At 58.1% G+C, this 67,136-nt stretch overlaps 5 protein-coding genes across 14 annotated transcripts; 2 read left to right on the top strand and 3 right to left on the bottom strand.

The window, feature by feature from the left end:
- Positions 1-13,958: 13,958 nt before the first annotated feature.
- On the top strand, positions 13,959-23,208 carry LOC108395407 (uncharacterized). 3 transcript variants are annotated; one of them, XM_073240083.1, is made up of 3 exons: positions 13,959-14,794; positions 15,869-16,484; positions 16,695-23,208. In XM_073240083.1, exons 1-3 carry the CDS (start codon positions 14,790-14,792, stop codon positions 17,163-17,165), a joined length of 1,092 nt encoding a protein of 363 aa, XP_073096184.1. In that variant the 5' UTR covers positions 13,959-14,789; the 3' UTR covers positions 17,166-23,208. The 3 variants fall into 3 exon arrangements, with proteins under 3 accessions (XP_073096184.1, XP_017513159.3, XP_017513156.3); XM_017657670.3 differs by having other exon boundaries at positions 13,959-15,028; positions 15,869-23,204; XM_017657667.3 differs by having other exon boundaries at positions 15,869-23,203.
- A 1,091-nt stretch (positions 23,209-24,299) lies between these two features.
- Positions 24,300-34,864, bottom strand: CALY (calcyon neuron specific vesicular protein). 4 transcript variants are annotated; one of them, XM_017657682.3, is made up of 7 exons: positions 34,708-34,852; positions 34,361-34,493; positions 28,338-28,492; positions 27,208-27,321; positions 26,536-26,649; positions 25,323-25,666; positions 24,301-25,127 (listed from the first exon to the last, which is right to left on the bottom strand). In XM_017657682.3, exons 3-6 carry the CDS (start codon positions 28,470-28,472, stop codon positions 25,346-25,348), a joined length of 684 nt encoding a protein of 227 aa, XP_017513171.2. In that variant the 5' UTR covers positions 28,473-28,492; positions 34,361-34,493; positions 34,708-34,852; the 3' UTR covers positions 24,301-25,127; positions 25,323-25,345. The 4 variants fall into 4 exon arrangements, with proteins under 4 accessions (XP_036866824.1, XP_017513171.2, XP_036866823.1 ...); XM_037010928.2 differs by having other exon boundaries at positions 34,644-34,820; XM_037010929.2 differs by lacking the exon at positions 34,361-34,493 and having other exon boundaries at positions 24,300-25,127; positions 34,644-34,821.
- Positions 34,865-39,175: 4,311 nt separating this feature from the next.
- On the top strand, positions 39,176-43,951 carry PRAP1 (proline rich acidic protein 1). The gene is made up of 5 exons (XM_017657661.3): positions 39,176-39,320; positions 41,901-41,967; positions 42,684-42,736; positions 43,496-43,596; positions 43,687-43,951. Exons 1-5 carry the CDS (start codon positions 39,313-39,315, stop codon positions 43,908-43,910), a joined length of 453 nt encoding a protein of 150 aa, XP_017513150.2. The 5' UTR covers positions 39,176-39,312; the 3' UTR covers positions 43,911-43,951.
- A 4,023-nt stretch (positions 43,952-47,974) lies between these two features.
- On the bottom strand, positions 47,975-51,903 carry FUOM (fucose mutarotase). 5 transcript variants are annotated; one of them, XM_073240086.1, is made up of 6 exons: positions 51,656-51,903; positions 51,037-51,105; positions 49,619-49,673; positions 49,282-49,380; positions 48,703-48,776; positions 47,975-48,152 (listed from the first exon to the last, which is right to left on the bottom strand). In XM_073240086.1, the coding sequence occupies exons 1-6, from the start codon at positions 51,886-51,888 to the stop codon at positions 48,086-48,088; spliced, it is 597 nt and encodes a 198-aa protein (XP_073096187.1). In that variant the 5' UTR covers positions 51,889-51,903; the 3' UTR covers positions 47,975-48,085. The 5 variants fall into 5 exon arrangements, with proteins under 5 accessions (XP_073096187.1, XP_017513153.2, XP_017513152.2 ...); XM_017657664.3 differs by having other exon boundaries at positions 48,703-48,841; positions 49,603-49,673; positions 51,656-51,789; XM_017657663.3 differs by having other exon boundaries at positions 49,603-49,673; positions 51,656-51,789.
- Positions 51,904-58,051: 6,148 nt separating this feature from the next.
- ECHS1 (enoyl-CoA hydratase, short chain 1) lies at positions 58,052-65,048 on the bottom strand. The gene is made up of 8 exons (XM_017657659.3): positions 64,894-65,048; positions 63,658-63,855; positions 63,001-63,128; positions 62,103-62,202; positions 60,771-60,875; positions 60,175-60,294; positions 58,834-58,901; positions 58,052-58,213 (listed from the first exon to the last, which is right to left on the bottom strand). The coding sequence occupies exons 1-8, from the start codon at positions 65,036-65,038 to the stop codon at positions 58,148-58,150; spliced, it is 930 nt and encodes a 309-aa protein (XP_017513148.3). The 5' UTR covers positions 65,039-65,048; the 3' UTR covers positions 58,052-58,147.
- Between the last annotated feature and the right edge of the window lie 2,088 nt (positions 65,049-67,136).

Below are 67,136 nucleotides of genomic sequence, written 5' to 3'. Positions count from 1 at the left end.
CTCAGCTCCAGATGTTTGCAAGGGCCAGGGCCTGTGGGTGACCATGGTCTTGCTGGTGTTCTGTGAGGACTCTGCCAGCCAGGCTGGGTGTGGGGGGTGCTCAGGGCTTTGCCTCTCTCTGCTGCAGACTGGCTGGGTACTAGGACCACAAAAAGCAGTAGGCTCAGATCTTCACATAGAGTCCAGAGGGACCATGGGTCATTTCCTACTTGGCCTGGAATCTGGAGCTGAGGCTCTGGTTCCAGAACCTCACACCTGTGGTTTCCAGGAGCCCAGAGGTGAAAGTGGTTTAAGGCAGGCCTGCAAATCTCAGGGGAGGGATCTCAGGACAACGAGGGGTGTTGAAGGGCCACAGCCCCAGCAGGCGGCCAGCAGGGTAATACACGTGAGCAGCAGGGTAATACACGTGAAGAGAGTGCCACCCCCAGAATTCTACCGTGGAAGAGCCACAGCCCCTAGCCTGGGAACTAAGCTATCCCCTTGCGAATCCTCCTTACGGCTAGTACTCAACTCTCCAAAACCCATGTGGCCTCAACTTTCATTTCCTTCAAAGGTTCTGTTTCCTTCTTTCTCCCTCCCAAGGAAAGAGCTCTCCATGATAAGCAACATCAGCCTGACAGTGGAGGACTGTGGGAGCCCCTGCATGAAGCTGCCCACCCACCCGCTGGCCCAGGCCTGCGGTCAAGGCAACTGGCCAGCCCCTCCCGTTCAGACAGGTGGAAGGTTCTGGCTGCCGAGGCCTGTGGACACGAGTTGGAGTTGGAGTTGGAAAGGGTGCCCACATCGCATGCCCCCACCCACCCTGAGCTCCACTCCCTGCTTCACCCAGGACTGCAATGCCTCTGTCCACCTGGCCTCCGGGAGCTCAGGGCTGGCCCAAGGCAGCCAGCTATGCTGAGCACTGGTCACAGAGGGACTTGGGGCAGGTAGCAGGGGAGTTCTGGGGAGCCAGACTGGGAGTCGTCTATGTGGCTCTAGTCCTGGCTCCTCTGAGGGGCTGTGCCAGCTGACTTGGTGTCTGAACCTTTCTGGGCCTCAGTTTCCTACTTGGTCTGCCCCCACATAAGCTGAAGCAAACTTTCAAAGAAGTCCATTTGTCATGGTCAATAAGGACCCTGCCTACTTCTTTCCAACCCGCTTGGTCAGCCAGGCCCAGAGGCCAGAAACAGCAGCAGGTGGCCTCAGGGAAAAGAACCAGTATTCTGGGTCCTGTTGCTCAGAGGGAAGGAAGGGTGTGGCCATTGGGTTCAGCAGGCCACTGAGTCTGTGTTCTGTAGACAGAGGCCCTCTGCCCACAGAGAAGGTGACCCCCACCCTCCCAGCTGGCCCAACCTTGCAGCAGGAACCACTCCAGCCAGGATGGGTGGGCTGCTCGTCCCTCTGAGCTGCTACTATGGAGAATTCTGGAGCTCGTAATCCATCCTAATCCTGCAGGGCCTCAGATCCCTGCTGGTGGGGAAGAAGGCCACACACAGTAGCCTCCAGCCAATCCAAACCTGACCATGGCCACAGGCCAGGGGAGTGGCCCCCTCCCAGCCGCCCTGAGCCCGTTGGGGCCCTAGGGGCCTGGGCCCAGGACCAGCGCACACAGGCATCTAGATGACAGGCAGGTGTGTCCCCAGCCCGGCCAAGGTCATGCACAAAGGCAACATCAACCAGCCTGGCTGAGGCCCGTGCCCTAAAGAAACTGAAGCTGGGCCCCCTCAGCCACCTTGGCTGGTGGGTCAGGACCACATGGGAAATATTGGGACCTTCAGGGTTGTTCTGGCATTTTCATTCACACTGAACACAGATCCTGCCTCGGGAAGTACATGGAAAGTAGTAGTGTCTCCAAGAGGATCGCTTCCGTTCCTGAGAATGACCAAGCTGGGCAGCAACGCAGTGTGAGAGCCAAATAGGCCAGCCCCAGAATGGGACATCTCACCACCCCAGCCCATGGCCGGTCAAAAGGAAGGCGTTGGGCCACATGGGCCCTGTCCGCCCTTCACAGGGCCAGTGGACAAGCCTTAACCTCTCCAGGGAAAGAGGAAATGAGGGGCAGCCAGTCACAGCAGTGCACTCCTACCCTGGGGGAATGTTAGGGCTGGGAACCACATCCCCAGCAGCCCTCAAGCCACCAGGGCAAATGAGACCTGAGAGGGATGTGGGTGATGCAGTCAGGGAAACCCCAAGGGTGACACCGAGCAGAGACTCTAATGCCAGGAGTGTCGTGGCAACAGCGGCAAGTCCGAGGCCAGGGGGAAACAGGGTCACAGGGTCATGAGAACCACAAACAGGACTTTGAGTTTTGTTCTAAATATGCAGTGAGGATGCAGAGTTGGGCATGAGGCTTCCAACGGGCGCTTGGAGCTCCAGTCCATGATCAGCAGCTGTTCTGGTGACCTGTTGCTGCCTAACAGATCACTCCATGTACAGGCAGCTCGTGTGGCCTGGGGGACGCTGAGGCCTGACGCACCTTGGGAGATGGGCAGCCGCAGTCAGCTCAGCAGGGACGCAGGGGCCCACTAAGGGTCTGACAGGAGCCTGCGGACTCCTCTTCTTGATCAAAGACCATAGGCAGTAGGATTGTTATGTTTGAAACAATCTAAGATAGAGGGCAATCAACAAATTTAATCGGCCTCAAGGTCCGTTTAAGACTGAACAGCTGAGCCAACATCCTGACATTTTGGCAGCCGGTCTGACCGCTGAACTTCCTCCCCAGTCCTGAGGAGGGGGTGCTGGGCAGGTACCTGGGCCCTGGCTGCAATCAGGATGGGTCTGTGGTCCCACACACTGTGGTGCTCCCAGACCCCAGATAAGATGGGGTGACAGGACATAGTGGGGGAGCTCACTGCTGGGCCAGCATGGAGGGAAGCTCCTGCCTGTGTGGAGTTTAGGCTGGGGTGGCCACCCAACATCCAGACCCAGCTCGTGTGTGTGGCCCCTGTGCAGCTGGCAGAGCCACCGTGTGCTGGACCGACCTTGGCCTGGGTCTTGTCTGGGATCCAGGATCTAGACTGTCCTCCACTCCTTTGCCTCCAAGCCTGATCCAGGGTCCCACTCTGTGTGCCCGCTAAGCTGTCATCCCTGGGCCAAGTCACTGGACCGTCTCTGGAGCTCGCAGAAAACCCAGGAGGCGCCTGTCCAACCCAGAGCTGGCAGTGAGGAGCCCCAGATGCCCGGCAGCTGTACAGGTGGAGGCCCGACTCCCTGTGCCCCAAGGGGCGGGGGGGGCAGGGGTAGGACCTCAGCCAAGGTTCGCAGAGGGGCTGAGGCAAAAGCTGAGGACACGCCAGGCCTGAAAGTTCCGGGACTGAGGCTCTTGCTGTGTTACCCAGGATGGCATGTCCCCCTCACCCTGCCAGGGCTGGGCTGCGTGGTCTGCCGCTCCACATGGCCCAGGAGGACAATGCTTCCCAAGCTTCTGCAGTGAAGTGCGTGGAGCCCCGGGAAGCAGTCTGGTCCGCGCTCCCCCAGCATCCACAGGGCTGTGGAGGGCAGGCCACCTGACAAGGGTGGGGTGGGCATGGAGGAGGGCAGAGAGCCTGCCTGGGGGTCAGGCTGCAGCGGGGTCCCAGATCCTGGGAGGCGAGCACTCGCAGGTTCCCTCCCCGGGGCCTGTCCCTTCGGTGAGGGGCATTTAAATTGCCTGGCTCTGCCCCCAGAAGCCCGCCAGGCCAGCCCTCCTGCCCCTCTTCTGCCTGCGGTGCGTGAGCTGGCGTCTTCCCCGCCCGCAGGCGCAGGAGGCGTCGCAGAAGAGCGCTCAGCCCTCCGGGCCTGCAGCACAGCCGGACAACCAGGCTCCCTGCTTCAGCGACCGCGTGGCCACGGGGCTCCCACGTCTCACATCTCCTGTGGCTCTGCAACAGGCAGTTCTGGCTTCGGCCACACCGGGGTGGTGGCGCTGGAGCCTCGCCGGCGGGGTCGGGCCCTGGGTCCAGAGGCGCCTCTAGCAGCGCCCGGCCTCCAGTCTCCCAGGGAGCGCCGGAACCCGCCGCCCTCGGCTCCCCGGCGGAGCGCGCGGCCAGAAGCGCTGGAGAGGCCGCGTCTCGGCGGGCACCGGCGTCCGGCTCCGCCGCCGCGGCGTGGCCACACTCGGGCGCAGGCCGCCCTGCCAGGACTGTTGGCCTCGCGGCCCGCGCCCGCGGCCCCTTTGTCATGCACATGAGGGCGCCGAGGCTGAGAAAGGGCCCCCTTCACACGCTGGTCGCCGATGAAGACACTTTTCTTTCCCCGTCTGCGGGCTTGGCACATGCCTGCTGTTTCCAAGTGGCCTCTCACGGAAAGGGCCCGGTCCCCATTCTTTGTCCCCCTAGGTGCCCGGCTGACAGCCCCTGGCAGCTGCTGCGCTTTCAAAGGCGCTATAGAACGTCTCTGCAGGTGAGCCGTCCTGCCCGGGCTCCCCGTCAAAGGCCCTTTGAGACGTCACCGGGGAGCGGGCTGCGAGCGTGTCGCCGCTCACAGCGCCCGCACAATGGCCGCGCCACTCAACGGGCGACCCCGCGGCCGCCCCGCCTGCGCACGATTCCGCGGGGAGGGCGGCGGGCCAGGCGAGCGCAGCGCCCAGCCTCCCCGCCTCCTGCTGGCCTCGCGCCCTCCCCGGCCTCCCCACCTCCCCGCTCTCCAACCCGCCCATCCCTGGCCCTTCCCCACTCCCCCTCCCCGCGCACTGACCCTCCCCGGTCTCCGCGCTCGGCGTTCCCTGACCCTCCCCCACCCATGGCCCCGCCCACCCCGAATGTCCCCGCCTCCTCCAGGCCGCCCCCCGGCCCCGCGCTCTGCCCCTTTAAAGCCCACCCTGCGCCCCTCCCTCCGCGTCCCAACTCCGTTCCGACAGGACTGAAGCCGCGGGCGGGGGCGGGGCCTACACTCTCGGGAAGCCCCGCCCGCCCCCTCGGGCCTGCCGCCCTGGGGCCTGAAGGCGGCCGGGTAGCCCTCCCTGGTTCTGCTGGTTGTTTCTTTCGGTTTGGGTGTTTGTCGAAAGAATGAGAAGGGGAAGGAGAGAGAAAAATCGGACAGCTTTGGGGAACAGTGCCACCAAGACCTCCGCCCCAGCAATCCTGGATGGGACCTCGGGCCTCAGAGGCTGGGCTGGGCCCACCTGGAAGGTGTGGGGGTGAAGGTCCTTCCCCGGGAGTCGAGCTAGTGTGTCGAGGAGAGGAGTGTCCTTGGGGCTCAGCTTGAATCCCACAGCCCCCACCTCCACCCTCTGGGCTGAGGGCCTGGCCGGCAGAGATGGAGATGCTGCTGTTTGCAAGGGTGTTCCTGGGAAATCTGTTCTCCACCCAAGACCGCCAGCTCCTGCCAGAGTGCAGAATGTGGGGTGTAAAATGGCTTAATTCAGTCACTGAGCGCCTGTGGGGCTTCGGGGGGGGGTATGGCCAGGCCGTGAAACAGCACCCTGGAAGGGACAGACTTGGGCCTGGCCTTCAGGAAGTCAGGAAGTGGCTCCAGAGAGCAGTCCTTTGGGGCTTTGCCCCCAGCCCAGGCTGCATGTGGGGATTTCCTGCCCTGCGGTCGGGAGCTCGGGACGGCTAGAGCCACCGGCTGTGACTGAGTCACGTGGTCAAGACCACAGCCCCTCCCCATCTGGGACAGCCAGTGAGCGCCTCAGATGGCAGTGCTGCAAGCCGGGTAACCACTTGTCAGGGGCGTGTCCACCCAGCTTCCCAGGTCGAACAAAACCAAGAAAATTAGTTTGTGGTGCCATGCTGAAGCCTGATGTTAATAACAAATGTTTGTTTTTAGAGTAGCTTTAGACATAGGGAGCGTTGCAATGGTTTGCTAGATTCATAGGCACTCCGCGACTGTGAGGTTTGCCCTTGAAGATAAGTTGATTTGTTCAAACTTGGGCACACAGCCACTCCAGAAGCTTCTGCAAGGTGCAGGTAGCTCCCAGCTCATCTGCCCTCGGCCCAGGAGACAGCTGTCCCCAGCCAGCCCTGGATCCTCGCCCTGTCCTGAGCATCCCATGTCCCCGCCCACCCTGCCTTCCCCTGCGCTCCCATTGCAGCACCTCACCCCCCGCTGGTGCCTCCCCCAGGATGCCTTCACCACGCCCCCATGCTGGGCTCAGGCTCCAGAGACTTCCCCGGGGCAGACTTCACATCCAGGCCCTGATCGGTTGCCCTCTCAATGGCTCCGAACATCTGACTGTGGCCAAGTGGGTAATGGTCGAGGCCCGGACACCCCCTTCCCGCGTCCAGCCTCTCTCCCTTCGTGGACCCAAGATGGACCCCTCCAGATGCTGAGTCCATGGGCTTTTGTGCTGGTGTGCATAGCTGGTGTGGGTGAGCGGGCTGGTTCTGCGCCCTCCCCTGTCTGCTTGCCCTGACACGGCACTTTCCTTGGTTCTGTGCCATGTGGTCATCACCCAGGACCTGAGATCTCTCTCCCCAGATCCTGGCCCCCACCAGCCTTGCTGGGCCAGACTGTACCCGTCGGACCAGAGTGGCCAGCCAGCAGATCAGACAGCCCTAGGCCCGGATGTGTTTGCCAGGAGCTGGCCCTCACTTGCTGCATCCGGCAGGCCTGCACGCTTCGCATCTAGAGGCTGTGGCTGTAGGCGCATTGCTCAGCAGGAGGCTCGCATCAGGGCTGTCGGGTGCCCTTCACGTCTCCTGAGCTCTCTCTTTTGCCTGGTCCTGAAGGCCGGGGCCTGCAGGACAGGTGTGCCCATTAGGCTGAAGGCCGAGGCCCCATCCGTGGCTGGCAGCCCTTTGGTAGCCAGTACCTGATTGTCCTCATGGGAATAAGGATAGGCCGACCACTTGATTGCTCTTCCCCCTGAGCTGTGGCGCAGAGGTGGGGGGCTTCTGAGAGGCCCCCAGAGTGGGCCCCCTTTCTTGGCCTGGCGCCCACACACATGCTGTGTCCTTCCTGCAGGAATGTCTTGCTTCGGTTTCCCCTGGGCCTCCCTCACCTGCCAGCAGGGAGCCAGGATACCCCTTTCTCTTCCTTTTTCCTTCAGCTGAGTGTCCCAGGACATGGGTTCAGGGCACTGGGAAGCCCCTGCTGGTGGTGGCTTTCCCCCCTCCACAGACACACTACACACAGACACACAGACCCAGACCACACACCCCTAGGCTCCTGGGGGCCTGAGGACCCCACAGGCTGTGGCCTTCCCAGTGACCTGGGGGCCTCTCAGAAGCCCTCTTCCGTCCTCTCTGGCTTGCTGAGCTCCTCAGGGTTCCTTCTCATCCTGACCCCAGCACCAAGAGGCCCTTCCTCCCACAGAACCCCCACCCCACCTCCCAGGGCCCAGGCCAGGCTGCTTCAGGAAGAGATTTATGAACCAGGTCCCCAGCTCCTGCCTGGCTCATGTATGAGGCCTCAGCTTGGCCTGCTGGGCTTCCGGGGGAGCACTGAACTGTGTGCAGCAGACCGTCACCAAAGCCTCCTCACCTCCAACAGGGAGGGTTCTGGTGGCTCCTGGGGCCCAAGGTCAGGCCCCTCCCCCACTGGGGGCTCTCCTGGCAGTGGCCCCCCGGAAGGCCAGGCTGGGGTTCTGTTGTGCCTTACCAGGTCCTGAGGCCCTACCTGCTCAGAGGCTGGCACCATCCTGTTTGAAAGAACCCTCCAGTCTCCTGCCACCAGATCCTGCTGGGAGGGTCCAGGCCTGCAGGGATTGCCTGGAGCCAGTGTGGGCATTGCAAGTTCACCTGACCCCTGGCAGTCACTCCAGTGCCACCAAACACTTCTGAGTGCAGCCACAGCCTGCATGTGGATGGCCCTGTAACTGCCAAAGGTTTGCTGAAGTGGGAGTCAATCGTACGGCAGTGGTAATGCACCCAGTAATGACATGAAGCCTGCCGAACATATGCAGCCTTGTCCAGCCAGGCTTCGGATGCTCACCCCGGGCTTGGGGTCAGCCCCGTCTGTGCACAAACATGCCCTCCTATGGGTTATGGTGCCCTTGTGGTATGAAGCCATACCAGAGTCTGCATACCTGCCTAGGTGTGCCCTCCAGCTCCGGGCTGCCCAGTGGCCACCACACTCAGTCCCCTGCCTCACAGGAGTGGTGTTTGGCTGAGGACCTCAGTCTCCCCTAAGGATCAGAGAGGATACAGCCCATGTGCCACATCAATGCATCTCAGGTGGAGGTAATTTCGCTCACATTAAACGAACAATTTCTTTTGAGGTGGAGCAAGACCAGGCCGCCCTGCTGTGGACAGCAGCCAGTGTCATCAGCTGCTCCAGCTGCATGGGGACTCAGCCTCAGCGGGCAGTCTGAGCTGCAGGCCTGCATAGCCCTGGAGCCAGGTGCCCTCTGAGGAGCCAGGTGGGCACGGCATGGCTCTGACCTCAGTGGTGGCGGTCCTGGTCTCGGGGCCTGCTGGGCAGTGACCCTGAGGGCTGCTCCAGACTTGCTCTTGCTCTGAGTTCCTGTGCTGCTGTGTACCTGAGTGTCCAGCTACCGGTCTGGCTGGGCTGGGCAGCTGAGGTGTCTCAAGAGCCCTGCCTCTGACGGACAGTCGGATTAAAAGGACACAGACAGAGCACCTGGGCTGGAAAACAATCCAGGTGAGGGCGCCCAGCTGCTGCTCTATCCCTCTGCCCTACTCTGAGTCTGAGGGCCTCCCTTGCCTAGGCACTGTCCCCACTCCAGCCTGGGGGGTATGGCTCAAAACTAGCCCTGTTTCCAAATCCATTTCAGGGGTCAAACAGGAAGAAAGGAACATCATGTGTCTGCATAAATTAGCAAATTACAGCTCGGATCACGTGAGTGGCTGCTGCCTTCAGGGGCCTTTTGGCAGCTGCCCCTTGGAGACCAGTTCGCAGGGACATAAAGTTTCTGTGGTTCCCCATCAGTTCCAACCATGAGTGTGCACAAAACAGGCTCCATGGCAGAATTTCTGTCTTCTGTGTGAGCCATTGTTCTTGGTTTGCAAGAAAGACATCCTCTGGGATCAGCCCTGAGCAGTGAGGGCCGGTGAGGAGCCCTGAGTGCCTGCTGCTTCCTGAACGCTGCCAGGCAGGTGGAAGCACCTGGCTGAGGTCACAGGAGCAAGCTGGAGACACCTGTCCTTTGACTCCTGAAGGCAAGTCAGTGGGGGGGGGGGGGCGGCGCTCAGGGAGCAGAGGGGGTTGTTTGGGTGCCTCTGCCCCCCACTTGGGGCAGGAGACAGGGACTCCTGTCTGCCCAGTGGAATGGCTGGGGAGAGTCGGCGCCAGGCCGAGTCTGAGGACACGTCCTCCCTTAGGGAGAATCTGAGCCCAGAGAGGGCACAGGACCCAGCTTGCCTGGACTGCAGAGCTGCCCCAGCCTTTAGGGGCCCCAGGGAGGGGTGCCCCCCGAGCCTGCACACACTTGTGTCCAGCTGGGCCCTGCAGAATATCCTTGTGGGCACCGTGTGCTGGTTTGCAGCAAATGGAGGGCTTCCCCTTTCACTGGTGTTGGCTAAGGGGCAGAAACGCCACTGAGTGGTGGGCACTGGGCCTCCTGGAGGGCGCTGACTGGTCAGACTCTTGAGCAGGGCTGCACTCAGCCTGTTGCCAGGGCTAGTGGGTGTCCTCAGCCCTTTCTCTTCGGCTTTGCTAAAATGGAATCCAGACTTGACCTTGACCAGGGCAAGCAGCCCCCTGTGGGGTTCCTGCCTGCTGCTGGCCTAAGGTGTGAACAGTCCGGTTGGATACCGCACCGCCCAGGGTGTGTCAGAACGGCACTGGGGCCCATTTAAAAGGAACCCCTTGCCTTCTTCTTGCCCTCTGACCTCAAGGCTAGCCCTGGGCCCATCCCTCTTCCTGGTTCCACCCTACACGCGGGCCAAGAGGCCCACAGGACACCTTGGCGGGGGGCAGTGGATGACTTTGAATCCTCGGAGACGATTCCCCAAGGGGAGGTCCAGGGGTGGGGGCCTGCCCGAGGCTCTCTGTGCTGGGGCACACCTCAGAGGGGAGCAGGATGCCTGGTGCGATTTCTGACCCTGACCCCTGGGGAGGCCCCTGTCCACCTGCCCTCACCTGGTGGGCTTCCCTTCTGCCATCTCAGAAGACTTTGAAGTACAGGCCTCCTGCCAGGGTGTGGCGGGGGCAGGCCCCAGCCCAGGAGAATGGGGGCTGCAGCTGGCCTGAGGCCTTCCACGGCCTGGAGCTGGGTGTGGGTATGGGCATAGCTGAGCCCTGGCAGTCATGGCAGGAGGAGACTGTCATGCATGGAGCTGACCGGAGCTCGGTTCTTCCTCCCTCTGTCCCCAAACATGTCTGGTGCTTGGCAGGTTGGCCATGCTGGGCTGGACACACAGATGCTGTCTTGCCAACGGGTTTCAGCCCTAGGCAAGTTCAATATGGATTCAGTGTGGCCAGAGAAATGATAATAGAACGCTCTTGGGGTGAAAGGGTTATTTCCACGGTGGCAGGTGAATCACTAAAACCCCATCCACTCAGAGCAAGTCTGTACACAGCAAGCTGGTCTCTTCCTGTGGGCCTCTCTGCCCACACAGCCGTCCTCTGGTGTCGCGGTCCAGCCGCGCCTAGTTGAGCAGGTCCTGAAGTGCGGAAGGGGGGCGAAGAAAATAAAGACAGAAAGAGCTGATGGTCCAGTGCGTCGCCAGCCAGCAGCCTGTGCAACTGCTTCCTGTTGCCACTCTTAGTTGGGCTTGAACTCACAACTCTGAGGTTAACAGTCCCATGCCCTACCAATCAAGCTACAGCAGGGCTCCTGTTAGTTGCTCGTGGAATGTGTAAACAGAATGTTCTCTGTTCTCCGTTCCTGCCACATTGGCAAGTGGGGGAAGGGCATAGCCAGAAGCAGGGGCGGTGTTTCCACACATCTTCAAGGTCTCCCTATTTTCAGAGTGAGGAGTCTTGGCTCGTCTTCGAGGACAAGATATGTTTTTGTGGACAGGTAACTTCCAAGGACTGCACCGGTTGTTCTCTAGCTTGTGCTTTCCCATGCTGCATTCAGACATGGGGGAAGGTGCTTTCCCATTCTGCCTACAAACATGTGAGAAGACAAAGGCAGTCCCCAACACTCTGGGCGTCTGCTCTGCTCTCCTGGGGCCCTGTAGTCGTGCCATTGCGTCACCCAGAGCACTGGGCAGAGCTCTTTATATAGAGTCAGTAACGACATATTGCCCACACGTGGGTAGTGAGCTAGCTGACCGGGGCCAGGTGAGAATCCTGACCGCAGGACCTTTCATTTTATCCACAGATGCCTCGTCCACCTCATGGAGCCCAGCCAGGTGGGGTCTGAGAGCTGGGACATGCGCCTTCCAGGGGACTGCTGGGACAGGCTGAGACCCAGTGGGGCCCTAACTCAGAGGCCCAACCCAGGCTCTGGAAGCAGGTGGGCCTGGGTACAGAGCCCTTGGTGTGGCTGTGGCAGGAGTCCTGGGAGTAAGGGGCACAGGAAGGAGAGGGGTCACTGGAGATTGGGTGGGCCCAGATCTGGGTACCCTGCAGGCCAGTGGGGTCTCACTACAGCCAAGAAACGCCTACAGCTTTCCCGACTGAGGCTCTGGCGGCAGTGGCCCGTCATCCAGTCCAGCCTCAGCCGGAGGCAGGACAAGGGAGGGAATGGAGCAGCCCCACATCCAGGATGGGTGATGACCAAGTTCAGGAGGGAGTGGTCATCCAGGACACGCAGCAGACGGGCTGGTCAAGCGGGGGGTGGGGGGTGGGGGGGTGCTGGCTCAGGGCAAGAGGTGTGGGGCGGAGGAGATCCAGCGGGCACAGACCCCCGTCCTGACCCCAGGGGGCAGTCTTTCTGGCTCTGTTAGGACGCACAAAGCCCCAAAGGGTGCAGCCTGCTTGGCTCCCAGACGACTTCCTCCTGAAACTGTAACTGAGGACACCAAAAAAATGGTAACAAAATGTGTCAAATTTGTTTTTCAGAGCCAGCCGGAATTCAGGGAGCTGAGGGAAGCTGCAGCTGTGCCCAGAACCCTTCAGATGGCCTCAGGTTACCGACCATCCTAAAATCTCTGCAGCTGGGGGGTGCGGTTCAGCCACCTTTTTTGAACAAGCAGTGAATGTAGTGACTTAACAGGCTCCACAGGACCAGCCTCGTTAGGACACCAGCCCCTGCTGAATGTGCATAAACCTTCTGTATTCCTACTGAACTCAGGGAGAGAGATTTGAGCTAGTTTCCTGTCTCCTTGCTCAGCTGCCTCGCAATAAAACTTTCTCTCTGCGGAAGACGGGTGCTTGATGCTTGGCTTCCGTGAACGGACTCAGTAGGGCACAGCTGGCGCCGGCCCACTGCACCCCCTTGCCTCCACATCTCCTGGGCTGCCCTAAGTCGGCCATCCCCACGTGCCATCTCACGTTTTCAGTGTTGAGATATAATACACATTACAAAAGCTACCATTTTAAAGCACACACTTTAACTCACCAAGTTATGCATCCATAACAATGATCTAATTCCAGAACACTTCAGCATCCTAACAAGAGACCCTGGACCCACTTGTTTCTCCTACTCCCCACCCACAGCCCCGTCTGTGGGTCTCCCTGCCCTGCACATTCCCATCAGGGGGATCAGACACTGTGTGGCCTTTCGTATCTGGCCCCTCTCACCCAGGCTCCTCCCCACGAGGTAATGTGTGCAGTGTGTTCTGCTCCTGTTCACGGCTGGCCTCCACCACTTACCTGTTCACTTCATTACTCTGTTGACATCTGTGTTGACTCCACTTCTTGGGCATTGTGAGTCATGTACCAGCTTATTCATGGAGTAGTGCTGTGGAGTGAAACACCTTCGGGGCCTGGTAGAATGTGGTGTTGTGGGAACGTGTGTGTGCTAGCCACCCCTTCTCTCCCACTCTACTCCTAGTCCCAAATGCTATTGGTTGCAGACCCCCTTCCGGTGGCCTCCCCAGCTGCTGGGCCAGGCCATGCCTCCTGACCTTGACTCTTACCTTTCTGTGGTGGTTGGAAGTGGAAAGGGGATCTCCTTTCCTGTGCCTGAGAAAGAGGGGTGCTTCCAATTCTGGGGCACAGGCCCCCAGCCTGCTCAGCCCAGGCTGCTGGTGCCACCCGCCCCAATCTTCACTGGGGCCGCAGCTGCCAGGCTAGGCCGCCCTCCCCGTCCTTCCTGCCTGGCCATAGGGCTTGACCACTGTGCTCCCCAGGGAGTGTCCAGACCAGCACAACTTGAAAGAAATACAATGTGTCCTGTATACAATTGCAAATTGTCTAATAGCCAAAACTAGTTTTGCTACCATACTTACTCTGATATTTGAACATGTAATCAATACAAAACTTGTTACAGAGACATTCTGATCCCCTTCCCTCTGCCTGGACCCCCCCACCCCCGCCGGCCCCCTTCCTTCCTCCCCTGCCCCATTCCAGGACACGCCTCCTGTGAACAAAGCTCTGCTAATAACTGTCAAAGGATCAGGGGGTCAGGAAGGACAGACTGAGAAGGGAGGCGGGTTGAGGGACACTGCGGGTTGAGGGACAGGCCCATAGAGCCTCCCAGCCTCCTGGGGACCTTCCGGAGTGGGGGGAGGGCACAGAGGGGGGAGCAGGAGCCCAGGAGGCCTGCCCGGATGGGCCAAAGACCGCGAGAGGGACAGGGAGCAGCGCCCTCCCCGGAGTCTCTGGGGTCTGGGGGGCCTGCACCGGGCGGGGCATGGACGGTGGGACCCACCCAGCCCTGGGTCGCTGAGTCGGTTAGGGGGAACGCTCTCCACGCACCCCGAGGGGCTCTTGTGGGGCCACCCTCTCCCTGCCCGGGCTTTGCATTCTCTGAGCCGACCGGTGGTCGCGCGGAGAGGAGCCCGGCGCGGGCGGCAACAGTCAGCTCCCCCCGAAAGGCCGGGCAGGCCTCACCCCCGGCGGGGGCCCGGCGGTCCGTACGCGCTGGGAGCCTGCGACCACTGCTGCCCCAGCCCCCTACGCCTGCCTCGCGACTCCGCCCCCGAGCCACCCACTGCACGCACACCAAGCCCACCTCCCATTCGTGTGTCCGGGCCCTTGCTGGTTCTGGACGCCTGCTGACCCGCACCCGGGCGGGGTAGGGGGACGTGCCGAAGCCGCGGGGGCAGGGTCGGACATCTGGGGCCCCTCCCAGGAGAGCAGGGCCTGGGGAGCGCGGCCGGGCGGCAGGAGCCGGCGCCCACCCGCGCCTCTCCGACCGCCCGGCCCCAAAGGGGTCCGCAGGGTCGGGGGCTCTAGCCCCGCAGCTATCCCCTGAAGCCCGCCGGCCGCGGAGCCAGGCCCGGGAGGGCGCGGCGCTGAGCGAAGAGCAGTCGTTCCAGAGCAGAAGGAAGAGGCGCAAACAGGGCCCCCGGGGCGTGGGAGGACCTGCCAGAGACCCCCTCCCTCCCTGCTTCCATCTCGCTGGGGCCCAGACGGCTGCCCCCTTGGGTTCCTCAGCACAACTGGTGCAGGGGCGATTACAAAGCGTGGGGGGGCTTCTGGAAGCCAACGAGGAGGGGTGTGGCCTCCTGGCCGCGGCCTCCCCTCGGCCTGAGTGAGTGGTCAGGAGGGCGGGGAGTTTCTGGAGGCGGATGTGGCTGTTTGGGGTCACCCAGTAGTTCCTATCTTTCCTTGGAAGACACAGCCAGGCCTGGGGACACCGAGGGTGACTCCTACCCCCGACCCTGGCCAGCCCTGCCCTGCCGAACTGACCAGGAGCTGTCCGGTGAGCTCTGGGCCTTCCTGCTGCTGCCTCCAGCCGGAGGGCCTGGCCCAGCACCCACGGGAGGGTTTCCGCCAAGGTGCCTGTGGGCGTCCAGCATCACCGTCAGACAGACTGAGAGATTCCTGGCCATCTTGCCTCCATTTTCCTGACCTGGGGGTCCAGCCAGAGCCTCGGGCTGCCAGGCCCAGCAGCAGGCACTCCACCACGCAGCACCCCGCCCGTCTGCATGAGGTGCCTTCCTCTGTCTGCTTCCTTCTTTCATTTTCCCACTGCCTCGTTTTAGCAGAGATGCCGCTAGAAAGTGTTGGCTGCGAACCTTCTGTCTAGGGACAGTGCTGGGAGGATCCCTGGCCTCCTCTGAGGACTAGAATTTGGGAAGCAGGGGTGGCCAGTGCTGGCTGGTGAGAACCTGCAATATTTAGGCCCTTGGTGCCCAGAACAGCACCTGAGTCCCGTGCTCAGCAGGTCAGTGGGTACACGGGGCTGTGTCTGTGGGCCGGTGGGGCAGGTCCAGGCCAGCCTGGGGAGCCTGCTTACCCACCTGGTGGGTGCTGGTGAGAGGTGGCTTGGCCCTCCCTGGGAGGGGAGCCCGGAGCCCTCATTCACCTGATGAGGTGGAGGCCTGGGGAGTGGGGAGTGGTACCAGAGGCACATGGACGTGCTAGGTGGGAAGGGCGGACACTGCAGCCTCTTGCAGACACTCCAGGTGGGGTGAGCTCCCTCTTCATCACCCTCCCATGTAGGCCTTCCTCCAGGCCATCGGGTGGAGCACGTGGAGATTGGGGTGTTGGGGGTGGGTAGGGGGGGCCGTACTAGAAGATGTGGCTATTGTGTGCCCCAACCCTTCCAAAGCCAGTGTCTTGTGGACATCAGTGAAGCCCCACAGATGAGAACAGCAGTGGCTGACTCCATGAGAGCATGGAGTGGGGGTCATAGGTCACTTGGATTTGGCAGAGACCCAGAGGCAGGCAGACCTCAGAGGGGAGGGCCTCAGGTGGGCCCCCACAGAGGCTAGGGCCCTGGGGGCTGGGGCTGGGCCCTCAAGTGGGTGTCCCGGAGGTCCACACCCCCACCCCACCCCAGTCTCCACTTGCTCCACCGAATAGCCTGGAGGAAGGCCTACATGGGGGGAGCAGTGCTGTGGAAGCTGGCAGTCTTGGGCCACCTCCTGGCAGGTTCAGGTGGGTCACCACCATGGCTGCGTCTTCCTGGGCTGGTCGCTACGGGTCGCACACCTCGGTGCCCTCTACCCAGGTGGCCTGCTGTCGCCCCTCTGCACAGTGTGTCTGTCCTGATCTCTTACAGCCTGAAGGAAGTCCTCTGTGGGAGATCAGGGCTGATTTTTGGGGTGGAGCCCATGGATCCCCTTCCTGGGGAGGACAGTGCAGCCCCGGCGATCCCCCCGCTGAGGCCAGGTGAGAAGTTCCACCTGTTTGTGAGTTACAGCAGCGTGGACGCCGTGTGGACCCACGGGCTCATCAGCCGCCTGGAGGCGGACCTGTCAGGAATGAAGGTCTGCCTGCACGAGCGGGACTTCACCCCCGGCAGGAACGTCCTGGAGAACATGGCCGAGTGCATCCAGCAGAGCCAGAAAGTGCTGCTCATGCTGAGCCAGGACTTTGTGCAGAGCCGGTGGTGCCTCCTGGAGGCTGATCTGTCGCTCTTCGGGTCCTGCCTGGAGAGGAAGCCCGTCATCCCGGTCCTGCTGAGGCCTTGCCAGATCCCGCTGCACCTCAGCCACCTGACATACCTGAATGCCGCCGACAGCTGCTTCTACAGCAAGGCGCTGCAGCTCCTCTGCACGCCCAACCACCTCCTGGCACGCTTCCCACCAGCCCTGCGTCCGGCCTCCTCCCTCTACAATGGGAAGACCCTCCTGACCCTAAACTGCGTCAACAGGGACAGCCTGCCCTCGTGGAAGGTGGGGACCTTTAGCACCCTGGGTGTCCCAGACCCCCTGAAGGAGGTGCTGGGGGACCCCGAGGTGTACAAGCATGCTGTGGGCATCCTGAATGGCATGCAGTCCCCCCGCTCCTGCCTCCGGTACATAGGCTGCAGAATCCCTCTCGGCATCTTCCTGATTATTATCTCCTTGGCACTGATTTTCCTCCCCTTGATTCTGGGGCTCCAGGAAAAAGCACCGGCTCAGCAGTTCCTCGTGATCGCCGGCAACATGTTTTTCTGCCCCCTCTTCATGGTCTTAGCCGTGAACACCCTGTGCTGGTCCAGGAGGTTTTCCAAGAAGAAGATGCGGGAGCTGGTCCTCAGAGTGGGGGAGGCCAACCTCCTGCTGGCACAGCACTCAGTGCTCATGGGCTGCGACACAGCAAACAAACTCTACTTCGTGCATGTGCTGCTGGAGAAGTGCAGGCAGGTCTTCCTGGAGGCGGCATCCACGGGGGAGGGGGAGGGTCTGTTCCAGGAGGCCCTGCTGCAGTTCTCCTGTGGCTACGCCTGCTGCCTGGCCCATGCGCACTTCCCCCACTGTGAGGACGTGGATGCAGAGGGGGCTGGCGGCCACCTGGAGCTGGGTCTGTGCTTCTGCCAGTTTGTCTTCCTGCAGCTGAAGAGGCGTGGTGGGGTTGGGGGTGACCCCGTGTGACGGCAGGAGGGGCAGCCGGGTTAGCTGTGCAGCGCTGGGCAGCCCTCAGGCCCCTGCACCCCCAGAGAACCCCACAGAGCCTGCTCCCGGGGAAAGGCAGCTATGTCAGCTCACCTGGCCGGGCATCTTGCTCTAGCCTGACGGTTTGCCCAAGAGGCATTGTTCAAACTACCCGAGAGGAGGCTGGGGAGAGCAGCAGGCTTGCCTTGGGCCCCTCAGGTCCTCTTAGGAACTGGCCTCCCCTCGGGAGGACAGTCACTGCCCATCTCTGGATGGCCATTCAGTGTCTGCGTGGCTGGGGCCCTGGAGCCCCTCTCTGAACAGCCCCCCAGGCACCTGCCCTTCATGCTGGGGTGAGGAGACGAGACAGAAACCAGGCTGACCCCAAGGAATTGGGCTGGACACCCCCGGCTGCTGGGCACGCACACACAGATAGCCTGTGCTCCTGCTGTGCACACCAGGGGCCTGTGGGGTGGTGGTCACTGCTACGCTTGGATGGAGCTGGGAGGCCTGCGTTTGTCCTCGGCATAGACACGCCGTCAGGCCTGGGTCTGTGGCCACTGATGCCAGACTGGGTGTGCCCCGTCTGCTATGCTCCCTCCCTTCCTGCCCTCCTGCCAAGTCCTGAAATGAAGACCTCCGCCTGCCTTCATCTTCCCCTCCTGGGGAAGGGCCACTCCATCTGCGCTGACCCTGTCCTTGCTGCCCCCGAAGGCTGGCTCTCCAGGCGCAGGTGCCTTCATGGTGTCTCTGGCACCTCTGCTGATGCCGTTCATAACGTGAACTGGCCTGGATGCTGGGGACACAGCAGGACAGCATGAAACGGAGCTGTCACCCAGCAAGCACCCTGCTGAGCTCCAGGGCCCCTCCACTCTGCCCATCCTGGGGAATGAGCCAGACCCCCAAGCCCCACACCTGTACCACTGTATGCTCAGCGTGGAGCGGCCTGGGGCTCTGCCCTGGGCCTCGGTCTCCCTGTCTGTAAGGAGCAGCTGACAGGTGATCTCCTGCCACATTTGGAGTTGGGTGCCAGGCAGATGTTCCTGGGAGCCCTTGGGCCCATGGCCAAGTGCTAGGCTGTCAAGAGTGTAGCTTGGCCACATGGTTTCGCTGCCTTGCATTCACTTTGTTTGGCCAAGCATCCTGCGAGGCCTTAAACTGGCCCTCACCACCCTGCCAGCATGCCCCAGACAGCAGCCACGTCATCACAAGCGAAGGTAAGTCCCTGATCTGATGCCCAGCAGCCCATGTGAGAAACAACTTCCTGCCCCCCAGGACTTTCCCTTACTTGCCCCTTACAAAAGACCCCCATGAACCTTAACAAAACCCTGTTCTTTTGGTTCAAATTGACCAATCCCATCCTGTTCAGGGAACCCCAAAGCACTCCAGCCATGGCCCCTGAAAAAGGTATGTCCTGCCCCTGCTGGTTCCCTGCCCTGCCCTCCCCAAGTGGCCTCTTGAGGCGTGTTGTGTGCTTCCTCCGGGATCTGTGAATAACAAACTTCTCTATTTCCATTTCTCTTGTGAAAGAGAACAGTCTTGTGACCTGTTGCTAAACCACGCTCGCAACCCAGCGCCCCGTGGTCCACTTAGTGTCAGCAGGGCAAAGCCGTGACATGCATCCTGATGGAAGCTGGTGCGGAGTCTGGCTTAGTCACCTGCCTGGGAGGACCCCCTTGAGAAGAGACTGACCAGAGGCCGAGAAGTGGGGGGGCTCTGGGCAAGGGGACAGCATAATCAGAGACGTCAGACAGCATAAGCCCGGGTCCCAGGGAAGAGCCCAGGCCTTGGAGGGCTTCTGAAACAGGGCCCAGCACAGCGCCCCCCTGTGGCAAGTCAGCCTCGCTCCCCTGCACATTTAAGGGCTGGGGGCAGGCGAGGAGCCAGCGTTCCAAGAGGTGGTGGCGGGCACTGCCAAGCGGGGGGAGTGTCCTGGGAGTCTCAGGGCTCGCTGGCAGCTTTGGGTGCTAGAACTTGCCTGAGAGCAGTGCTTGGCACTAGGACCTACCCCAGCGGGCCCCGGCACCGGGTCTCTCAGATGTCCTGGTAGAGGCACTGTCAGGGCCCCAGGTGGGGAAGGAAGCTCACACCTGGACTCCGTCAGGTCCCTCATCAGGACCCGGCAGGCCTAGCGCACCCACTCTGGGCCAGGGACGAGCTCGCAGGAAGCACAACTGGCATATATGGGCACCAAGGGGCCAATTCGAGGCCACACTGCCTCACCGCCCCGGCTGAGGGTCTACCCAGTGCCCAGAATTAGGCTGTGCCAGAGAGTGCAGAACCCTGGCATGAAGCTAGGCAACTGGTCGGGCCTTTCAGGACTTGGACTCCTGGCAGTAGCACTGGGAGCCCAGGACAGTGCCCAGGGCTGGGGTCGAGGCCCTGTGTGCACACACATGCACACACACACATGCACATGCACCTGGCCCCACTGCTCAGCAGGCGAGCCACATAATGATAGGGGCATTCCTGCCTCTTCGTGCTGTACTGTGGGATGGGTGGACCAAAAGGAAGTGATAGGCCTGTCACTCCAGAAGGCCTAGATTTTTTAAGTCATGAAATGACAGGTTTGTGTATACTCAATATAGGAAAACATTTAAAGGAACCATTTTACTACACTGTTGATCTTTCACCCAGGCTGTGGTAAATCCAAGCCTCTTTCACACTGTGCCCAGGACAGGAATGCCAAGGAGGCTGAGTCTGTGGGCCCTCGTCCCTCCAGCCTGCAGTCCCTGCCTCAGCCAGCCCCTTCTCTGGCTCCCCGGGTTGCATCTGGTCAGCCCCCCAGTCCCTGTACAGATGCCTCCTCTGGGGCCAAACAGCATCACTGCGGAGGCACAGTCCCCCAGAGTGCCCACCAGAGAGCAGGGTCCGGAGGGGGTTCTCTGAGGGACTGCCCACGCTGACCAGCCCCAAACACCCACCCCAGAGCTGCACCCCCGGACCTGGGGCTCCAGAACCCTGGGGCCCCAGCCACCTTGCAACAGCCTGGACACAGGGCTGCCCTGCGCCACACCACCTACCCTGGCCCCTTGGCCTCGCCACCCGTGCCAGCAGTCAGTGGCTGGGGGTCTGATGGGCCCTGTCCCCAGGCTGCTGGAGTCCCCACCCCCAGGCACACCGCAACACCCGGGAGCCACAACCTTCACAGCGGAGGGCAGTGCTGACCCCTGCTGTCTGCCCCAGGCCCCTTGGTCTCCCACCCCACAGAGCCCTCAAAGGCACTGCCCTGCCAGGTGTGGAAGGTGGCACCTCCCATGGCCCTGGGAGCTCCACCTCGTGCAGATGCCCCCAAAAGTGTCTCTGGCCTGTCCTGGTCTCATTCTCAGCAGGATGAGCTCAGGCAGGCTGGGGTCTGTGGACCCCAGGGAGGGCTGAGGTTCTAACCAGCCCTCGGAGCCCCTCCAAAGGTCACCAAGTACCCGGGCAGTTGTCCAAGGTCTGCCCTCAGTCCCGGCAAGCCACCCACCATGCCCACGCCGAGGGGCTTCTGTGCCACAGGTGCCGAGGCCTCCGCAGCAGCCCCTCCCTGACCCAGCAGGCTTCCCATGACACAGGACAGGCAGGTCTCCAGGACAAGCCTGCCACATCCTGCTGACCCCCACTGCAGCTTGGGCCTGGCTCTGGAAGAAGTGACCCCCAGGGACTCTCAGACCTCCCCCCAGGTCCCTAGGTCCCTCCACAGACAGACCTCCTGGCTAGGCTCTGCCCTGTAGGTCAGGTGAGCCCCCCATGGACAGCGGGGGAAGAGCCAGAGCTGCCCTCACCACGACCCTCCCACAGAGAGGTGGGAGGAGGTGAGAGGAAGGGGGTGTGTAGCCAGGAGATAGTGCGAGTGGTGCACGTGGCTGGTGCACCGTGGGACTGGTTGCTGTGCACATGCGTGTGCCTGCGTGTGTGTGTGCGTGCATCCCCAGCCTGGGCAGTGCTCTGGAAATCACACCTACCCAGACAAGATTCACATTATGGTCAGATCGCTCACATTGAAGCACATCTTCAAAGAGCACAGGTCGCAGCAGGGCTGACCACCAGGCCCCGAGCAGTGCCGCCGGGAGGGACGTCGTCCAGGCCCCCTTCACGTTTCCCAGCTTGGTCTGTGGGTGCAGGGATTTCCTCCCCAGTTGAGCACACAAGACTCCTCACAGCCTCCCTGAACCTTTCATCCCTGCAAGGCTCTCACCGGACAGTGGACCTGGGACAGGCTCTGTGCCTAAGGATTTTTTTTTTTATTAAGGTATCATTGATATACGCTCTAATGAAGGTTTCCCAAGGAAAACAATGTGGTTATTACATTCACCCTTAGTATCGACTCCCCCTCATACCCCACAGCAGTCACTGTCTGTCAGTGTAGTGAGATGCCACAGAAGGATGAATTGTTTTTAACTCTTGGACGTTGCATTTGATGCTATCCAAGCCTCCACATCTCCATCTCCCTCAGGAGGAACCTCCCGGGCTGTGAGCCAGACTCAGGCCTCCCCTACACCAGTGTGCACACAAACGGCAGTGCCTCGGTGTTGCCCCCGAGGGTGGTGAGCGGGAGGCTGGCCTGGTTATGGGTCCTGGGGCATGTCACCCTGGTCACCCTGCAGGCCACACTGTGAGGTCCTACACCCCACCTGCGGGAAGCTGGCATGGGATTCCTCTCCCCACCTCCAACTGGTGAGAGATTTTGCAGTAAATTTTGGGTGTGACTAAAATGTAAAGGATGTTCAGAGGATGCATAGGATCCTGGGCTGAAAACGGAGCTCCACTCACGAAGGGTCAGCCACTGCAGGGGCCTGGCGGGGGCACGGGCTGAGTCCCACCCCACACCCTAACCCTGGCCAGAACCCATACCCTCTGGCCCGAGGCAGCATGTAAGTAAGCAAGCATGAAAGACATTATAGTGTTTGCGACTTGTTTTCATTTGAGATGGTTTGAGTTTTATCTCAACCTTGAGGTTTAGTTTAAGAATTTTAGTTTAAGGTCTGAGTAGACTGATTTTAAGTTCCGACTAACTGAATGTGGGCAGTGCACAAATGCTAAGTTCACAGAGGTTTTGATAGTTTATAGGTCTGAGCTACTAGATGTTCAAATTGCTCAGGAGAATCTGATGTATCAGTTTATGATCAGAGTGAAATACCAAGGGAGTCTAATTAACTGAGTTTGTCGCATTCATCGTATGTCTAAGAATTTAGAGAAGCTGAATATATCTAATGTATAAGTTAGTAAAATATTAAAGAATAAATGAGGACAAACAAAAAATTACTAGGTTTATAATAAGCTTTAAATGAGCTTTAAAGCTTGAGAAAAGCTGTTTTTTAATTTGTAATTGTCACGAAATTTTACAATTTTACAAATTAAAAAATTTTAACCCAGCAATTGTACTTCTAGGAATTTGCCCTGAAGATAAATCTCCAACAATAAAAATACATAAGTTCCTCACTGCAGCCTTGTTTTTATGGCAAACTAGTGTGGACGGCCTAAATGCCCACACGGGGCGGGGTGAACAGGTGCAGCTGCGCTCCGGGCTGTGGGGCCCGGAAGGGAAGGACAGTCCCTGTGCTCGCTGTGGGGGTGCAGGTGAACACGGTGTGACAAGGATGCAGTAAGTATTTTTGGCCTTGGTCCCCAGTTCCTGGTGCAGAGCTCCTAAAACCCTTGGAACATCCTGAGTGACAGGGGTGTCTTCAGTTACCCATAACCACACCTGAGTTTATGCTAATGAGGTGGTTCAGGTGGGGCCCCTAGATGGCCTCAGGATGGAGGCTGCTTAGAAAGACCTCAGGGAGTGGGCGGGGCCTGGACACTGGGTCCTGAAAGCCAAGAGCCGGGAGATGGGAGAGCTCCCCGGTGGGTGGACCCGTCAGGAAGTGCTCCCTGCCCACACCTCACCCTGTGTCTCGTCCATCTGTGGCCCGGCGCTGTGTCCTTGATAAGAAACTGGTTATCTTGTTAAGTAAGGTGCTTTCCTGAGTTCTGTGGGTCGATCGATTGAGTTACTGAACCTGAAGGGGGATGACCCAAGTTTGTAGTCTGGCTGGACAGAAATGCAAGTGGCACAGGGGCCCATACTTGGGAGGGGGTCTGACTTGAGGGGAGTGCCCAGCCTGTGCGTGCGGTCTGTGCTGGTCCCAGGTAATTACTGCCAGCACTGACTTGTGGGACATCTATTGGCGAATTAGCCATTGTGCTGTGGGGAAAAAACTTTTCAGGAAAAAATGTGAAGTAGGAGAAATTTTAAAATGCACCTGCATCTGACTGTTTTTGCAAAAAGATACACAGAGAGGCTGAACTAGGACGACTTCTAGTAAGTCTGATTTCTGATCCCCTTCAGGCGGTGGGTGGCTTATCTCAGACAACTTTTGTATGGTTCTGCCTTTTGGAGGACAGGAGGGAGGGGAGGAGAGGGCGGAAGGACAGGAGGGGAGGTGAGGATGCCGGGCACAGCGCACCTGGATGGTTTCCCTCCAGGTCTCCCGTCTGGCCACTGAGCAGCGCCAACTGCTCCACTGCCCAGACCCCCAACCTAGTGTGCGTAAAATTGTAATATTTCCATAATATCTCGCCTGGCTTTAGTACAGCTGCATATCAACAGGTGTTCAGACGTGGAAGGAGGTATGGCTTTAGTGCATTTGCATCATTCCTCAGGGGTGGAGAGAATTCAGCTCCATATCAGTGGGTAATTACCTGGGCGAGAAGGGCTTATCTGCACCAGCTAGGGGAGGGCTGGTTTTGCTTCTGCTGGAGCAGGAAAGGGAGAAAAGGCCCGGGACTGAAGTTTGTGAGCAGTAAACGGATTTTAAACTTTATTTCTCCCTTTGACTCATTTCGGTTTTTAGAGGTGTTTTGCCCGGCGATTTCCTTTCCCCAGACTTACACTAGCCAATCAGGTCAGGGTAACTGGGCCCAGCCCTGGTGGCATTCCCTGACACTGAGGGGACCCCTCTGACTTCTCACCCAAGTCTTGCGGCTCCGCACTGGAGCCAAGAGCGCGCCCCCCACCCCACCCACCAGTGTGGGGTGTGGCTGTAGGCCTGCTGCGCACCAGCGCAGGTATCTCCAGTCCGGCCTGGTCTGTCTCCTCCGGCTGTGGGCTCCCCCGGCTGTGGTCTCCCCCGGCTCTGTCACCCCCGACCCCCAGCCCTTGGCTCCCTTTAGGCCTGAGCTCACCTCCCACAAGGTGGGATGTCTGGGCCCGGGATTAAAGCCGGCACAGGTGCTGCGGGTCCTGCGGGCCCACCCAGGCGGGGTGGCCTCCACCTCCGGGAGTTGACGGCAGAGGGGAGGTGGGGCTGGAGGCGCTGGGGTGCGAGCTGCTGGGTGGGAGTCGGGGGCGGGTCCGTGGGCCGCTCCGACCTCCCGCATCGCCTCCAGCTCCAAGCTCCGGGGAGAGGGCGAGCTTCCGGGTCCCTACCCCGCAGAGCCACGCGTTCCTGCGGTCGCTCGGTCACTCAGGACCGCAGGCGGCGCGCGGGGGCGCAGGGACAGCAGCGGGTGCCCCCAGGGCAGGGTGCAGGCGCTCGCGCTGGGCCGGGGACGCCCGAGGGGAGCCGCCCCGCTCCGGAGGGCTGGCGGACGCGGGGAAGTGGGGTGGGCGGCGCTCAGGATGGACCCCGGGGCCCCGAGGCTCCCGTGGCCGGAGGTGAGCTTATTTCATTGTCTCCAGCCGAGCGACTGACCAGACAGGCCCCGTCCACGCGGGCGGCTCGCACAGCGACCCCTGCCGCCGCCGCCGGCCGGGCGGCGGGAGGCACGACTTGGGCGCCCACCCACCCGGGAGTTGAGGGGCAAGGGCAAGGCCGGCGGGACCAAGAACGCTCAGGAGAAACGGGAGACCCAGGTGATGTGACTCTTTACTCAGAGAACAGCGACAGAGCTGCGGGCTCTCGGGGCGGGGGCGTCAGCGGGGGGCCTGGGAGCGGGAGCACGACCACAGGGCGGGAGGCGCCGGGCGGGGCCGGGCGGGGGTGCCGGGGGGCGCTGCCGGGACGGAGGGCGCAGGCGTGAGGGTGAGCGGGCCGCGGCGGCACGAGACCCCCTGCGCGGGAAGAAAGCCCCCCCGCCCCCGCCCCGCCCCTCCAGGCGCTCAGACCCGGCCCCGGGCCGCACGGAGGGTCGCACCTCTGGCGGGCCGGGCCGGCGCCCCGGAGCGGGGCCTGGACGAGGCACACCTACCCGGGCTGCGGACGCGGAGTCTGTCACTGGAGGGCCGGAGGCTCCGCGCTGCCCACCGCCTTCGGCGCCGCCTCCTTCTCTCCCGCCGCCGAGGGCTTCCCGGGGGGCTCGGTGGCCGCCGCCGCCGCCGCCGCAGCAGCAGCAGCAGCAGCAGCGCCCGCCGGGGTGGGCGCCTTGGGCGCCCCCTTGACGGCGCGGTAGCTCTCCCCCCACGCCGAGGGCGTGTCGGTGCCATGCTTGCGGCTCAGCGGGTAGGCCCCGATGGCCGCCAGGATGCTGCGGTGGCGCTCGGGGTCCATCTCGGTGTAGTACATCTCCAGGGTCAGCGGGGTGCAGATCTTGTGCTGCGGGAAGGGGCCGGTCAGGGGCGGGGCGCGGAAAGCAGGGCAGTGCGGCCGGGAGGAGGCTAGCCGCAGCCCCCGGGCTCAGGTGTGCAAAGAGGGTGCGTTCTTAGTGACATCGGCCACGACTCGACGCGGGAAGGGCGGCCACCTCTGGGCTCTCCGCCCCGACGCTGTCGAGCAGTTCCGGAACACTGCAGACCATGTCCCTAAATACTTAGTTCTGCCGTAATCTGAAGCCACTAAGGCCGGCCTCCGATTCAGAGCTGGAGGCTCCGGCGCGAGACGGCGTCTCACCACGAGGGTGGGCGCTGCCGCTTAGGAGTGAAGGGGGGGCGGCTGGGGAGCGCGCCCCCCAGCGGACACCGAGGGAATTCCCGGGAGGCAGCGGCGCCACCAGCCGTGCGCGCACCTTGGAAATACTGCCCAGAGTTGTTGATCGCAGAAACGAAGCGTCAAGGAGCAGCTTCACTGCTGAAAATTTAGTTTTGGAAAAGTACACTAAAAATGATTTTTCAAAAATAATTTAAGTGTGAAAAAAGAGGATGAGAGAAAATATTTGCCAAATACGCCGTAATCATTGATGTCATTACGTGGAAACGCTTCCACAAGTCAGCAAGGACGAGCGGGAGCCGGCAGGGGGCGCCCCGAGTGCCCGGGTCACCCCGTCACCCCCGCGTTGCACCCCCACGAGAGCCGGAAACACCCCGGTCTGCTCTGGAGCGGCGCGGGGAAGCGGGCTGGGCAGCCCATCCCCCACACTTGCACAGGGAGGCCGCCGTGGGGCCCTCCCCGGCGCTCTGCCGGGAGGTCACTGGAGCACAGGAGCCTCTCCACGGCCCCCTACCCCCAGACCCCGGCTTCCGTCTTACCCGAAGGAGGAAGCCGTCGGGGCAGGTGAACTGGTCGTACCAGATGGCCTTATACATGATCAGGACGCAGCCCAGGAGCGCCATGGCGAAGGCGATCATCCGCGCGGTGGGCAGCTGCAGGGCCGGGGAAGGACAGGGATCCAGTGGAGGCAAAGGTGTTGCAGGGGCAGGGAGCCCCGGGGGCGCTGCCCACACAGCTGAGGCTCACTGGCCTTTGTGCGGGCAGCGCTTCCACCTCCGAGGCAAAGAGGGTCAGTTTTTCACTGGAAAAACGGAAGGCTTTGGAAATTGTACAGTAACAATGATAAAAGACGTTATTGGTAAGGTTAAGAGCTAAAAAGGACGGCAGGACATGTCTGCCAGACATGCAGAAGTGACTTTCCATGCTAAGCAGCACATGACCCACCCAGGTGGGTGGCGGCAGGCGCTGCCCAGAGGGAGCGCTACAGTGGCGGCACTCTCACTGTCATCACCTCACGGCAAGAGGAGGGATGGGGTGGGGGGTGCAGCTGCGGGTCGGGGGGCACGGAAAGGCTGCCACCCCAGGCCACCCAGGCACCCCCCTGCCTCCCAAAAGGGTGGATTCCTGGGGAACCCAGCCCGCCCAGCCCGCCTAGCCCACCCACGGGATGGCCCCCCGGCAGCCCAGGTTGGGGGCAGGGAGGCAGTTACCCTGCGCCCTTCCTCTGGGTGGCTGCAGGCCAGCTTCTGGGCCTCCAGGTCAGGGAACTTCTTTGGCTGGTCCAGGGAAGACAGCTGGTATTCCGTCTGTGTCTTGATGACCACCTGGGAAGAAAGATGACCTGAGGGGACCCTGTACTGGAAGGGCTTGGAGCAGAGGGTCCTGGGGTCCTGCCTGACAGTATGTGGGTGCTGACTGTCTGCCAGGGCTGCCCGGGCTCCAGGGGCTACAAGCTGAGGCCAGGGATGGTGGATGCTGCAAGCCTGCTGGGGCTGGCCAGACCACGGACGAGCTCCTGTCTGCTGGCTGCCTTTAGCTCAGAGGGTGCCAGCTCTCCCCACCCAGAGCTTCTGGCTCCAGGAGTCTTGAGGCCCCACCACAGGCAGGTGCAGTCCTGTGAGGTACCAAGGGTCAAGGGCTGAGCCTTCCCACAGTGTCCATCGAGACCAGGTCCAGAACTGCAGGACATGCAGCCAAGGCCCACCCAGATTGCTGGAGAACTGCCCTTGGCAAACAGGAGCAGCACATGGGGCAATGCCGGGAGGTGCACCCGCCTGCACGGTCCCCAGCCAGTAGCTGACCGGCAGGGCTACAGAGAACTGCCAACACACCTCGGGCTGAGATGACTCAGTGTCACCCTCACTCCAGAGCTCATCTGGGCTCAGGCAGGGCTATACTGGAGGCTGAGCTCCGCTTCTCCGATTCTTGCTAAAAGCACCCCTGTCACTTCCCCTCCCTGTCACTTGCCCATGACTAGGGTCCTGACCCAAGACAGACCATGCCTAGCAGTGGAAAGGCAGGAATTTTTCCTTGCTGAGCCCCACCTGGATACCACCTACTGTGGGCTGGGTGCTGTCTTCCAGATGGCATTTGAGTCCCCACAGTTGCCCTGTGGCCAGTTTACCCCCATTTACAGATGAGAAAAGGGTGGCTCTGAGTGACCAGGGAGCGGACTAGGTCACACAGATTACCTGCGGCCCACAGCAGTTTGGGCCCAGATGGCTCTTCCTCTGCTTGCTTTCCCATATCCCGGAGGCCACAACCAAATAAACCTCACCGCACACCCCTCTGTTCTCCCGGAAGGCTGAGAAGGGCCTCCACGCTGGCCCAGACCCCTCACCTGCTCAGGGAACGGTGGCTGGAGCTGGCTGACATCCAAGGGGCTGATCAGAGGGACGCTGTCCGTGGTAACCCCATCCTGTTCCCCGGGGTCTTTGCCTGGCTTCCCAGAGAAGCTGCAGCCCAGCTTCACCATGGTGGATGGCGGCCCTTCTCCTGTCCAGAGGCAGACGCAGGGTCAGTACCCACTGGTCACCTAGCAGCTGTCCATGCCAGCCGGCTCTGGAGTGAGAGGGTCCTGGGCTGGCCCCGATGTGCCTCACACCGGAGCTTGGGTGGGCCCCCAGGACTCATCCCTGGGTGAGTGGTCCAGCCATGAGCTTCTAGTCCTTCACGCTCCCTAGGCCCCACAGCCGCGCCCCACTGACCGCCCCTACACCACACCAGCAGAGTCTTCCACCAAGCAACCTGCTCTAGAGGACATTCCAAGGAGCTACTGCAGGCACAGAAAACGGTCCCAGAGAGTGTGGTGGCCAGTCTCAGTAAATCTGAGTTTCAGATAAGGAATGGAAAGGGTTTATTAGTGTTGCTGTGTCCCATGTAGTATGTGCAGTACAGGGCATACTTAGACTAAAAAGCCATTTTCTACCTGAAATTCAAATTTAACTGGCATCCGGTGTCTTATCTGGCAACTCTACTGGAGATGCAGGAAGTGACAAAGGCTGCAGAAAGGACCTGGGCTGCACAGGGCAGGGTGATGGTGTGTCCACAGGGGGCTGGAGGAGGCGAGGCTCCCCTGACTCGGGAGGTGCAAATGATTTCACCTTGTGGCTGACCCGTAAGGGAAAAAGAACATAGAAAATGACTTGCAAGCTAAAAAAGTAGAAAAACGAAATGTACTCAATCAGAAGAAAGTTCCTATATTCACTAAGAAATTGAGTCTGTCATTAAAACCTTCCAACAAAGAATTCGGTGCTGGGCAGTGTCAGTGAATCCTACTCATTGCTTAAGGAAATAATGCAAATTTCATACAGAACTCTCCCAGAGAAAAGTTCCAGTTCTTGAGGCCAACATAACCTCCATCTCAAAACCTGACAAAGGCAGCACTGAGTGAGGACATCGCTGGCACTCCCACCCACCGACACCAGCGCAAAGAGCCCCAGAAGAAATGCAAGCAAATGGAATCCAGCAAGATATAAAAATGTAACACATCACAAAAGGTTGAGTGTACTCTGGAAACAGAATCTAGTTTAACATCTGAAAAAGTATTCAGTGAGATTCAGCATTTATGCACAATTTAAAAAATCTGTTAGCATATTAAGGGCAGAAGGAAATTTTCTTAATCTGATAAAGGTTATTCACAAGAATCCCCATAGCAATCCGTATCGGAAGTGACCATTGAAACCTCTGCCTTTAAGTCAGGAAGGAGACAAAAGACCCTTTATGATCAGCTCTGTAAATCATGGTGCTAGAGGTCTTAGCCAAGCTGGAGGGCAGGAAAAAAGTAAGAGATACAGGCCTGGACAAGATTAGGTAACACCCTCATTATTCACAAATCAAATATCTTTTGTGTAGTGAAGATCCAAAAGCAGCTACAGATGAATTATAAGATTGAAAAGTGAGTTTAGTAAGGTTGATGGACTTAAAGTATTCAGAAGTCAAGTCTATTCCTATGCATCAGTGACAAAAATTAGAAATAACTTTTTCAAAGTACTAGTTACACAGTATCACAAATATCAAATGCTCAGGAATAGGTCTAACAAGAGCTAAGAAGGCCGTCTCTGTGGAAAGCCATGGAAAACAGTTACAACATTACTAACACAAAGACCTAGGTTCCTTAAATAAAATCAACAGCCATTGGTGCTGCATGGCAGGCAGAGACGCATGTGACATGCCCTACATATGTGGGCCGTGGATTGTAATAGATACACTGCTGCAAAGCAGGGGATGGGCACCTCCAGGGAACAGTGGAACAGTCAACGGGCCCCTGCCACACACCACACACAAAAACCTCTAGGTAGATAAACCTAAGTTGGGAAAGCATCTTTGAGATACTATAGGAGAGATTTTCCTGGCCTCACGGAGGGTGAGAGTTCTTCAATATGACAAATGGCACTACCCATCAAAGGAAAATTTGATAGAAAGACTACATTAAAATGAAGGACTGCTCGCCCAATTTGAAAAAGACAGATGCACCCCTATGTTTATCGCAGCAATACTTACAATAGCCAAGAAATGGAAGCAACCTAAGTGTCCGTCAGTAGATGAATGGATAAAGAAGATGTGGTACATATACACAATGGCCAAAGGGAAGGGGACTGGGGAGAATGGGAGGGAAGGGAGGGGAAAGGGTGGTGAAGAAGAAAGGGGGTATTATGATTAGCATGTATAATGTTGGGGGGGCACGGGGAGGGCTGTGCAACCCAGAGAAAACAAGTAGTGGTTTTACAGCATCTTACTACGCTGATGGACAGTGACTAATGGGGTATGTGGGGGGTACTTGGTACTTGGTGAAGGGGGGAGTCTAGTAAACATAACGTTCCTCATGTAATTGTAGATTAATGATACCAAAAAAAAAAAATGAAGGACTGCTCATCAAACACATCCTTCACAGAACAGAAACACAAACCAAGACTGGGAGAAGACGTGTACAGCCCGAATGCAAACACAGGCTTCTTGTGGGTCACTGACAAGGTATGTCCAGCCCTAACCTGCACACCTGTGAATGGGACCTTGTTTGCAAATAGGGTCTTTGAAGATGTGATCAAATTAAGATGAGGTTATACTGCATTAGGATGGACCCCAGTCCAAAGACTGACATCCTCATAAGAAGGGGGAAATTTGGACAGAGACACACACACAAAGGAGGCTGTAAGGATGGAGGCAGAAGATGGAGGGGTGCAGTTGCAAGCCAAGGAACACCTGGGGCCCCCAGAAACCAGAAGAGGCAGGAATGAGGCTCCCTGAGAGCCTCAAACAGGGAGACCCTGCTGACACTAATTTCTGGCTTGCCTCCAGCATGGTTGAGTCTGTTTTAAGCCAACCAGTTGTGTTGATTGGATATAGCAGCCCAAGGACACCAATACAAATATCTAAAATATATAAAGAATATCTCAAGTTGATAAAGAAAAACTGACAACCCAACAGGAAAATGGACAAACGGCCATGAATACTGAAAAGGTGCTCACCCTCATTAGTTCTTGAGGAAGACAAATTAGAACCAGCATGAGGAGCCATGGGGAAGCCCATCAAAATGCAAAAGGTGCCCCTGGGTGGGGTCCACCTGCCTCATCTGCTGATGCTGAGCCTGTGAAGAGCCCTTGCTCCTGTGGACACCCGGCAGAAAGGTGGGCATGCATGACGTGTGCACCCCAGACATCAGCCAGAGTGGGACCAGTACGTAAAGGGAGGCGGTCCCAACACTGAGCCAATGGGCGAGAGCAACTCCAGCTCCGTGCAAGAACAGCCCTGGATATCAGGAAAACGTTGGCCCAAAGAAGCCAGGCACAAAGGTAGGCTCAAGACCAAGGGAACACCAGCCGGGACTTTAGGGACCAGTCACGCGTTTAGAGGCCAGCCAACTGCTCCTGTATCTGGAGAGTCTAGCAGTGGTGCCCTTGGGGGCTAGGCGCATGGTACTAGTTCTCACCTAGGTGATGGATGCTTGGGGTTCATGTATGACAAACTGATTTATGTCCTCTTGTGAATATTTGTTATGTTTCATAACAAAAAAGGTTAATAACAAATGAAAAAACCAACACAGAAAGGTGACAGAGTCCTCTCCCAGGATGGACCCCAATGTTCGCTAAACAAAGGTGGCACAGCACTTGGCACCTGAGCCCTGGCTGCCTCCTGCCCCCTTCCTGGGAGGGCTGCTGGGGTGAAGGGCAGCCAGGGGCTGTGGAAGTGGCCTGCCTGCACCCACCCTACAAAGATTGGGGTACCTATGAACCATCAAACTTATGTTCTAGGGTGACCTCACCATCCCCAAACGCCTCTCCCTGTAACAGCCCCACCAAGCCCCCCACCAGGCAGGAAGGTGACGCTCTTCCAGCCCAGCGGCTACGCCCCCTGTGCGATCCCCACGCCGTTTGGGGGGGCAGAGGAGGAGACCCCGCCCGGCCGCAGATAGGAGCGCAGGACAGGTGGGAGGGGGGCAGGCTGGAAGCTGCCGCAGCATGGGTCGAGAAAGAGGCCATCCCAGTCATGGACACCCCGGGAGCTCCGGGGAGGAGGGTCGTCGGGGCACTGAGCCCAGGCCCGTCTTTGGATGTGCGCGCCTGGCCCCGGGCCTTACTGCCCAGCAAGGTGCCACACACTACCACCCCTAGGCCAGGGGACTCTTTCTGGGGTGCGTCGGGCCCTGACCCGAGCTCAGCCTGGGTAGGACGCGCGGGCACTTCTGCACCTGCCCCATGTGGGGGGGCAGCCGGTCATTCTTCACGCGGGCCTGCAGACCACGCGCGCTGCGATGCAGAGATGGACAGGGAGCCATCAGAAACATGCAAAGGTCGGGAGAAAACAGGCTCAAAGCGCGGAAGTGGCCGCCGAGGGAAGGAGCGACAGGAGACCGTCGTGCGGCAGCAAGTGCCCAGGCCTTGGGGGAAGCCTGGCGGCGGCGGGAGGGGCGCACCACCAGGGGTAGGAGGCTGGGGGCCTTCGGGGCGGAAGCCCTAGCGGCTCGCAGACCCAGCCTGTGGTTAACAGAACAGAGCGCCGAGGGGCGGCGCAGGGCGCCTCACCCTGTACGTCTCGGGCTGGTGGCCACGCCCGCTGGGAGGCCGAGGGCCGCGGTCTCCCCCTGACCCACTGGAGGCCCCTCCCAATAAGGAGCTCCGCCCCTGGGGTCCCCTCGGAGCCAAACGTAAGCCCCAACTCTCAGATTAACATGAGGTCCACGTTACGTCATCGCGGGTTTCCATGGCAACGGAGAGAGGCCGGCGATGACCGGTCTTCGTGGAGAAAAGGAGCCATTCGGGGGCGCCCTGTGGACACTGCATCTGGTTCCAGGCCCCAGGGAGAACGCTGGACGAGGGGCTGGGCCGCATGTGGAGATCCCATCCCCACTCCCCTCCACCGCCCGCCCCGCCCCGCCGCATTCCCTTCTCTGGGAAGGCTGGCCGGGCTTCCGCACGACGGAGTTCCGTGGAGTCGGGGTGGGTTGTCCCTAGTCCTCCCCCCGGACCCCGCCCTCCCTCCTGCGCTGTTACTGTATCTTCTCCAGAGGGTCATTAGGTCCCCGCCTGCTATGCGCCCTTGTGTGTGGGCGGGGGGCGGGGGAAGGTGCACATCTCTCCGATGCTTGGGGAGGGGCGCTGGATGAGCCGAAAGGCTGTGCTGTAAGATGGACTGATGAATGGACAGATGCACGGACGGAAGTATGGGTGACTGGACGGATGGATGGAAGGGGCGAGTCCACGGAAGCCGAAAGCCCTCGGAAGCTCGGCTGCAGATCACGTCACAGCTCGCTTCCCCCCGCCCCCCGCCATGCTGCGTCAGTGCGCACAGGCGCGGGCCGGGCACGAGTCCTGCGCACCTCGGACGTGCGTGTGACTGCGGAGTGCAGGGGGCCTGCTCACCTTGCTGACACCAGGCAGACGCCCCCGCCGCAGCCCCCCGCCCAGGAGCCCTCCCGCCCTTAGCCTTGCAGGTCATGGGATTGGCTCGGGTTCAAGTACAGGTGGACCGCGGGCGACAGCCCAGCTCTGAGAGGCCCGCATCCTGCCTCAGCTTCCCCGTCACCAGCCAGCCACCTGTGGCTTCGTGTCCACAGCCTGCGGCAGGGGATTCTGGAAAAATGATCATCTCCCTGCCACGCAGTCCCCCAACCAAGGCCACCCCCTCCATGTCTGCAGGGCTTCTCTGAGCTCTGGTGCGTTCGACGCCTCTTCTCCCTCCGCCTCCCCAGTCCGTCGCAGACAGAGCGGAGAGGGTTTTGGAACTGCCACTGCCCCACCTCCCCCACCTTGGGGACGCCCAGCTCCTACTGGCTCCCTCACACCTGCAGGGGTGGAGCTGGCTGTCGGCTAGGGGGCTGCAGTCACTGTGGGGGAGGGGAGTGATGTGCACCGGTCCGACCCCTACCCGAGCTGTTCTGCTCTGCTGAGGACAGGGAATCCGGGCGGCACGTCGAGTCTGGGCAAGGCTGGACACCCACGCCCTTCTGGATGGTCCGGGCAGCGACTCGCCTGGCGGAGCCCCCGACTGTCCGGGAGGCCTGGGGACAGCAGCCCTGCTCCGGTCAGCAAGGACCCCAAAGGAGGGCCCTGGTTTGGCCCGGCCGCCGGCCGGTCAGCGGCAGTGTCCACCTCCACCGCCGCACGCGCGCTGCACACCCACTCACGTACCGCACACCCGCGACACACACCTGCACACCCGCACACTCTGCCCCCCTTGCCCCACTCCACAAGCAGAACGTGGAAATGGCTCACAGGCGGCTCCAGCCGACAGCTGCGGTAGGATGCGGTCGCAGGTCGAAGATGCGGAGGAAGGATGCGGTTCCAGACGCTTCGCAGCGGCGGGGCGGACCGGGGGAGGGGCTGGCCGGGAGCGAGGCTGCTGTTGCCAGGGAGACTCGGGCTGGGGGAAGGGAGCTCTGCGTCTGCGCGGCATGGAACCCCCCCACGTCGGGGCTGCGCGGCCCGCGTCACGCGCGCACACGCTCAGGCGCGCACCCCTCACTACGGGACCAACCCCTCTGCCTGCTGAGCTCGGCTGCTCCTCGGCGGTGGGTGTTGAGGCCCTTGGGCAGGACCTTGGTCGGGCGCCCAGCCTTCTGCTGTTGTCCCCCTTGGGCCACTGGGTTCAGGCGCCGTGGGTGTGGCCCCCACTCGCTCGGGGATGGGCCTCCGTGTCCTGTGTCAGCGTCTAAAGGCTCTGGGCTGTCAGCGCTCCCAGGGCAAGCCCACCCTTCTGGGTCACTGTGAGTCCCAGCGCCTGCCCAGGGCCCAGTATACAAAAGGCGCTCAGCAAGCACTACAGAGACCCTCCAGGGCCCGAGACACGCCTGGCGGTGTGTCCCTTTGCTGTCCAGCTGTGTGGAAATAGCCTCTTTTACCATTTGCCTGTTGACCAGGTTCTGGGCAGTTTCCAGCTGTCTTTGCTAACAGTGTTGCTGTGCACATTTTTGTGGAGTCTTTGCCAGGACACAGGCTCATATTTCTCCATCAGGAATTCCCACCAGCAGTAAATGAGGCCCCAGTTTCCCACATCCTTACCTGCACTTGTTCCTGTCTTTTTTTATTACAGCCATCTGATGGCTTGTGGTTACCGTAACAAAGTACCACAGTCTGGGCAGCTTAAACAGCAGGAATTTATTTCCTCACAGCTCCCAAGGCTAGAATCCTGATGTTGAGGGTAAGCAGTCTTGGGGCCCTCTGAGGCCTCTCTCCTTGGCGTGCAGATGCCATCTTCTCCGTGTCTTCAGATGGTGGCCCCTCTGCGTGTGCCTGAGTCCTAATCTCTTCTTACAAGGACACCAGTCAGAATGGACTAAGGCCCATCTATATGACCTCGCTTTGCCTTAATTATCTCTTTAAAACAACATATCTCCGAATACAGTCACATTCTAAGGTACTGGGGATTAGGACTTCAACGCACGGATCTTTGGGGGGACAGTTCTGCCCACGACCCCAACTCCCTGAAGGGTGGTCATGTCTCACGGTGGTTCGAATCTGCATCCCTAGTAGCTAATGATGATAACACACCTTCATGGGTTTGTTAACCACTTGCATATCTTTGGCGAAAGATCTATTCAAATGTTCTGAACATTTTTCAACTGGGTTTTCTTATTGAGTTCTAAGAACTTTATATATTCTGGATTCAAGTCTTTCATCAGATATATGATTTGTAAATAGTCTCTCCCTGTGCCTTGTCTTTTCACTTTCTTGATGGCATCTTTTGAAGTCCTAAAGTTTCTAACTTTGATGAAGTCCAGTGTATCTATGTTTCCTTTCACGTATTGTTGTGGGTCTCAGATCGGGCACGCCAGAGCAGGAGTAAGGAAACAGGTCCTCACAGAAAAGTAGATTAGAAAAGGGGAGCCCTTTATTTTAGCCCGCTCGCATCTGCCAGGGAGCAAGCTCTCCAAGTGCAGCCCCGAGCCCCTGTTACAACATCCTTTTAAGCATTTTTACCGCATCTTGCTTAATTTTTTCGACTTTTCCTGCCTTCCCTAAATTCAGCAAGCTATATTCCTTGTTTAATGCTGGGGGAGCTTAAGCATCCTGTTTTGCCCTCCTGCTGCAGGAAACATGAGATACTGCTGGTCTCTAATAAAGCAATATACAGAAGCAAAAATAGGCTGGGGTTAGTTGAACATCCTGTTTCTCATGGGATTTATATCTTTTCCTTTAGTTTCTCAGAAGTTGGTACGTGACTAGGGTCTGGGGGTAACTTTACAGAGAGCTTTGTGTCTTATTTTTATGTCTGAAACTGCTTCAGCCCCTCACAGTATCATGCTTTCGGTATTCTGTTTCCTAACCCAAAGCTATGAAAAGTTTATTTTTTCTTCTACAGGTTTTATAATTTAATTTTTACATTTGAGCCTATGATGCATTTTGCACTAACTTTTGGGTACCATGTAAGTTATAAGTCTAAGTTCTTTTTTTTCCTTTTTTTTGCATACGGATATCCAATTGTCTCAGCACATTTTTTTTAATATACTAGTCTTTCCATATCGGATGTCACATCTTTGTCAAAAATCAGTTGTCCATATGTGTGTGGGCTTATTTCTGGACCCTTAATTTCATTTCACTGATCCATGGTTCAATCCTTATGTCTATGGCATAATCTTTGTAACTCTGGCTTCATAGCAAGTTTCGAAGTAGGGCAGTGTATGTCTTCCAATTTTGTCCATCTTTTAGAAAATTGTTTTGGCTCTTCTGAGTCCTTTGCATTTTCATATAAATTTTAGGATCAGCTTGTCAGTTTCTACAGAGAATCCTGCTAGGAGTCTAATAGGAATTGCATTGAATCTACAGATCAGTTTTTGGAGAATTGCCATCTTACAAAATAGTCTTCCAATCCATGACAGTGGAATAGTTCTCCATTTATTTAGATCTGTAATTTTTCTCAGCGCACATCTTGTGCTTCTTTTGCTATATTTGTTCCTAAGTATTCTACTTTTTTCAATGTTAATATGAATTAAATTTTTTCCTAATTTCATTTCAAATTGTTCATTGCTAATATATGGAGACAACTGAGTTTTGTATATTGCTCTTGCATCTTGAGATCTTGCACCAGGCTGAGTCACCTCTGGAGCCCTGATGAGGCTGGTTTTGCCGACCTTCACTCTGACCCTTTGGAGGCCCCTCGCATGTGTCTGTACAAAGTCAGCTCCAGGAGAATCCTGTGCCCAGGCGTTGAGCTCCACTCCATCAGCCCCTACCAGGGGCCGGGGGAACGTGCAGGTGAGAATGGCCCTCCAGCTTTCAGCCAAGCAGTTTTGGGTCTTGTGATCCCCACTCGTCCAACACCAAAAGCAATGGTGTATTTTTTTCCCTGTGTATATGTGTAACAATAACAATATTATATAGAGCAGTAATAGTAGTATAAGTCCATTCAGGTTCCTGGACCCAATTTCAATGTGTGTAAATATGTGGGAGGGAGTCTTCCCACACATACTTACACCAAGCAGTTCTCCCGGCAGGGTGTCAGAGAATTCAACTCAATTCTGACGCTTTCTGCCTGGAGACAGCACCAGGTTCCCAGGTTAAGGGCTCCGTCCTACAAGACTGCCTCCAGCCCCCACGCCAGACGCCGGTTGCAAGTCCCGGGCAGTTACCTTGCTTCTGACCTACTGGCTACAGATATGAGGCTCTCACGACCTCCCTCTTAGGTTTGATTAATTTGCTAGAGCAGCTCACAGAACTCAGGAAAACACTTAGGTTTACCAGTTTAATAAATGACACCAGTGAACAGGCAGATGAAGAAAGACACAGGGCAAGGTCCCAAATAAAGGAGTTTCTGCCCTTGTGAAGCTTGGCGTCTGGCCTGGTGGCATGGGGAGGCAATCTGGCTCCCCACGTTTAGAAGGTCTCTCCTACCAAGAGGCAGGCGCACGGAGCAGAGCAGGCAACTCGGGGCGCGAGTGGGAGGGGTGGGGGAGGGGGAGGGAGGCTCACAGAGTCCTTCCCCCGGGGTTTTGCAAGAGCTCCTTTGCAGAGTCAGGATTGAGTCAGGCCTCTGGCGATTCAGCCTCCAGGTCTGCCCTTGGGTGGGGTCCAAAAGTCTCTCATCAACATGACAAAACACCTGTTTCACCTTTAAGACTCAAGTGTTTTCAGGAACTGTGGATGAAGACCAAATATACCTGGGAAATGTGTATTTGGTCATAGGAATGACCACATATGTATTTCTTATAACTCATTTGTGGGTAAATTTGCAATATTCCCAGAATCTCTCACCTGGCTTTAATGCATCTCCATGTAAAGGGGGTTTTCAGGGGGTGCAGAGGAGTACCGTCTCCACTTGCGAGCTAGAGCGAGGGCTTACCTGGACTGGGGAGGGTGGGTGGGGCTTCTTCTGCAGCCTGTTTGTGAGAGACACAGGGGAGCAGAAGTGGGTGACCGCTTATGAGAAATAAACTATATTTCTCTCTTTGATTTTGGTCTCAAAGGTATTTGCCCAGGATTTCCCCCTCTGGAGTGACATCATTATGTCACAGGTCTGGTGCCCCAGGTCACAAAGGTGAGGAGAGCCTGCAACACCTGGACACCTCTCTGGTGCTCGCCAGAGCAGGTGGGCGCAGCGCGGGGGTGTTGAGGGGCAGGGCTGTGTTACCTTTTGCTGGTAAGTAGTGGGCAGGTCGTGGACGTGACAGACAGGTGGGGTGGGGGCCGGCTGGGTGGCCCTTGCTCCAGGCAGCACAGTGGGGATCCCTGCCCCTGACCTCTGTCCACACACACCCACATAGGGGCCATAAATCCTGAGAGGCCTAGACAGGGAGAAGCAGGGCAGCCGTCTGTGTCACTTGCTCCCCGGATCTGGAACTGCAGGACCACAGAGCACCTTCTACACTAAGAAGGGGGCCCAACATGAAGAGGTAATGCCCAAGGCCCTGGAGCCGGGATTCCCTGCCCAAACTGGCAGCCCCAGGCTCAGAGACCCGCCCTGGGGCCTCTACATCAGCTGCCCAGATGTCTCCAGGGGAGGGAGAAGGGGAGCCCTGTCCTCAGACCAGCGTTTGGCTGTGGTCCGAGGAGTGCCTGGTCCTCCTGGGGAGCATGGGCCTTTGGTGCAGGGCCCCTCCCCTTAGCGTCCCGTGAGCTGCCCACCTGGTGTCTGCATCCAGCACCAGCTCCGAGGAATGGCCTTGGGCTCCCCGACCCGACAGTCACCCAGGGAGCCCCTGAAAGCAGAATGGGGAGGCACCAGGCTCAGAGGAGGCAGGAGAGCAACTGCCCAGGAGAGGGGCTCAGCGATGAGATGGAGGCTGCAGGCCAGCAGACACTGGGAGCAGGAGGCAGGAGGTGCCCTCAGGGGCACGTCACCCTGGAAGCTGGGGCATGAGCCTAAGGTTAGCACGGGCTCCTGCCAGGCCCTGGTGTCAGAAGTGGTCCTCCTCCTTGTGGGTCCCACACCTCCGCTTCCTGAAGGGGCCTTTCCTTTCTGGCCAGAGCTCTCCCCTGACTCCCTGGCCTGGGAGTTCACCTTGAGACCCTGGCTTGGACCAGAGGCCATCTTCCCTTGTAGAGAGGTGTGCCGCTGGTTGGCTAGGGGGCCTTGGGGTCCTCTTGATGTCCAGAGCCATCCACTTGGAGGGTGGCCTACAGGGGGCTACAGCCAGGCTGCCCCGCCTCATCTTTACCATCCCTGCTCCTGGTCCAGCACTGCCCTATCCTGCAAGGTGCTTTCCCAGGTGTGGTTGGGCAGTGTGGTGGTGAGTGTAGAGTCCAGACAGGTAGCTACAGGTCTGTGGGTAAAACTGTAACATTTCCATAATATCTCGCCTGGCTTTAGTACATCTACATATCAATAGGCATTCAGAGGTGGAAAGAATGATGGCTTTAGTGTATTTGCATCTTTCCTCAGGGGTGGAGAGAAGTGCATCTCCCTCTCAGTGGGTAATTACCTGGGCACGGAGGGATTATCTGTACCTGAGAGGGGAGGGGAGGGCCGGTTTTGCTACTGTGGGGGCTGGAGAGAGAGATGGGCCGGACTGCAGTTTTGTTTAAACGGGTTTTAAACTTTATTTCTCCCTTCGACTGATTTCAGTTTTCAGAGGTTATTTTGCCCCAGGATTTCCTCTCCCGGACTCACAGGGTCCTCGGCTCAGCCCTTGCTTGGCGCCAGAATTGGTCTCTGTCTGGGAGCAGGTGCCCTGAAGAGGCAGAGTGGCTGAGCCAGACCAGCACCCTGCCGTCAGGGGCACGCCGCCGCCCTTTGGCTCCTGTGGTGTGCCCGGGTACCCCTAGCCCAGAGTGCTGCGTCACCTGGAGAGGGGCAAAGGTCTCTGGCTGGAATCCAGGGCCACCAGGCAGCTTCCTTCACTGAGGCCCCTGTGCCTCCCTGTGCCCTGGGGCCTTTCCCAGCCTGCCCCGCCTGCCACCAACAGACGCAAAAGCCTTTCCCGCAGGGTCTAGGAGAGCTGTGTGCACACAGCTAAACTGAGGTATAGAAAACATGTTGAGTTTATTTGAGCAAAAACCTATTGGACTGGGGCAGTATCCAGTCCCACAGGTGGAAGTCCCGTAAGACGCCAGCCTTCTGGGCAGACAAGGATGAGGAGGCTGTGGAAGCAAAAAGCTGACTGTAGCCACAGGGATGGCAGGGGTGCCAGGCAGCCGGCCCGGCTGGCGTTGGCCAGGCCATTCCTCAGTGACTGATTTATGACTTCGTTTCCAGGAGAGCTGAGGGTATGTTCAAGCTTGGTTTGGTGACTTGGGGCTCAGCAGGAGCCACTCCACTCAGAACTGTTGTCTTGGTCGTACCCATGTGCACGCACACTGCACCCCACAGCCCGCCTCCTGGCTGCTGTTCTCCTGACGCAGCCTGGGACGAGGCCTTCAGGGTCTGTGCCTCCCATCTGTCGGTCACCGTCCATCCTGTGCAGTCCATCTCCTGCCTTTGGCCATTGCTCCTCGGACCCCCCTGACCTGCTCTTCCCTGTCAGCCATCCTGGCCTCCCCAGAGGTCAGGCTAAACATGTCCGGGCAGAGAACCCCACCCTACATGCCTCCTGGGCAGCAGTGGCTCTGTGGTCCACCTGTGGCTCTGGGACAGAGTGAGGTTCAGCCTGGCCCGCAGGGAGCCCCAATGCACAGCTCTGGGGGTGTGTGGCAGGGAGGGCTCTGAGCTCCATGTCCCACATCCCCCCAAGCCACTGAGCACAGGGCACTGTGGCCCTGGGAGGTGCCAATGGGTCTGTGCACCAGCCGGCATGAATGCTGGTGGCAAGATGTGGACAGCAGACCCGCACACAGCAGCTGCCTGCCGGGGAGTGGCCCCTGGTCCTGGGCAGCCTGGAAGCAGATGTGGGCCTGCGGTGGTTCCTCCTCTCCGTGTGTGCACGTCCCCATCTGTGGGACGGAGCCACGAATCTGCCTGTGCCCCATGACACGTCCAGCAGTCCTCTCTGTGGGGGGCAGCCCGTTGCCCACCTTTCACTCTCCTTTGGCCCCAGGCTCCTCCTGGTCACCAGCCTGGCAGCCGTGCTGCTGCAGGAAGTGGGCTCAGCGTCCCTGCACCAGGTGGGTGTGGGCTCCTCCCCATCCCCGCCCGGCCATCAGGGGAGGAGGAGAAAGGGCACCAAGCTGGCTTAGGATGGAGTAGGGGGCACTGGTGTGGCTGCAGGTCCCTGTGGGCACAGGGATAAGCGGGGGAGTCCTCTGTGTGGTCTGACGGGCAGACCTTGATGCTGAAGTGACCCGGGAGGAGGCGGGCCTCGGTGTTATTCACCTGTGCCGAGAAGCAGGGGGAACCTCTGCGCACAGGACTGCTCTGTGATGCCCTCTGTGCCCATAACTGATGCCTGGGGCGGTGTCCTCCCCCAACCTGGTCAAGGCCACTCAGCCCTGCACACCCGGGAGGGACCATGTGAAGGAGCCCCGCCTCTTCCCAGCAAGAGGGGCACAGATGCCTGCCGCTGCCAGGCGCTGGGGGCTCCACTGGGGTCACTGTTTTATTGTGTCCCCCCTCCTACCCCCTCCCCAATTTGCCTCACAAGGAGCGCTGGGCTCCGAGGAACCGGCCCCTCTTCTTCAGGCCACCAAATGGAAGTGCAGGTGTGGCCCCAATGGGCTCCCCAGAAACCCCTTGTCCTCCACTCATTCCCTAGAGGGCCCAGGAGAGCAGGGGTGGGGCAGTCGCAGGGTCCTGGGGGCCTTGGAGCCATCTCTCTCCAGGTGTCCTCTGCCTTGAGCCCCTGCGGACTGTGCCGAGCCCAACCTGTGACCTCTCTCTCCAGGTGCTTGTTAAGACCAAAGGCAAAGTCGGGCCCCCTGCGCAGGACACTGAGGAGTGAGTGTGCCCAGCAATGCCACCTGCTGCCCCTGTCCGGCAGGTCTGGGGTGGCCACAGCGCTCTAGCTAGCATGGAGCCCATGGCACCTTTCAGAAGCTGAGCAGGCCCTGAATCCCCGCCCTCCTGGCAGCCTCCAGGGTGGCTCCAGCCATGGGGCCCACGGCTGCAGAGCCCCCTCCAAGCTGTGCCTCTGTCCTGCACCCACATGAGGCAGCCTGGCTGGCTTTCCTCAGGGCCACTACCCTCCAGGCTGCGGGATGCAGCTCCAGTCCCCAGCCCTCACACTCCTTGGCCCCTGCTGACACCTGGAGTGGGACAGCTCCTGCCCAAGCCTGTGGGGTGTGCTGTCGTTCCCACGGAGCGCCTCCTGGCTGGGCTCCCTGGGGCTGCAGCCAGGGCTGCCTCTGTCCTGGGCCAGGTCGTCTTCTCACGCCTTCACGCTTAGGGACACTGCCCAAATGGGGCTCCTGCCTTCCCGGAACCCCTGCAGCTCAGGGACGTGGCAGGGGTGCCTGGCCCACGGTCTGGGTGCTTGGGCTCCGTGGGGGCGGCCTGGTGGTAACTCCTAGGGGAGGGGCAGAGGTGCTTGTCCCAGGGCCCCTGTGGCAGCTGGCAGATACCACCAGACTCGTGGGGAGCAGCTTCCCAAGTCTCCCCAGGGCCCCCGTCTGCTGGGAGGCAGTGCGCACCCTCCTCAGTGGGGGAGCCATGCCTTGTGCCAGCAACGCTGAGGACCTGATCCAGCTGTGCTCACAGGGCCTGGGGGGCCCTAGCGGCGGAGCCTCCGGACGGTGGATGGCTCAGGGGGCAGCTCACCGCACCAGGACTTGTGGCCGCCACCTGGGAGACCCGGCAAGGTCAGAGGCCAGAGCGGGGAGCTCTGCGGGCTCAGATGGATGGGGCCTCTGGAAGCAACCTGAGGCCATGCCTCCTCTCTCTGTCCTTAGGTGCCACAGCCTGGCTGGGGACAGAGGACGCTCTAGGCCGTGTCCCAAGCCCCAGGCAGGGCCCTGAGCCAGACCCTGAGGACCGGTACCACCCCTGGCCTGAGGAGGCCCAGGACGAGGCCCAGCCCTGGTCTTGGGTGCTGCCGTCCCGCCAGGAGCTGCAGGGACCAGAGGAGGACCGAGACTACATCTACCACCCCAGGGGCACCTCCTGGGGGCCCTGACCCTCCCCACCCAGAGAAATAAACCCTGCAGAGGCAGAGGCCATGTGTGTCTTCAAGAACAGTGACGGTGGCCCTGGCCTACTCCGTCTGAGAGAAGGGCTGTGTCCTCTTGGGTCCACAGTGTCCTCACACAGAGTCCCCAGGACACCACAAGCCTGACCTGTCCCCATCCAGCATCCACACTGCCCGAATGAGCTGTCCCCTGGGCCGTTCCCTAGTGTCCCTGGATGGGAACAGGGCCAAGGCCAGTCTCACAAGAGAAAACAAACCTGCCCTGGGGTCCCTACAGATGGGACTGAGAACAGAAGGGACTTGGAAGGAGGCTGAGTCCAAGGAAGCTCAGACAGGACAAACAGGCAGGTGTTCAGGGGTGCGGGTTATTGGGCACGAATCAACCAAACTCTCCCTCAGTTTTGGGGCTGGTGCCCAGCACTCTCTGAGGTGCGCTGTCCTGCATGCCCTCATGTCCCACCCACAGGTGCAGGGTCTCTGGAGTTACTCTGCATTTTGTGTATGTGCTGAGGTGCATCCCGAGGCAGGCCGGGTGTCTGTGGCCATCGAGCCCCACATGGAGAGGGGAGCGCCTGGTGCTGGAGACAGCGCCCTCTGCCTCGACTGAGCCTGCTGTTGCCACCAGAGCGAAGGGATGGCCAGAGGCCCCTGGCGTCTATTCTGGTGCGGCTCTGGGAGCCCTGCAGCTCCCTCAGGGACTCCAGTGGCCACCCGCGTCCTGAGATGTGCCGTGGCTTGCCGGCCTCACCTTGCACCCCCTGCCGGAGCAGGGCTGGGTCATCCTCCTGCTCCCACTGAGGACGCTGGCCGAGCAGTGAGCTGCTCAAGGTCCTGCCCTAACGGGCAGAGCAGGTACCAGCCTTGCCACCATGTGCCTCACCCGTCATCCTGGGAACAAGGGAGTCATTGCTGTCAGCATGCCCCTGCCCACACCAGACCGAGAAGCAGCATTTCCAGGGAGCCCTATAGCCCTGCCCAGGTCTCAGGCTGCCCTGAATCCCTCGGCACACACGAGGGCTCACAGCCCCTCCAGGCCGCTCCTCTGCCATGTCAGGGGCAGCCACCCCAGAGCCCCGAGCAGCCAAGCTCAGTGTGTGTGGTCAAGACCCGGCCTTGGGGGCAGTAGGATCCCCACAGGTCCCTCTCCAACCTGAGAGTGCAGGCGGAGGGAGGGCACCTGGAGACGGAGTGAGCAGGGGATTTGGGAGTGTGCAAGCCCCTTGAGCAGGAGACAGTGGCAGTGGCCACAGGCCAGCTCAGCCCTCTGCAGGCTGAGCCCCTCGTGCTGCCTGAGGGGGTGGGATGTCTGTCACTAAAACTGGGTGCTACTCCTTTGGCCCTTGCCGGAAGTTAGGGGTTGGTGCACAGCCAGGGGGAGGCTCTTCCCCTGCGAACTACCACTGGTTCACCCAGCACTGAGCAGGGGTTACTTCTCCCCACTTCCTGGTGTCACTAGGCAAAACACTTACGCAGTAACCACGCGTGGGTGCTGAACAACCCAGGCCAGTCGTGCTGGGAGCCACGGCTCTGGCTTCCGACACAGCAGCCCTGGCAGGGACCAGAGGCTGGCTCGGGGGCACAGGCTCCTCACCACCCCCAACACCTAAGCTGCCCGAGACCTCCCCCTGCTTGCCCACCCAACGTCCTTCCAGAGCAGTGGCTGACAAGAGTGGCCTGTGCTCTTCGGAGTCTGTCAAGCCCAAGATCCTTCGAGGGAGTGCCAGACTTCCCCAGCAAGAGCTCAGACCGAGTGGAAAAGGTTGCGATATTGCAGCTCACAAGAGATATTCTTGGTCTTGTCCCCGTTCCTGGCAGAGCTGCTAAAGCCCTAGTAATTTCTGGAGTGAAGACAGCGATCCAGGTGTCTCATGTTAAGGAGCTGATGCTGGGAAGGGCAGAGGCTGGGGGCCAACTGCCAGGAGAACCATCCACCTGGTGAGGGGGTCCGAGCTTTCAGTCTCGGAGGTCCAGTCACCCGTCAATGGACAGATCTAAATCATACCTTGAAGCCTCCTTAGCAACCCAAACGGACTGGCCTAGAGGGCTGAGTTGGCCACCACGTGGAGGTTTAGGGGGAGTGGCATGCCCAGAGGGTGTGGGAGCTCCGGCCCATCCTGCACCTTCCCCTTGTGTCTCCATCTGGCTATTGCTGACTCACATCTTTTTTATAATAAACCAGTGGCCTAGCAAGTAAAACGTTTCTCTGAGTTCTGTGAGCTGCTCTAGTAAATTAACCAAACCTGAGCAGGCAGCTGTGGGAGCCTCCCATCTATAGCCAGTGGGTCAGAGGCACAGGGGACAGCCTGGGTTTGTGACCAGGATCTGAAGTGGGGGTGTTCTGGAGGGGCAGACCCACTCACCTGTGGGTCTGAGTGTCTCCAGGTAGGCAGAGCACCCGGGCAGGTGCCACAGGGTCCCTGGAGGTGTGGTGGTCCCACAGGAACACACACTGGAATCCGTGACAGAACCGTTAAAGGCCCTGGTGCCAATACGAATGGGCCCGAGATGAGCATGTTTCCAAAGAAAACAGAAGCAGGTGAACGAGCCCGTGAGAACATGCTCTAGCCATCCGGGGACCAAATGGAAACCAGAGACAGCACCACTAGGCTGCGGCAGCTAACGGGACAGGGCCTGGAGCGCTGGCTAGCCGGCAGGTGGGGCTATAAACCAGGACAGCGCCTTTGGGAGAGTCTGGAAACTGCTGTAGAAGTGACATATATACCTGCTATACAACTCAGCCACTCGCGGTGTTTACCTGACAGAATCGGGGGCTTGTGACCCCCCAGGGAACATTCACAGCACGCTGACCTGTCAGAGGCCCCAGCGACGGGAGAGGGGACTGGAACGTGTCTGCATGAAGTGTTGCTCAGTGACAAGATCACACCACATGCAACATGCATGCGCCCACGATGACTACGCCGAGAGGCCACACCAGAGTGCTGTACTCCACCCCGAGAGCACCCAGGTGCACACCAGCCTGCAGGCACAGGAGACTACACAGACGCTGGCTGCCCTGGCTGTGGTGACAGTGTCCAAACGGGCACTGTAAATGTGTACTTTTCCTGTGTCAGCGAGCCCTCAGGAAAGCTGTCTGAGGAAAGGCGCATGTGGCTGAAAGTGGCCATGGGGTCAGGGGCCTGAGGTTAGGCCCTGGGAATGACAAGAACAGGGCCCCTCCTCCAGGCCAGGCCCCAAGACTCCGCGCTGTGGGTTAGCCTGCTCTCCAGGCTCCCCATGGCGTCCGGGACACCAGACCCCACTCCTGAGCACAGGAGCCTCCCCCAGGCGCTGAGGGACCCAGCGGCCCAGAAGCCCCTCATAATCCCAGCTCTTGCACCCATGTGGCCAAAGGAAGGTCTGGAGGGCAGAGAGAGGGCCCTGGGGTTGAGGACAGCAGCCTGTGAGACAAGCCCAAACATTCTGGGAAGCCATCACAGCCTCCTGGACACCCCTCCAGGCCAGCCCTCCGTCTGCGTGCCACGTCCCCCCACCCTCTTCCCAGGGCAGCTCAGGCTCATGCGTGTCCAGTAGGCACTCAGCCATTGGATGAAGGAACACAGGCCTGCACCCAGCCTCACCCCAGGAGCTCTGGCCTTATGCCAGCCCTGCCCTGCCCTCATCCTAGCCACCAGGTCCTTTCAGAGCATCCACCCCAACCCCTGCCCCCTGCCTTTGGGGTGAAGGAATGGAATGAGCCCCTCTTTAAGAGCCACCTTCGTGCCTGCAGCCCAGGGCTGATGCAGAAGCCCACGTCCCATTCAGGGCCACCTGGGTAGCCGCTCCCGCTCCAGGCCTCCTGCAGTGTGCTGGGTTGGCAGGCATCCCCTCCCACCAGCCTCAGGTCCTCAGGCCCGCAGGTGGCAGCTGGGCCCGTGAGGTGCCTACCTGTAAATATTTACAGGACTTGCCAAGCCAGGCAGCCCAAACCCACTGGGAAGAGCGGGCCTTGTTCTGCCCGAGGGTTCATGGAGGGCAGGCTGCAGGGCACCAAACAGGCCTCTGTGAAAAGAAAGGGCCTGTTGCTTCATGGTGAGACTGACAAGTAACTGCTGTGCTTTTCCATCATTTTTATAAATTGGGAGACTCCTAGCCTTGGTGAACAGGCGCCCTGGGAGCTCCGGGCTTGGTGAGGTCTGGGTGCTTGGGTGCATAGTCCACTTGCCCTAGACCAGGTCACAGGGGGCCAGCACGCCCTTCTTGAGGATGAGGTTTCCGTAGAGGGCCGTCTCCCTGCATAAGGAGTTGAGATGGGCACCAAGCTGTGCCAGAGAGGGCCAGGATGCCCAGTCCCTGGCTCTGCTGCCAACCCTATTCCCGGACAAGCAATCTCTTGGTAATCCCATTCCCTACAGGCATCTGGTCTTAGTCAGGGCAGGGGCTGAGCAGAGAGTGGGGAGGACAGGAGCCCCACACGGCTCAGACCCAGCCAGACCCAAGTGGACCAGGCAGGCCCAGTCAGACCTTCCCTGACCAACAGCACCCAACCGGATCCAGTGTACCCATCTGGACCCAGGGGACCCATCTGGACCCAGGGGACCCATCAGGACCCAGCAGACCCACCTGGACCCAGGGGACCCATCAGGACCCAGGGGATCCACCTGGACCCAGGGGACCCACCTGGACCCAGGGGACCCACCTGGACCCAGGGGACCCATCAGGACCCAGGGGATCCACCTGGACCCAGGGGACCCAGGGGAACCACCTGAACCCATGGGACCCATCAGGACCCAGGGGACCCACCTGGACCCAGGGGACCCATCAGGACCCAGCCAGAACTTACCCCGTCGCTACCACAGCAAAAGCCTTTTTGGCCCTCTGATAAAACTCAAACCTCTCGATCGTCGCCAGAGCGGTCTGGAAGGCAAAATGGCTTGGTCCAGGGACGCTGCCCAGGTTCCCAAGGACACTTGGCCTCTGACCTTCGATGACAGGGCAGGCAGAGACATGGGGGTAGGCTGTGGTGGCTGCCCGCCTGGGCCCTTGAGTGCCCCCGAGCTGCCCCAGGGGGCCACTATCCAGGACAGGAGCCCCAGGCATCCCCTCCGGAGGTAAATGGGTGGTTCTGGGAGAAGAGGCCTGTTTCTCTACAGGGTGGGGGGTGACACATACATCGGGCCAGGCCTCTGACCACAAAATGGGGGCTGGGGATACCCTGCTTCCTCTGGCCCCACTTGGACAGGCCAGGGCGGGCAAGCGCAGAGACAGGCGAGGACTGTGGCAGGGAGGTGGGGCAGCCACAACCCCAAAGGCACTTTTCATGGCAGGCAGGCAGAGGATCGCAGGACTGTGGAGTGGAGTCTTGCTTCCCCCCAGCCTCCAAGGAGGCACAGAGCATCCCCGGTGAGGGTCCCAGGCTCACCGTGCCATGGGCTCCAGAGAGGATAGACTGGTAATTCTTCCACACTGGGGTCTGGAGGCCCCTCTCCCTGTCACTGGGTACCAGCTCCATGACAACAGCCTAGGGGCAGAGGGGGCCAGCTCTGCAGACCACCCACTCAGCTGCCCCAGGTGCCTCCAGGCCCCCCGTGGTTTGTTCGGGGCTCCTCTAACCAGGGTCAGGGCCCTTTGGGGACACACATCCACCTCTCCTCCCCAGGCAAGTGTGCCCTCTCAGTTCTGACAACAGGGAAACCGAGGCCCTGAGCAGTGAGGGGGGCAACGAGGCCATGCAGGGACTCACCGGACTCTCCACGTACGTGTCCAGAGGGAGCAGCCTCAGCACGGCCTCCAGGAGCTGCGGGATGCCCAGGCCTGGCGGGGCAGAGTGCTGGCCTCAGACCTGGTCCTCTCCTACCTGGCCACCAACATCCACCTGCCCACCCAACCTGTCCAAGCACCTGCTGCCCACCTAGTGACACTTATCAAGGTCACGCTGGCGTCTCCCTGCCCCGGCCACAGTAGCTGTCACGGTCCAGGCACTGGGCCTACCCTGCCCACCTGCCTTCACTCTGCACCACACAGGTTGGTGTTGGTGACCCTAAACACCCGTCCGCCAGAAGGGGCCCCTCTGATGCAGAAGGTGTCCGAGATGACCCCATGGTTGCCTCCTTGATCTGAGATAAGGACGGGGTGGGAGGGCCTGGGAAGACGCCTCTCTTGCTCAAGGTCCCCTGCTCTCCTGTAAAGCTGGGCTTTGATTGTAAGCAATGTGTGCTCATTGTACAAAGTTGGGAAATAGAGAAGTCCACAAAAAGAAAGAATCAGCTGTAACCTTACCCTGTGAGGAGGCCCTGCTACCAACCGAGTGCATTTCTTTCTGCCCTTTTTCTCTGTATCTCTTCATTAGATGTTTCTGCATATTCCACTCAATCCTAATTGCTTCTTTTCCACTAACGAGCAGCGTGTGTGTGTCACTTCTGTGGCTTAAACACTCCTTACCTTCCAGCATTCTGGCCTTTCCCTCCCTCGGGAGCAGTCACCTGACCCTTGGTGTGAACTAAGGCACTGCTGGTTCAGCTGCTTGAGCACTGGTGGAACCTGAGGCCCCTGGGTCAGGAGTGAGCAGCCCACCGGGCAGGCCTGGGCACTGGCACACTGTCCCGAGGGGCTGTTTATCCACATTTCACATCCTATATTCTGCAGGGAGAGGTGCGTTCCTGCCGCACAGCATCATCGGGCACAGCCAAGAAGCAGCAGGATGCAGGTGCCCTCACCCCGCACTCCCAGCACCAGCCGGTACTACTACCCTCCACCCTCCTCACCTCTGGGACCTGGCTCCAGGCCCTGCAGAGCCTCCCCTCCCATCACCCAAGTTAGAGGGTCTTCCAGACGTTTTGTATGGACACCTGGGGCCTGTGTGGCCAGGTCACTAGTACCGGGATCTCTATAGAAGAGTAAAGGCTGAACACCTGACCTGGAGGCGGTGGATCACTGCTCAGGCAGCCCACGAGGCGACTGGCCTCAGTGTCTCCATTTGTAAGAAATCACCATGTGGTGTCCGAGATGGAGCAGGAAGCCCAGCCTCACCTCTTGAGGCTGGGGGCTAAAGGGAGGGCCTCGGGCGACCAGCCACTAGGATTCCGGGGTCACTGGTGGGGGTGGGGCCAGAGCTGAATCACCTGGGGTGCCCAGAGCCAGGACGACTGCCCAATCCCCCAAGAAGTAGGGTGCTCACCGTCGGCGCGGATCTCCTCCGGGCCACCCCTGCAGATGGACGAGGTGGGGAAGTTCACGTCTGCAAGAACTGACAGAGGGGCGGCCGGGTTAGGCGGGCCCGCGGAGCCCACCCGACCGCGGCGAGGGGTGCAGACCCAGGGTCTCAGGTCGGGTCACGTAGAGCGAAGACCAAGCTACCACGCAGGAGAACCGCAGGGCCCGCAGCCCCGCTCCGCCCAGCCCAGCCCGGGCCCCGGGCCCCATAAAAGGAGCGGCTGCACACTTCGGGGACAGCCGCGGGTGCCCGGCCGTCTGGGGAGAGGCCCGGAGTTGAGCGGCAAATGGGGTCCCACCGGCATGGGGAACTGTGTCTCTGGCCATCTGGGCCGGACCTGCAGGACACAGCCCCTCCCTCCCAGACCAAGGGCCACCGGCCTCGTGACCTGCTGGGGCCCGGCCGAGCCTAAAGAGAGCGGGGAGAGGCGTCCTGCTCCGAAGCAGGGCCGGGCGTCCAAGGTAATGCCGCCCCCGGGACCGGCTCTTCCGGGTCGTCGCCTCCGGTCGGGGACCCGCCGCGGGCCAGGATCCCTGCGGGCCGGGAATGAGGGTCCCCGCGGCTGCGACCCCGTCGCGCTCACCGATTTCGTCTCCGTGCCCCATCCGCGCCAGGGCGTAGAGCAACTCGGGCGACAGCAGCGCCGGGACGCCCTTCAGCACCACCATGCTCGGGGCCGCTGCGCGGGGCGGGGCCTCGTGAGGGGCGTGGTCGGGCAGCCGGAGAGGCGAGGAGTGGGCGGGGACACGGGAGGGGCGAGGCCGGGCCTCCGGAAGGACTGCGTGGCCAGGCGGCGGCTGCGCTGGGAGTTCCCATCCCGGTTCCCCACTCGCCCCTCAGGAGCTAGGCTGCTAATGATGCCGGGGTTCCTGTTTGCGGAGTCAAAGAATGAGCTTAGCAGACACCCAAGGTCGGAGAGCCAGGGAGACGCTTTCATTGGGAGATACAGTGAGAGGACAGACAGAGCTCCGGGCTCGCGCCAGGTCGGGACGAGAGAGCCCGCAGTGGTGCGTTGTCTAGGGGTTTAATAGGCAGTTGAGGATTTTGGGGAACGTGAAAAAAGGCTTAGGGGTGTGGACTTGTTAAGTGGTCCCTGAATATTTAGAATTAACTTAACACAAGCAACTTCCTGCTCTGATTTCTCCTGGAGATACTGGCGTCCTGGTCTGGGAGCATATCAAACACTGCCTGCCCAGCCCCCAAGGTGGGCTGAGCTATTGCTTGCTAAAGAGTAAGTTAAAAATATTACTTCTTAACTTCCTGGGTATTAAAATGCAATCTTATCTTTAAGGTGGAATCTTTCCTGCCTTTTACTATGTTGTTTATGGCTGGGTTTACTTGCCTCTATTAATTGCCCAGATTGCAAATCACCTACCTCATCAGGTCTGCAGGAGGAAAGACAGCACATAGGCCTGGGCCTTTTAGCATGCCAAGTGAATCTTACACATGATTAAAAATGATTAGCATAATAAAAACATGTGCTGCTCTTCTACATCGGGAATATTAACTGATCTCACTGAAGAATGACTCTAGAGCTGAATGTTTAACAGAGTTTTGGTAGGGGGTTTCTTTGCATGAAGTTACACTGCTCTGACTTGCTTTTCCCAGAGGCCCTCACTCTACTCTGACTACACCCACGGTCCGTCTCACTTAAGACACTCAGGTACCTGGCTAGGGGTGCAGTGCCCCTTATGCCGGGGTTCTTGTTTGCGGAATCGAAGAATGAACTTAGCAAACAGTCAAGGTAGGAGAGCCAGGGAAACTTTTATTGAGAGATGCAATGAGAGGTCAGATAGAGCTCCTGGTGTGAGCCAGGAGGGGACAAGAGAGCCCAGGGTGGTGCGCTGTCTAGGGGGTTTATAGGCGGTTGAGAGACAGAGGGCTAGGGATGCAGACCCACCAGATGGTCTCTCAATGTTTATCTTTGAAGAGACACTAAGTTTCTTGGCAGTTTTCCCCGGACTATTTTGTAGAGTTAACTCCTTTCTCTGAGTAGCAGTTTCTTGGTTTGGGAGCTTCTCAGTCAGGGCTGCTTGTCTTGCTTTCAAGGTGAGCTGAGTTACTGACTTGATTAGGGCTGGAGGAGGAAAAGCAGCATCTGGGCAAAGTTAAAGATAAACTGGGCTTGTTAGCAGCTAAAGTAAATTTTACAATAGCCTCATTTCATTGACACAAACAAGACATGGGCTGTGCTGAGGTATTTTCTTATCTGGGGGATGTTCATACATTCCAGGCTAGGTTATTCCTGTCTTTTTAGTCTTGACTAATCTTCACTGAAGAATGCTTATATTCTTAGTTTGATATTTTACTTGAGAGAATTAATGTAACTCTGCCTTTGTCTAATTGTTTAATGTGGAGTTTTGGCAGGGGTCTTTTTCCAGAGGCCCTCACCCTACTCTGACTACACCCACGGTCCCTGTCTCACCCCTGCTCAGGACAGCAGTGCCCTGACCTTTGACCCAGGGGCTGTCTGCCCTCCTTAGAACTGAGCCTTCCTTCCCCTCAGCTCGATGGGCTGTCCCCATGAACAGAGGGACCTCTTGTCTTCACCTGGCCAGACTCCCTCTCCCCCTTGACTGCTGTAGTGCTGGCATCTGGGATGCCGGCTCCTAGTTAACACCTTCAGAGCCAGGGCCACCAACAACCCTAGCTCTGAGACAGGGACCTGGGTGTAGTCACAGTAGGGTGAGGGCCTCCGGAAAAAGTAAGGCAGGATATTTGCAGTCAGAGCAATGTAACTTCATGCAAGGAAACCCCCTACCAAAACTCTGTTAAACATTCAGCTCTAGAGTCATTCTTCACTGAGATCAGTTAATATTCCCCAGATAAAGAAGAGTAGCACATGTTTGTAATCATTTATAATCATGTGTAAGATTCACTTTAGCACACCAAAAGGCCCAGGCCTCTGTGCTGTCTTCCCTGCTTCAGATCTGATAAGGTGATTTTGCAAACTGGGCAACTAATTTAGCATGCAGGCCCAGCTGTAAACAGCATAGTAAAAGGCAGGAAGGATTCCACCTTAAAGATAAGATTGCATTTTAATACCCAAGAATTTAAGAAGTAGAATTCTTAACTTACTCTTTAGCAAACAATAGCTCAGTCCACCTTGGGGGCTGGGCAGGTGGCCTTGTTTCATATGCTCCCAGACCAAGACACTAGTATCTCAGAGAAAAATCATCAGAGCAGGCAGTTGCTTGTGTTAATTCTAAATATTCAGGGACCACTTAATAAGTCCACACCCCTAAGCTTTTTTCATGTTCCCAAAAATCCTCAACTGCCTATAAAACCCCTAGACAGTGCACCACCCCAGACTCTGTTGTCCCCTGAGCCAGGAGCTCTGTCCTTTCACTTTATCTCTAAATAAAAGCCTGTACTTTGCCCTCCTATCTTGAGTATTTGTGAAGCTCATTCTTCAGCTCTGTGAACAAGAACGGCAGCATCAGCTCCCTGTTAAGGGTGCCACCGCCTCCCGCGCATCCCGCTGGGAGATGTACCACCCCAAAGGACACCCACGACCTCTCTGCCCAGGGCTGTGCAAGCACATAGGGGGTGCGCCTGATTCTGGCTGGGATGTGCACCAGATTATTTCCCAAAGGCAGCTCCGCTGTGTCTGCCATCCCACAGGACCTCTGCCCCCCACCTTGAACCCTGTGGATCTTCGTAACTGCCTCCAACAATAGAATATGCTGGAAGTCGTGCTGTCTGGCCTCTGAGGTTCAGCCATACAAGGCAGTGCCTTCTCTTTCTTCAGGACACTCCCCTGGGATCCCAGACACAGCACTGGCCAGAAGCCCAGAGATGTGCAGAGCCCCGATGTCGGCATTTCAGCCCATGGTCTTGCTCAGCCCCAGCTGGCCCTTGGTGTTCTGCCCCTGGGACTTCAGTTTGCAGGTTACCCTGCTCACCTGCTGTTACTCCGGGGAGAGGAAATCCCGGGACAAAATACCTTTAAAACTGAAATCAAAGGGAGAAATAAAGTTTCAAACCAATTTATTGCTTACAGATTGCAGTCCAGGCCATTTCTCCTGCTCGAGCAGAAGCCAACCAGCTCCCCCCTTAACCTCTCAGGTTCAGGTAAGCCCTCAGTTGCCCAGGTAATTACCCTTTGATACAGAGATGAACTTCTCTCCACCCTGAAGAATGCCTGTTGATATGCAGATGCACTAAAGCCATATTTCTGCCCAGCCCTGAGGATGCAGATGCACTAAAGCAGGGTGAGATATTTTGGAACTATCAAAATTCTACCCACACCTGCCCAGCTGAGTGCTAAGTACTCGCTGCTGCCTGCTCAGCAGGAGACCCCAGACCTGGAGCCCTGGTGGCTGCCCAGACCAGGCTTTCTTCCTGGGAGCCCACCATCTTCCATTTTGTTCCCAAACGCACTGGGCCGTGTGGCCAGTGCAGTCGCCACAGCTGCCAACCCTGTGATGAAATGCCTAGAGGCCTGGGAAAGTCCGTCGTTCATAAGTCACCTTGCCTTCCGTTTCAAGGGCAACTCCATCCGAGCTGTCTCCACTCCTCGCATGGGCGAGTGGGTCTTGATCACTGCCTCCTCAAACTCCTTCTCCTGAAGCCTCCAAGCTTATTGCCTTCTCATCACAACACCCAAAAGAGGCCAGAGCCTGGGTGAAAACTGCAGAGTGAGGGACTGTGAGGCAGTATGCACAGCGCATCAAGATCATCTCGGGCAGGCCCCACTCTCTGAATAAATACAACCAAAACATAGGAGCAGGAAATCTCAGGGTTTAGATAGCCAAAGCTTTGCAGGTCATTTTAATCCTGTTCCAAAAGTAGATGGGTTTCTCCTTGGTGCTCAGCTCAGGTTCTGGGAGGGAGGGTACACACTCCTGGCCTCACTTCAGCCCAAGGCCTTGACCGCAATCAGCACTTGCAGAAATGACCTGACCGTGTTCCAGTCATATGACTACCTGCTGCAGAAGATGGGTGAGGCCTGTCAACAGGTGCTCTTGAGTCTTTGCTGAGCTGGGGGAATAGTGGGCTCCCTGTGGAGGAAGGTTCTGGGGCTCAGGTCCTAGGACAGGCCAGGTGCATATCTTATTTGGAGTCCTTGCATAGGCAGAATTCTGCCCTGGGTCTGTAAGTGGCACCCACTGTCCCTCTAACAAGTGGGTCCATTTCCACAAGAGCACAACTGATGGGGCTGCGGGGCATGTGGAAGCCAGCAGGCCCTTACCCCCTCGCCAGGGCCCGTCTATTAATCTATAGCTGTTTGGTGCATGTGCCAGCATTAAGTCAGGTGGGTCCTCATGCTGCCCAGCAGCCACCTGTGCATATGGAGGGGCCCTGGCCTCACCCTGGAGGGTCTGAGAATGTTCTGGAACGCGAGGCATCCACCGTTCCCCTCACTCATGAGGCCCTTCCTGGTGGCAGGAGGACATGGGTCTTTGTCTCATGTTCCAGGACTTGAGAATTGAGGTGATTTTCTATGGGGATAGAATCAGTCACCCACTGTCCTGCCAGGTGCCTGACAATACAGTGATCCAGGGGACACAGCTGGCCTTCCTGGAGCCTGAAGCCACCAGAGGAACCTCGGTGCATAAACACTGCAAACAGCACTAGCATTGAAGCTGCCGTGCACACTTCTGCTGGGGCACTTCTTTCACCAGGCTTCTGTGAGGACTGAAGATGTAGCACCTCCCTTGGCTCTGATCCAGATATGCAAATGTATTTTAAGCAAACACTACAGGGATTCAGATGCAAGCAGTCCTAGCCCCAGTTGTAGAAATAGCCAGCACAGCACTGAGAAGCTCCCAGAGGTCCTACTGACCCACCACTGAGGGGAGGGTGGGCACACCTTCACCGCCAAGTTCCCACATGTGCAGCCCTGCAATACCGCATGTGTCTTACAGGCATGCTTGCACCGAAGCACAAATATTCGCGCACAGAAACCTCACTGCAGCATCACCCATGATGGTCCTCTAGCAAGAAACTGGATGCAGCCCACAGACCTGATACCAAAGGACAGGCAGGTCACAGCAATTTCATGTCATAAAATAGTTCAGGGCCACTTAAAAGAATGCTAGCAGGAATATTATTCAGCAGTGAAAAGTAAAAGGCTATTACAGGCTACAACTGGGCTGGACCTTGGAAATAGTATATTCACAGATATACAAAGAAAGTAGAATAGAGGACACGGGGCAGTTGGTGTTTAATGGGACAGTTTCCGTTTAGGATGATGAAAGCCTGGAAATGGATTGTTGCCACTCAACTGTCCATTTAAAAATGGTGAATTTTATGTTATCTATGTTTTACCACAATAAAAAAAGAACACTAGTCAAACGAGAGAATGGGGTGCACTTGTATGATGTTAAGTAGAAGGTAACCTGTCTGCTCTGTAGAAGTGTGGCCATGGAGCTTTTGGAAAAGGAAAACTGAACCATTTAGCTGTGTGGGTGTGCAGAAAATTCTCCAGAAAGCTACATACCTATGAACTGTGTTTATTCTGGGAGTCTGGGAGTGTGACAAAGGTTACTTTAAGGATTTCTGTGCTATTTGTATTTATTGCTTGTGATGACAGAAGTTAAAAAAAAAAAAAAAAGAACATTCCACCCCAGGGGTGATTAAAAGAAAGGCATCGTGTGGTCTGAGGCCTGTGTGTCAGATTCAGGCGTGTGTGTCTGTGAAGCGCCCACCAGCGAGGCTGTCCCTGTGAGTGGACATGCTCACGGGCTGTAAATACACAGACACTAAGCCGGGACATGTGTCCATCTGAGCATAATATGCCGTACAGTGACGATGTTCGGCATCAAAATACCTCTCAGTTTCTGCAGTCAAGTAAAAACTTAAACACTCTGAAGGCTCATGAGCAGAATTTGTGATTAAGAAGAATATGCTTGGTCAGAAAACGAACTCACTCCCGACACCGGTTCTTGTAACTGCAGCTGCTGGTGCAGATGGCCTGCCAGCCACAAGCACAAGAGCGGCACACAGCCTAGAGCAGTCGGAGAGAAACTGCATGTCCCTTAAACTGCCCTCTGAGCAAGGGTTTATTTGCTTTGAAAACTGAGAGACTGTATTTTCTCCTTAGAGGTTTTAAGGCACAGGCAGCCATTTCTTATTGGTCTTTGAAGTTGGCCTTTCTCTTCTCCACAAATGCAGTCATTCCTTCCTTCCGGTCTTCCTGGTGGGAGAGGAAAAAAACAGAAATGGACGTTCACATTAAATTCATCTCTTTTACTATCAGAAAGTCTTATCTAGGCATTTTATAAAAGAAAGACTAGAAGTGGTTCTGGCTCTTGAGGAAGTGACCATGAATGTGAGCTTGTGCGTGCGCGCACACAAAGGAAGCGCGCAAAGGTCAGGTCTAGGTTCTTGGATCCTGCTTCATGATGATAAAGGAGATGAATTTTAATGACTATTAGCAGGCAGATTTCCTTTAGGTTACAGGCAGAAATCCTGGAAACGCTTCAGATCACAGCATTCTAGTACACCGGAACTCTATTCCAAGTAATTGGAATGATTAAGAAAAGTATTGCATTTTAAACATAGGAACTTACTGTTTTAAGCTTGCTTTTGGGATGGGAAATAACCCCGTAACAGTTTCTATAGTTTGAACTTCCATACACTGTACTTATTTGCAAAAACCAATGCTCACTGAGAGAACACGTGATCCGGCTACAGGGGAAGCTGTTCTGACGGAAGGGAAATGGTATCAACTAATGGTAAAATCTACAATGAAACGCTTAGCAACTTCTGTGGCTGGACCATGTGAGATTCTCAATTTGAAGGCTGTTTACTCACAGTAGCGAAAGTTGAGTAGAAGAGTTTCTTTTCCAGCTTATTTCCCTCTGTTAACGTCATTTCAAAAGCTGAAAAAGAAAACCCAGAAGTTATGAGCTCAGGGCGGCTGTGGGGACACAGGCCTGCACTCTGACTTCACCGTGCCTTAAAGCACAGCCTGGGACATCCCTTCCCACCGCAGCCCCGGCTGAGCGGCAGGAGAGCCTGCTGCTCCTAGGCCCCTGAGCTGTGCGGTGCCCCCAGGACGGGAACTGCATGAGGAGCTGGGTGAAAGCGGGTGGCAGCACTGTCACTTCATGACGGGATTCGAGGTAGGCTGTGAGATTGTATAAAGAGTATAAAAAGTGAAAATTAAGGTTGAAAACCAGAAAAGCGAACACGGTGCCAGAAGACTGGGTGGAAGACACGCCCGGCTCCAGTCCTGCCCTTCCAGGTATGCTGCTCTGGGGAAGCACCTCCCTTGGCCCGAGCTCCGCAGGGATGTGAGGCGGGGTAGTGGGGGTGGTGACAGGTGCCTCCGGCTGTAGCCTCACCGGCGCCCCACTGTGTCGGCAGAGTTCGCCCCTTAAAAGCACGCTGCCTGCTCGTCCCTGTGCTCGTGCTTCCCAGGTATCAGCTCACTCAACTAGGGCTGCCAGCCACCCAGGGGCATGGCTGCTTTCCTGGAGATGGATACAGACTTGGAGAGGCCAAGGGGCCGGCCTGAGGGAAGACACATCTGTCCAGGCTCACGGTCTTCTGAACAGGGAACACTGAGCACAGGACAGCATTACTTTAATGCTGAATACAAATTGTTACATTGACTCAAGCAATTCCGAGGAGGGCGAGCTCCGCTTCGCTGGCAGAGAATGGACAGTCGAGTGAGTGTCGTGAGCTCTGACCCAGTTCACAGTGCTCAGTGCGGCCTCCAGGCTGCAGGCCGCTGACTATGTGCATGGCTCCCTGACGGGGGCACAGAGGGGCCCACCAAGGTGGAGCTCCAACCCAGGTTCCAGGAGGCGAACCGAGGTTCTTGGAAGCCAGACTTGTTTTACCCCAGGGACTGAAATGCCCTCCTGGCCTCTTCCCTGCCACCAGTGCTTGTCCCCATCTGTCCCTGAGGCTGGCCCCCTCCTCAGGTCCTGGTACCAAGGGGAACTCACAACATTTCGACTGAGTTTGTGAGCGAGCAACTAGAAACAGAACTCTTCAAAGAGCAGAAATCAGAATACTGAGCCTTAACGATTTTTGTCCATGATGGGTTGAGGTGCTTAATTCAGAGCCAAAAAGCTTTCAGCCTCACAGCTATTCCCACACAGGGCTGGTGGCCCTTTCTGCCTCTCCTCCCAGCAGAACCCCTACCTGCATTCACCGACTCCTTGGCCATCACTGCTACGATCTTAGAATTGCAGGCAATTTTTTCTGCACAATGGATGGCTTCTTCAACCAGTGTCTCCACTGGAAAAATTTTGCTTATGAGACCTAAAACACAAAAAGATGAACATCGTAGGAATAGACCTGGTTACGTTTCTCTGAGTCACACGGATCTTTGAGAGCAGAGGTCTTTAGGTGCTAAGAGGGCTGCAGCGACGCAGGAAAGGTTCACACTGTTCCTCAGTGGTCACTCTCCCTAGGCTCTTGGAGATGCGAAAATGGGGAAGAAAAGCAGGTCACTAAGCGAGGGGAGGGGGCATGCCGGGGAGGGTCTCAGAGGGCCCCACTGCCTATGCTGGGCTTGGGGAGACGGGACGGTCGCATCACTCTGCAACCTGTATGTAGGTTTCAGTTGCTCTTTGTATGGAAACTGTTTCCAATTAAAAAAAAAGGGCAGTCAGCTCCCTGGGTTCTCAAGACACCCAAAAGCACTGTGCCCTGAGCCCATGGTGCACATGGACGCAGCCCTCCCCTCTCTACTCGGCACCCATGAGGGTGGCTCCACGGGGTGCCCTGGCACCTACCTGCTTGCTTGGCGTCCTGGGCCGAGATCCGGTCACCAGTGAGGACCATCTCCATGGCCAGTGACTTTCCCACGGCGCGGGTCAGCCTCTGGGTGCCCCCCGCCCCTGCAGACAGAAGGTTGTAGTTACAGGTGGCCTCGCGGCCGGCGCAAACCAAGATGCCCCAGACATGCTGCTGCCAAGTTCCCAGGAGTGGTGATGGCCCCTCAGGTGGGTGGCAGAACTAAGGCGGCCAGCAGGTGGGGAAGCCGAAGACCCCTTTCCACATGCAGGTCCCCACACCTGGTGCCCTGGGTCCCGACACAGAGGAGTCAGACTTGGGACAGGAGCTCCAGGGTTACAGCTCAGGGCTCAGACCCTGATCTGGGCCAAGCCAGAGGGCGGCTGGGGTGGCCTGCTCCCTTCGGCACACCCCTGGCTACTCTGATGCCCTTACCTCCAGGCTCTTGGGTGCCTGGCCCCCATGGACACGGCCTCCAAGCCCACCACCCTCCCACTCACTCAACGCCTGCCACCTGGGAAGAGCAATCCGCCTGGCCGTCCCACAGCGCCCTGGGGGACACCCACAATCTAGTAAATCTAGTAGCCTCAGAGGAGCGGAGACCTCAGGCATGCGGACGGGAGACTGGTGGTCAGTAGGGGTCGTAAAGGGCTTCCCTTGTCCTCAGCTGACCCAAGGCACCCTCTCCTGACTGCACAACTGCCCCCCTGCCCACCCAATGGCCATGGGATGCCCTGGGCTCCCGGCTCCACAGGCAGGGGAGACCCTGTGGGGACATAAGCCTGGTGCCCTCAGGAGGTGAGGCCCAGGGGCAGGTGTCACTGCTGGCGCTTTGCTCCTGTCACCCTCCCTATGGGGGTCTGACTCCCTGCTCTGCTGACCCTGGGCGGGGCCATGGGTCTTGCTCTGGCCACTGCAGATGTGATGTGTCACATCTGGGCACAAGTTCTCAGCAATAGTCCATGATCACCTTGTTTTCTTTTCTGAGCTTCTGACTTACAAAGATCTCCCACAGATATGGCTCATGACCGAGGATCACTGTGGGCATCAGCCACCACGTGGCCAGCCTTTCCTAACAGCACCTGACACGGGAGCCGGCCGCTATCAAAGAGCCAGCTCAGCTCTAAGGCTCCCAGGGCCCCTCTGAGCTGCTGTATCCAGGGCTTAGGTCAGGACAGGCAGCAGTGTGCACACACAGGGGGCCTTGAGCCCCTCATCAGGTGCAAGCCCCATGCTTTTGTCAGTTAGTGGAAAAGGCCCCGAGTCCCCAAGACGTGGCAGATTTTGAGGAATTACCTGAAGAGACTGTGCTACAGGTGTTGCCACTTTACCTGGGATGGTTCCTAGTAGGACCTCTGGCTGTGCAAACTGGGCTTTCTCTCCAGCATAAATGATGTCACACATCATGGCAAGTTCACAGCCACCACCAAGCTGCAAACATGAGGTGTAAGCAGAGGACCTGGTCAGAAACTCACTCTATTTGCTTACATTCCCCATTAAAATGGGACACAGGGTGTAGCAAGGATTAATATGAAGGCTTGAAGTTAGCTAAGCACTTCCGTAAATTACCGAGTGGCTGGTGCTGGTAAACTTTCTGTAAAGTCCACCCAGCAACACTCTTGGCTTCGTGTTGGCCACAGTCCCTGTGCTGGCCACCCCACTCTGCTGTGGGGGCTCAAGGCAGCCAGAGAGCACGTGAACCGACAGGCATGGCTGTGTTCCAATCAACTTGGTTCCCTGATCCTAGCTCACCCCAAAGGAGCTTTATTACACCACCATGAACTGAAACGCCCCGGGCTTTTCTACCAGAGATGGCTAACCAGCCCCAGCCCCTCTGAGCCCTCCCTGTGAGTACAGGAGGCCCTGATATGCCGGAAGGCAGCTTTCAGTGGCAGTGAGAGAGGTTGTTTTTAGGTGCAGCCCAGGATGGAAAGTCACTAAAACTGCACAGAAATGCCAACATGAGCTCTTAACCTAGCAGAGAGGGAAGGACGTTCTGGGGAATCACAGGGGCCACGGTGAGGACTGGGTGGGCTTTCCTGATGCAGGAACCCACAAGCCCACAACTGAACACCAACGGAAGAAATACCTCTCCACAGCTCTTGAGACCTCAGCATCCCTGGGAGTGAGGCTCAGGCCTTTTCAAAATAAAAATCAGGTGCACAGCTCCCACAAGCATTCTGAGAGGGGACACATGGGCTGGGTGGGGGCATGTGGGCTGCCACTCACCGCCAAGCCGTTGACAGCAGCGATGACTGGCTTCCTGATCTGAGCAAGTCGGTCCCAGTGACTCAAGAATTTGCTAGAATAACAGTCCTGGAACGTTTGGTTCTGCATTTCCTTGATATCGGCTCCAGCTGGGGTGAAAATGAGGTCCTGGTGACCAGATAGCTGAGGCCTTACTACACTGTACCCCCAAACCAACAGGTGGCTGCCGAGTGCCCACCGTGAAGGCACCGGGAGCTGCAAGAACACCCATGAGGGTTGTGCTCTCACGGGCCTGTGAGGTGATGGTCATGTGGACACAGCTGGGCAGCAGGACAGTGGCAATGTGCTGTGACCTGTGTTGACAGACGTGGCGCAGAGGGACCACGGGACAGGAAACAGCCTTGTGGTGGACTCAAAAGAAGGCTGGGCTTATGCATTAGTCACTTAAGCCCTCAACACATGGCACCTGACTGGAGAGGGCCAGAAAAACCACTTTGACAAACTTACTTTTCTGGTGAAGCAGCCTTGAATGTTACAACGTATGGAGCAGCTCATTCCCACTTTACATTTAAAGAAACCCCAAGTTTGACACTGTCCCAGCAACACCACAGGCCACGGTGTGATCACAGCGAGCACCCCTCACACACCTGGGGGCCTGCCACCATGCTGCCCACGCACCTGCAAACGCCTTCTCCCCGCCCGTGAGCACAATGGCCCCCACGGCCGGGTCTGCCTCGAAGGCCTCTAGCGCCTGGTTGAGCTCTGTGATGAGGCCGCTGCAGAGTGCATTGAGCGCTTTGGGGCGGTTCAGCCGGATCAGCCCCACGTTGCTGCTCTTCCCCTTCTTCTCTGCGATGATGTACTCAAAGTCAGCACCTGGGCAAGAAGGGCGACAGGGACGGCCTTCCACTCACGCAGGCACCCACCTGGGGGGGCTTACCCTGCCAGTGGATGGAGTGGCCCCAACAGGACCCTGCCCTGTCCTTGGTGGCTGCAGTGCACTGCTCTCAGCTGCAGGGCGACCTCTGTACCACTCTGGCTTACATAGGTGTTCAAACAATTCCTTAAGTTAACAAAAATCCAGTGATGAACTTTCTCCTCCAGAGCCTTAGTCCGTGCCACCCACAGAGGGCACTAGAGTCAGCCTGCAATTCTGCAGAAACAAGGGGTGCGGAAGTCTGTTCTCTCAACAAATGCCAACTAGGTGGGGGAAATCAAAGGCGACCGCACGACCCGGAGGGGGTCGGTAATGACCTGGAGGAGGAGGGTTAACCTGGGAAGACAAAGGTGTGTGTCTGCACGTACCTGTCCCATGAGCTTGCTGGGGAGTCACTGAAATAACACACGTAGGTTAGCAGCAGCGTGCCTGTCACACTCTAGGCCAGGAAATGACTGCTGATTCCAGGCCAGGACCCAGAAGCGGACAAACAGAACTTAGGGTAAACTCACACGGCCTGGCATCTGAATACTTAACGAGGTGAACCAGGGAAGGAAGACGACGCGATCTTCCCCAGCTCAGAGTTCCTCCGCTTTCTGCAGGTGAGGGAGGGGCGCCGGCTGGGGGGGTCAGCACAGTCTGCAGGGCAGCTCGGGGCGAAGCCGTGAACGTGGGCGGGCCTGGCGAGGAGGCACCGCGGGACAAAACACTGCGGAGGCCCTAACCGCACTTTCTCTTAAAAAGTCACGTAAACCCGGCGGTCCTTCACCAACCAACGCCGACATGGCCAGAGGTCTTAGCGCTCAGTCCCGAGTCCCTGTAACTGCGGAAGCGCCGGCGACCCCAGGCCCGGGGAGCTCGGGCAGCCGGCGCCGGGAGGCGCGCCAACTGGACGGGCGCCCTGCAGGGGTGAGGTCAGGCCCGGGGGTCCCGGGGGTGGCGGGGGTCCGGCCCGCGCCCCTCGGTGCCGCACTCACCCGAGGCGAAGGAGCGCCGCGCAGGGCAGCTGGGCCAGGGGCGCAGCGGGCCTCGGAGGAACGGCAGCAGGGCGCGTAGGGCGGCCATGGCGTTCAGGGGACGACTAACTCCTCCCTCTGCGGGGCCGCCCCCCGGCCGCGCCATTCAGGGCGCGCCCCGCCCATGGGCTGGCCTCGCGAGGCAGCGCGGCTCTCGCGAGACGAACCTGAGCGGCGGAAGCGGACGTGACGGTCCTCCGCGGACCATGTGTGGGAGGAGGGCGGGTGTAGGGGACGAGGCAGAGGGGTGGCGGAGGGCCGGCAGCGCGGGGGCTGTGTCGCCCCAACGTCCTTCCTGGTCCGCGCAGGCTGGCGCCGAACCCCAAGCCCCAAGAGGTGAGGGCGGGCCCGCCGAGGGCCGACCCACCCGACGGCCGCGCCCCCTCCGCCTGGAGGCCCGCCGCCTGAGCCTCGGGGGCTCCCTGGCCCGGGGACCCTCGGCTTCCTGAGGGAAGGGGACGAGGGTCAGGGGGCGGCGGAGGGCCGGCAGCGTGGAGACGCCCGACGTTGCCGGAAGGAGCCTCGGGAGAGCCCGCCCCGCCGCGCTGCTCTCGACCGGGGCGGCGTCAGCTTGGCCTTGGCCGGCGGCCCTTCCCGCCGCTTTTCCGCGGTCTCTGCGGGCTGGCACGGTGCCCCCACTGCACAGGTGACCGACCTTGAGCCACACGGGGGTCCCCCGAGGCCCGGACTGAGAGCTGGACTCGGTGGCCGTTGGGCACCCAGACCAGCGTGTGGGAGAGACCGGGCCCCGGAGCGCACTGCCGGCGGGCACACCTGTGGCCCTGGAATCCGCTGGCAGTTTCGGGCTCAGGAAAACTCCCCGACTCCAGTCGACAGAAGGCGACTGTGTCGGTCAATAGCGACGATAAATCAGATAAATAGCGGTTTGCATTGTGGAAAGTAGTTGAGCAAAAGTAGCTGTTTATAGATAAGTAGAAGACGAATTATTGGTAAAATCCTCCACTTTCAGAGACAGAATGTGAGTTTTGCCTTAGCAGCTTCCCAGCAGGGCCAACCTCCGTTACCTTGTTTCTCTTCTGCCCCACTTCATGGGCCAGAGCTCTCCTGAGGCGTGCATTATTCACGACAGTTGGGCAAGGTGAGGAACACATCAAAACTTGACACCACTTTGAATTTATTTATGCATTTATAGGTCTAGACTTAATATGCATGAAGCACAATACTGATTATTTTATTTACATTGGTAACTAGATAGCTATTGATTGCTAGATAATGAATAGATGTTTTTTTATAAAAGGATTTAATCATAAAATTAATGAAATTTATTTGAATTATTTTGGTTTATAACTTATAAACGTTTAGATGTATTACCAGGACTCCATGTGTATGCCCAGATTCTGCAAATGGGAGGGAGATAAAAGATCACTTACAAATGAAAAACAACACTGAAATAGTAAAATTCAAACCAGAATTGAATGCTCAGCAAAACTATTTCAAGGCTGAGGGTAAAGACACTTTTGTGCCCACAGAAACAAACAGCAGCCCTTTACTACGGGATCCCCTGTTAGTGTGGGCCCCACGGTTGTGGTAGGTATCCAAAGTGAGATGGTTCCAACCTAAAGGAAGTTTTCTTCTAACACCTTAGGGCTGATGTTGAGGTCAAGTAGCTGCTGTCCTCCATGAAGTTATTTGGGGACAAAAGCACAAGTGACAAAAAAAAAGTATGTGAGTTGGGCTTCATCAAAATAAAAAACTTGTATTCCAAAGGACTTCATGAAGAAAGTGAACCCACAGAAGGAGAGAAAATTTTTGTAAGCTACATATCTTACAAGGGTCTGGTGTCTAGAATGTGTAAAAAACAAACCAATTAAAAGTGCACAAAGGACTGATGGAACAGACATTTCTCCAACAAAGATACACAAATGGCTGATAGACACATGAAAAGGTATTCAACATTAGTCCTTAGTGAAACAAAACCACCATGAGATACCACTGCATACCTACTAGGATGGCTGTAATAAAAGTAAATGGTAAGTTGGCGAGGATACAGGGAAACTGGAACTCTTAACTGCCGGTAGGAATGTAAAATGATGCAGTCACTTTGGAAAACAGTCTGGTGGTTCCTCAAAAGGACAACAGTCACTATATGACCCAGCAGTTCCACCCCTAGGTATATCCCCAACATAAATAAAAACAGGTCTACACAAAAGCTTGTATATTAATGTTCATAGCATTATTTATGA

Source organism: Manis javanica, chromosome 7 (assembly GCF_040802235.1).
Source record: "Manis javanica isolate MJ-LG chromosome 7, MJ_LKY, whole genome shotgun sequence".
Taxonomy (NCBI): domain Eukaryota; kingdom Metazoa; phylum Chordata; class Mammalia; order Pholidota; family Manidae; genus Manis; species Manis javanica.
The sequence above is the reverse complement of the archived record's forward strand: the minus strand, read 5'-3'. Positions and strand labels throughout refer to the sequence as shown.

Bases quoted from the DNA above. Each gene is read 5' to 3' on its own strand.
- CALY (XM_037010927.2), bottom strand. From the start codon at position 28,472: ATGGTGAAGCTGGGCTGCAGCTTCTCTGGGAAGCCAGGCAAAGACCCC. The intron at 26,650-27,207 runs GTAACTGCCTCC...CCGGCCCTGCAG, and splicing joins ACCCAGAGGAAGGGCGCAGG to CTGCCCACCGCGCGGATGAT. The intron at 25,667-26,535 runs GTAAGACGGAAG...CCCTTCCCGCAG, and splicing joins CCGACGGCTTCCTCCTTCGG to CACAAGATCTGCACCCCGCT.
- PRAP1 (XM_017657661.3), top strand. The intron at 41,968-42,683 runs GTGGGTGTGGGC...CTCTCTCTCCAG, and splicing joins GCTCAGCGTCCCTGCACCAG to GTGCTTGTTAAGACCAAAGG. The intron at 42,737-43,495 runs GTGAGTGTGCCC...CTGTGCTCACAG, and splicing joins CCTGCGCAGGACACTGAGGA to GGCCTGGGGGGCCCTAGCGG.
- FUOM (XM_073240086.1), bottom strand. From the start codon at position 51,888: ATGGGAACTCCCAGCGCAGCCGCCGCCTGGCCACGCAGTCCTTCCGGA. The intron at 48,777-49,281 runs GTGAGCCTGGGA...TTTGCCTTCCAG, and splicing joins TCTCTGGAGCCCATGGCACG to ACCGCTCTGGCGACGATCGA. The intron at 48,153-48,702 runs GTAAGTTCTGGC...CTCCTTATGCAG, and splicing joins TTTGCTGTGGTAGCGACGGG to GGAGACGGCCCTCTACGGAA.
- ECHS1 (XM_017657659.3), bottom strand. From the start codon at position 65,038: ATGGCGCGGCCGGGGGGCGGCCCCGCAGAGGGAGGAGTTAGTCGTCCC. The intron at 60,295-60,770 runs GTAGGTGCCAGG...TTTGTGTTTTAG, and splicing joins CCAGGACGCCAAGCAAGCAG to GTCTCATAAGCAAAATTTTT. The intron at 58,214-58,833 runs GTGAGTAAACAG...CTCTCCCACCAG, and splicing joins TCTACTCAACTTTCGCTACT to GAAGACCGGAAGGAAGGAAT.